This window comes from Triticum urartu, chromosome 1 (genome assembly GCF_003073215.2).
Source record: "Triticum urartu cultivar G1812 chromosome 1, Tu2.1, whole genome shotgun sequence".
NCBI lineage: Eukaryota > Viridiplantae > Streptophyta > Magnoliopsida > Poales > Poaceae > Triticum > Triticum urartu.
Window position 1 is genome coordinate 505,037,441 of NC_053022.1, and position 72,089 is coordinate 505,109,529.

The window sequence follows — 72,089 nt, forward strand, 5'->3', positions numbered from 1 at the left end:
ATGACAAATGCTTCGTAATGCTCTTGACAAATTTTAATAAAAATTGCATAAAACTTGCTCATGTCATCCGCATCATGATAACAACAATTAAAATGTTTAAATTGTTGTTGCATTAAATTACTAAGGCATATGGGGATCTACCGGATTCGTTATTTGTTATATCCGGCCCCATTTAAATTGTTTAGATGGTGTAGTTTTGTTATGCCTCACCTCTTGCCATGTTAATCAACATTTAATATTATTGGGTACCTAAACGAGAGAGAACTAAATAATTGATGTGGTGTTTCGTCAATATGCAACGGAGTTGCATGTTGAGCTCCACTTAATTTGTAGGGTTTGTTTGTGCACTTTGCCATGCCATGCCTCTTTAAACCGGACATGCATCATACTTGATTGTGCATCATGCCATGTTTATGTGATGGTTGTTTACCATGTTGTTTGCTTCTTTCCGGTGTTGCTTCTTCGGATTAGTTCCGATAACGTCGCGTTTGTGAGGATCCGTTCGACTTCGTCCATTTGTCTTCTTCATGGACTCGTTCTTCTTCCTTGCGGAATTTCAGGCAAGATGACCATACCCTCGAAATCAATTCTATCTTTGCTTTGCTAGATGCTCACTCTTTTGCTATTTCTATGCTGCGATACCTACCACTTGCTTTTCATGCCCCCTATATTGTTGAACCAAGCCTCTAACCCACCTTGTCCTAGCAAACCGTTGATTGGCTATGTTACCGCTTTGCTCAGCCCCTCTTATAGCGTTGTTAGTTGCAGGTGAAGATTGAAGTTTGTTCCTTGTTGGAACATGGAGATCGTTCCTTGTTGGAACATTGTTTACTTGTTGGGATATCACAATATCTCTTATTTAATTAATGCATCTATATACTTGGTAAAGGGTGGAAGGCTCGGCCTTATGCCTGGTGTTTTGTTCCACTCTTGCCGCCCTAGTTTCCGTCATATCGGTGTTATGTTCCCGGATTTTGCGTTCCTTACGCGGTTGGGTTATAATGGGAACCCCTTGACAGTTCGCCTTGAATAAAACTCCTCCAGCAAGGCCCAACCTTGGTTTTACCATTCGCCATCTAGCCTTTTCCCTTGGGAGTCGCGCATCCCGAGGGTCATCTTTATTTTAACCCCCCCCCCCGGGCCAGTGCTTGTCTAAGTGTTGGTCCGAAACAGAGCCACTTGCGGCGCCACCTCGGGGAAACTTGAGGGCTGGTTTTAGCTGTACGTAGTGTTCATCCGGTGTTGCCCTAAGAACGAGATATGTGCAGCTCCCATCAGGATGTCGGCGCATCGGGCGGTCTTGCTGGACTTGTTTTACCATTGTCGAGGATGTCTTGTAACCGGGATTCCGAGCCTGATCGGGTCTTCCCGCTAGAAGGAATATCCTTCGTTGACCGTGAGAGCTTGTGATGGGCTAAGTTGGGACACCCCTGCAGGGATTTGAACTTTCGAAAGCCGTGCCCGCGGTTATGGGCAGATGGGAATTTGTTAACGTCCGGTTGTAGAAAACCTGAAGTTGACCTTAATTAAAATGCACCAACCGCGTGTGTTACCATGATGGTCTCTTTCCGGCGGAGTCCGGGAAGTGAACACAGTGTTGGAGTAATGCTTGACGTAGGTTGTTCCAGGATCACTTCTTGATCATAGTTGTTCGACCGTGCTTTTGCCTTCTCTTCTCACTCTCATTTGCGTATGTTAGCCACCATATATGCTAGTCGCTTGCTGCAGCTCCACCTCATACCTTTTTACCCTTCCCATAAGCTTAAATAGTTTTGATCGCGAGGGTGTGAGATTGCTGAGTCCCCGTGACTCACAGATACTTCCAAAACCAGCTTGCAGGTGCCGTTGAACCGTGCAGATGACGCAACCAAGCTCAAAGGAGGAGCTCGATGAAGATCGTGTTCTTTATGTTGTTCCGTTTTCCAGTTGATCAGTAGTGGAGCCCAGTTGGGGTCGATCGGGGATCTGTGTAGCATTTGGGGTAGTCTTCTTTTATTTTGGTTCCGTAGTCGGACCTTGATTGTATTTGGATGATGTAATGCTTTATTCATGTAATTGTGTGAAGTAGCGATTGTAAGCCAACTATGTATCTTTTCCCCCTATTGTATTACATGGGTTGTGTGAAGATTACCTCACTTGTGACATTGCTTTCAATGCAGTTATGCCTCTAAGTCGTGCTTCGACACGTGGGAGATATAGCCGCATGGAGGGCGTTACAAGGGTCCTGGTGGACAACCTGTTCCGAATGACGCTGACGGACGTGCACCCATGTGGAAGAAGAAATATATATTTTGGGACCTTCCCTATTGGAAAGACCTAGAGGTCTGCTCCGCAATCGACGTGATGCACGTGACGAAGAATCTTTGTGTGACCATGCTTGGCTTCTTGGGCGTGTATGGGAAGACAAAAGATACACCTGAGGCACGAGAGGACCAGCAACGTATGCACGGAAAAGATGGCATACATCAGGGTCATGCAAGCTACGCTCTTACCAAAGAAGAGAAGGAAATCTTCTTTGAATGCCTGCTTAGTATTAAGGTACCGTCTGGCTTCTCGTCGAATATAAAGGGAATAATAAACATGGCAGAGAAAAAGTTCCAGAACCTAAAGTCTCATGACTGCCACGTGATTATGACGCAACTGCTTCCGGTTGCATTGAGGGGGCTTCTACCGGAAAACGTTCGATTAACCATTCTGAAGCTATGTGCATTTCTCAATGCAATCTCTCAAAAGGTAATCGATCCAGAAATCATACCAAGGTTAGAGAATGATTTGGTGCAATGTCTTGTCAGTTTCGAGTTGGTGTTCCCACCATCCTTCTTCAACATCATGACGCACGTCCTAGGTCACCTATGCGAAGAGATTAACGTTTTGGGTCCTGTATTTCTACACAATATGTTCCCCTTTGAGAGGTTCATGGGAGTCATAAAGAAATATGTTCATAACCGTGCTAGGCCAGAAGGAAGCATCTCCAAGGGCCATGAAAATGAGGAGGTCATTGAGTTTTGTATTGACTTTATTCCTGACCTTAAGCCGATTGGTGTTCCTAAATCGCGGCATAAGGGCAGACTGGATGGAAAAGGCACGCTAGGAGGGGAACAAATAATATGTATGGACGGACATTCTCACACTGAAGCACACTACACAGTTCTACAGAATTCCGCCTTGGTGGCTCCGTATATGGATGAACACAAGAATTTCCTACGCTCCAAACACCCAGAGCAGTCTGATGACTGGATTACACATGAACAAACCAGGAGTTTCGCCAGCTGGTTGCAGACACGTACCATGCATGACACCTCTATTGAAGATGACCTGTACTTGCTGTCCCAGTTACCATCTTCGAATATAATGACTTTCAAAGGGTACGAGATAAATGGTAATACATTTTACACGATCGCCCAAGATAAGAAGAGCACCAACCAAAACAGTGGTGTCCGCTTTGATGCAGAAACCAAGACGGGAAAGGAAACATATTATGGTTATATACAGGACATATGGGAACTTGACTATCGACGTGGTTTGAAGGTCCCTTTGTTTCGGTGCAAATGGGTCAATATGACACGAGGCGGGGTAACGGAAGACCCACGGTACAGAATGACAACAGTGAATCTCAACAATCTTGCGTATGCAGACGAACCATTCATCCTAGCCAATGATGTGGCACAGGTTTTCTATGTGAAGGACATGTCTACCAAGCCAAGAAAAAGAAAAGATAAGGAAGCGAATGCCTCGTACGATGAGCCAAAGCGGCACATAGTTCTTTCTGGGAAGAGAAATATCATGGGAGTGGATGACAAGACAGACATGTAAGAAGATTATGAAAAGTTTGATGAAATTGCTCCATTCACAGTGAATATTCACCCGAGCATCCCGTTAAATGATGAAGATTTTCCATGGTTACGGCGCAAAGGGACACACGTGAAGAAAAAGTTTCACACCCAAAGATCTGGGATGTGATCGGCTTCACTATCATCACTTTCTTCTGTGTTTCACACCCAGGAGGTAATCTCTGTAATAGTTAGGGTAGTTATGTGTTTTGGCATTTGAAACGCGAAGAAATTTTATGTGCAAACAAATTCTTTCATGCCTTTACTGATTTTTAAAGTTAAGTTATTCACAAACTAGTGATTCACACTAATTTCAAATAATTCAAAATTTAAACTATTCAAATTTGAAAACTATGGGCACTAACAAAAGTTTGTATTTTTTGTACCTAAAGCAAAAATATTCACAAAGAAACTCTAAATACACAAAAAAACAACTCAAAAATAAATAAAGCAAAAAATAAAAAAACCCGCCTACTGGGCCAGAGCGGCCTGCATACGACTAGAAACCTAACCTGTTGTTGGGCCAGGATGCAGGCCCGCAAAGGCCCAGTAGGCCGACAGGGCAGCACAGAACATGTAGACCCAGTAGGCCTGCTTTGGAGAGGATCTCGAGAGAGCTACCGCACGGGGGGTTATAAACCAGTGCGGACGCCCCTCGCCTAGCGAGGTGGGACTAAACTTGCCGCACCGCACCTACGCCAGCGCACCCCCTTTAGTACCGGGTGGTGGCACCAACCGGTACTAAAGGGGGGGCCTTTAGTACTGGTTGGAGCCACCACCCCGTACTAAAGGGGGTGTGCTTCCCGCCGCTTGGCCTGGCCAAAACAGGCCTTTAGTACCGGTTGGTGGCTACAACCGGTACTAAAGGTCCATCCTATATAACTAAACACTTTAAAAATTTCAGTTTCTCATCTGCTTCTTCTCCTCTGCCCCGTCGCCCGCCGCCCCCATCTCCATATCCCTCGTCGCCGCCCCCGTCGCCGCCCCGTCCCCGTCGTCGCCGCCCCGTCGTCCCCGTCCCCGTCGTCCCCGTCGACACCGCCGCCCTGTCCCGGCCCGTCCCGCGTCGTCCCCGTCCCCGTCATCACCGCCCCGTCCCCGTCGTCGCCGCCCCGGCCCGTACGTCCCCGTCCCCGTCGTCGCCTCCCCGTCCCTGTCCCCGTCGTCGCCATCCCCGTCGTCGCCGCGCCCGTCGCCGTCCCCGTCGCCGCCCCCCGTCGCCTCTCGCCTCGCCGGTGAGCACACACACACACATACATACATTTTTTTAATTTTTTAGTTATAGAAATAGTTATAAAAATGTTAGAAATTTTTATTTTTTTAGTTATAGAAATAGTTAGTTATATAGCATTGTTAGAAATGTTATAGAAATGTTAGAAATTTTTCTGTTTTTTAGTTATAGAAATAGTTATAAAAATATTAGAATTGCTAGAAATTTTTCTGTTTTTTAGTTATAGACATAGTTATAAAAAAGTTAGAATTTTTTCTTTTTTTAGTTATAGAAATATTAGAAATGTATACAAATGTTAGTTATATATATAGAAATGTTATAATTATTTTCTATTTTTTAGTTATAGAAATATTAGAAATGTTAGTTATATAGCATTGTTTGAAATGTTATAGGAATGTTAGTTATATAGAAATGTTAGAAATTTTAGTTATCGAAATCCAATCATTAAAAAAATGTTACTTTTTGCGGGCATATAGCTAGTATTTGTTCTCGACGATGCCCGGCCCGCATCCTCGCCGTCGACCCGTCCGCGACGATGTCCGGCTGACCCATGTGCGGGACTGGGCTCCGCCGGGCTGGCACTAGGAGGTGCTGCCTGGAGGGGGGCGCCGCTTGATGAGGAACCCGTCCCCGGGTCCCGTCATCGACCCTGATCTCGTTTGGTGGCGTTCGCGTGGGCCAGTTTCAGTGCAGAGGGAGCCGGCCCCGCCAGAGGTGGTACGTCGCCGTGTCAGGGAGGAGGACGAGCACGTCCATCGCTACATGGTTGCGTTAGAGGGCGGAAGATTCTCCAATACCTGGCAGTTTCTTCAGGGATCTCACTTCAGCTATGATCCTGTGAGGGTTCCTTCTCTTTGGGTGTCCACCGCCCGCACCGCAGGAACTGCGAGTGTCCTAGATTCTTCTGTAGTATTTGATCTTTGTTAGCTACCTAGCCAGTGATGTATTCGATATATAATATTCGAGACGATGTATTCGAGATTATATATTATTCGAGACGATGTATTCGAGATTATATCTATTATTCGAGACGATGTATTCGAGATTATATCTATTATTCGAGACGATGTATTCAAGATTATATCTATTATTCAAGACGATGTAATTTGAATACTAAGTTGTTTTATATTTCTTTTGGATTAGTTAAACAAAACCTATGGCGGACAATACCGGCAGAGAGGGAGAAGAGGCCCTGTTCAATATCATACGCAATCCTCGCGGGCCAGATGATGATCAGAATGAAGAAGATTATGACGGCTCCGAATATCTAAACAACACCGGGGAGGGTGATATGATATTCGATCGCGACGACCGAATGGATGAAGTCATGAACTATGAACATAACGAAGAAAATGTTGATCTTGAAACAACAAAGACCGGCGCGGTATATATATTTATATAAGCAGGCATCTGGTGATCATCACATGTTTTAAATGACTTGAAGATATATTAACGAATCGATCTTTCTTCTTTCAGCCATCCGGATCGAGCAAATCTTCAGGCAACAGGACGAAACGAGGCCCGAACAAAAAGTTGAAGGAGGGCGTAAAGTACAATATCAAGGCAATCAGACCTAATGGCGAACCATTAGCGCCTAAGAAGATTGTGGACAAGTTCGTTTGTCAGTGCAGAGTTCTTGTGAAGGACCAACTCCCGATCTCCCTTCAAGAATGGAGAGAGCCAGCAAAGCCACGTCTAGGAGTTACTTTTGTCGATGACAGACAAAAACTTCTGCTTTGGGAAACGCTCATGGAACATTTCACCCTACCAGATCATTTCACAGATGCATATGTGGAGAAAGTCAAGGACGCTGCTCTTAGGAAGATGGCGGTTGCATTCAAGAACCACAAGATTCATGAATGGGCCATGTACATCAACAGAGGAAGGAAGACTCCAGTATTCAAGGGAACACTAGAGAACCAAAGTGCTCATTAGGACGATTTCGTGAAATTCAAGGATTCGGAATTATCTAAGGAACGGTCGAGAATAAACTAGGCCAATGCCGCAAAAAAGGATAAGTTCCGTAAGCTGGGGCCAGGTGGCTATGCGGTGGGAATGCCTAAGTGGGATAAGTCTGAGAAAGAGATGCTGGATGCAGGTGTCACTCCAGAAACATTGAGCTGGACCCCCAGGTGCAGGACTTGGTTCTATGCGCATGGGTGGGAGTTGGACCCGAAGACAGGCAAAGTTTCGAAGAAGGCATGTCTGGACGGAGCCAAAGATAAGCTACTTATTGCAATAGAAGAGGCTCGATCGGGGTTGTTCGAGCCCAACAGAGAGAACGACGAGCTTACGCGTGCCCTGGGAAATCCTGAACACCCAGGAAGAACACGAGGCATGGACGCTATTCCGTGGTATGAGGGGTTTTCGGACTGGAATGCCGACTACAGAACCCGTGCGAGAAAGAAGATTGCGGAGGAGAAGAAGAGGAAGATGGAGGAGGAGCAGAGGAAGCTAGACTATGAACGCATTCAAGGCCTAGAATCAGCGCACGCGGACTTGGCAGTCAAATTCCAGCGGCAGCAGGAGCAGATCGACTCACTTAGCCAGCAAAGGGGGTCTCAGCAGCTGCAGCAGCCAGTGGATGATCCACCATTGGATAGCACCGTCCCATCCATGCCGAGAAGCAGCATGGGTTCCGCCCCGGGCGACGCATTGCTGGATAGCTACCCAGTGGATGACATCATGGAGAACACTAACTGCGAGCTACACTTCAAAATGAAGAACATATCCATGAAGGTGGCGGACGCCCTTGCTTTTACAAATCCCCCCGAGGCAACCTTCCATTGCAACCCGACTCCAGCGGGCTATGCTCGTGTCTTGGTTGATGAGGTGGTGGACCAATATTCGGGGCTCGAGCTTGACATTCCTGGAGGTGACGATCAGCACATACTAGGAGAGACCAACCATCGTATCATCCTATGGAGAAAGGATTGCATCATCTTTCGAAAGGCCACCGACACCGCGTCATCCGACTCCTCGTCGCAGTCCGCCACCGAGTCAGCAGACTCCCGCTCCTCCAAGTCCACCAACGCGTCAGGCCACTCCTCCTCCAAGTCCGGCACAGCTTCAGGCCACTCCTCCTCCTCCAAGTCCGGCAAAGCATCAGGCCACTCCTCCTCCAAGTCCGGCACAGCTTCAGGCCACTCCTCCTCCAAGTCCGGCACAGCTTCAGGCCACTCCTCCTCCTCCAACTCAGCCACGTCAGCCATCTTCACCGCCTCAGCAATCACGGAAGAGAGCCGCCTCAGCTATGGTGCGTAGCGGTACAAGTCGAGGTAGTACTGGAGGTACAGGCGGAGGCAAGCGATTTCAATATGGTCCAAGCATCGTGCCTCTTCCGCAGAGGCCTTATGACAAGTCCGAGGAGGAAAACGTAGCCATATCGAAGGCCGAGGTGGAAGCCCATTTTGCACCGAAACCGCCACCGCCGCCAAGGGAGAAACTGCCTGTGGAAAAGATTGACCACTTTATTCGTATGGCTAGAGCACCAGCTCCCAAGCCTGTTGACACAGACTATGAGCGCCACATCAAGAAGTTAAATCGAGCACGTCTACAGAAAGAGGCGAGCTCGAGCTCGAGCAAATCAGCTGGCAAAAGGAGCGGTAAAACCGTTCCCCAGCTGGGAGAACAGGCGGCGCAATCAATCCCCCCGCTTGTTGTGCCAACAACACATTAGAGTAGGCGCGCCCAATATTATTGTGGGCAAATCGTTAATGTTCCCGGGGTGGGCAATGTGGTAATAACCGAGGAGCATATCGCGCAGGCTGAATCGATCGGGATCACTGTTGGACAACTCCTCGATATCGAGCCCATGTCTCCGACTAGAGAGGAGGAAATAAAACGGAAATATGCCCGGGGCCAACCTTTGGTCGAGCCAGAGGAGGTCCATAAGCTCCCAACGAGAATGTATGAATTGCATCAATGGTACATGGACATTACCAAGATTTCCAATCGAGAGTCCCTCATGGTGAATGTCAACAAGGATCATTACTACCATGAGAAAGCTGTGACCGTTGAGTATTCAGAACTATTTCAGCTATACAATCAAGACGCACTCGACAAATCTATTGTCAATTGTTATTGTCTGTAAGTGATTTCTTTCTGTAATTTAAGTCTCAAGCTAGCTGTAGTGATCATTTTGATCAATCATTACCTGTAATTATCCTCACTATATTCTTTTCTGTGGTATTATGCAGGATGAAGATTTATGAAATGAAAAAAGGTGGACGCTATGGCATTGGGTTCGTTGACCCAAATACCATTAAGGAATACACATGGAAAATAGATCCATATCACGAAAAAAGTGTAGAGGAAAGCATGCTACAGTTCTTCAAGGAACTCAAATACAATGAAGATATACTACTTCCTTACAACTTCCAGTGAGTCACACTGTCTTGTAATACAAATTCTGTTTTTCCCTACTAGCTAGCTACATGTTTTTGCTTACATATGCCCGCTTAATTAAGACATGCAAACGTGTGTGCATGCATATTTCACTGAATCTTGTTAATCATTAAAGTTGATGAAGCAACAGTTGAAGTACTAGACTCACTACTTAAGAAAGCAAGTGACTACACCATCGTGAAGGGGATAGTCAATAGGTAATTTCAATCATTATTAACTATATCTCGGCCTATTTAATTAGTTCGTCATTTCCTGATAACAACTATTTAATAACCCACTTATTCATTTTCTTTGTCGGCGGGCAGGGCTTGGGCAAAGTTCATCAGGGCCACTCCAGGCCTATGGAAACAAAATTTGAAATGGTATCGACCCAAGGTAAGTAATTAAGTAGTACTAGCTAGCTGCCATCTCTTTAATTATCATGCTTGATTAATTATTATCTGATCAAATTCCATTCTTGTAAACGCCCTGAAGCAGGCGCCGGGGAATGATCTATGTGCATACTACGTTTGCGAGAACATTCGCATGATGGCGTCCGAAAGGAGCAAATCTCAAAGACAGGAGTGGGTATGATATCGATTGTCAGAACACTATTCACAATTTTTACACCATTACCGATATCTAGTCACACAACTAATACACATGCATATTGATCTCCTTCTTAACAGTTCAAAGAGGTGCGGGACAAGCTCCTAGCACAGGATCGCATAGAAGCAATTCAAGAGGAAATAGCGGGATTTTTGCTCGATCAGGTCATAGATCCCAAAGGAGAATACTATTACCCGCTACCGCCCCCATGAACCACTTCCAATTGTTATTGTGCTCCGAAGGCACAAATTAGCTAGGCTAATGCCACTGGCTCCGAAGGCACCAATTAGGAGAAATTGTATATATATATACATGTGTGTATATATGTGTGAATTAATTAATGGTGGTTGTGAGAAATTCGATGATATATATATATAATGATTGGTTCTACTAGAAATTCTATTTATATATATGCATAACGTGTACAATATGTAGTATCGTAAAATACCAGCAAACGAGAAATAATTAAATGGAAAACACAAAATTAAATGAAAAAGAAATCATAAACCCAAAACCCCCCCAACCTTTTAATACCGGTTGGTGACACCAACCGGTACTAAAGGGCTCCCTGCCCCCGAAGCTGGCTCGTGCCACGTGGTTGCCCTTTAGCACCGGTTCATGCTGAACCGGTACTAAAGGGGGGGCCTTTAGTGCCTACACTTTAGCACCGGTTACCAAACCGGCACCAAAGGGCCTTACGAACCGGTGCTATTGCCCGGTTTTGCACTAGTGTGTATAAATCATGAAGAAAGCAGTAGCAATGAAATTGTAACGATCATAATGTTAAGCTAACGAATGGGTCTTGTCCATCACATCATTCTCCTAATGATGTGATCCCGTTCATCAAATGACAACACATGTCTATGGTTAGGAAACATAACATCTTTGATAAACGAACTAGTAAAGTAGAGGCATACTAGGGACACTTTGTTTTGTCTATGTATTCACACATGTACTAAGTTTCTGGTTAATACAATTCTAGCATGAATAATAAACATTTATCATGAAATAAGGAAATAAATAATAACTTTATTATTGCCTCTAGGGCATATTTCCTTCAATTTGGACACCAGAAGTGTTCCGGGGATACCAGGTACGAATCGGGTCACCGAAAGGGGTTCCGGGCTATCCCCGGCAAACTATATGGGCCTATTCGGCCAAGAGGGGAAACACAACAGCCAGCATGGGCTGCTGCGCCCCCTTGCTGGCCGAATAGGAAGGGGAAAGGAAAAGGGGAAGAGAGAAGAGAGAAGGAAGGGGAGGCAATTCGGCCTCCCCCTTCCTTCCCTCCTCTCTCCCCTTTCCTTCCCTCTCCGGAAAAGATGGTAAGGGGGGGTGAATTGGGCAAGGCCCCCAAGTAGGATTCCTCCTACTTGGGGCGCCCATGGTTGTCCCCCTCTCCCTCCCACCTATATATATGTGGGGAGGCGGCGTCTAGAACACACAAGAAAACATAGTTAGCCGTGTGCAGCGCCCCCCTCCATAGTTTACGCCTCCGGTCATATTCACATAGTGCTTAGGCGAAGCCCTGCGCTAATCACTTCACCATCACCGTCACCACGCCGTTGAGCTGACGGAACTCTCCATCGTCACTTTGGTGGATCAAGAGTTCGGGGGACGTCAACGAGCTGAACGTGTGCAGAACTCGGAGGTGTTGTACGTTCGGTGCTTGATCGGTCGAAACGAGAAGAAGTTCGACTACATCAACCGTGTTGTCAAACGCTTCCGCTTTCGGTCTACGAGGGTACGTGGACACACTCTTCCCTCTCATTGCTATGCATCTCCTAGATAGATCTTGTGTGAGCGTAGGATATTTTTTGAAATTGCATGCTATGTTCCCCAACAAATACATCATCACCTAGATGCAAAGGACCATTTCTCAGACCAATGGTCCAACCAAAAAAGGGTATTCGTCCCCGAACCCATCGTAATGGAGGATCCTATTCAAAGAACTAGATTAGCTGGATTATGGATTGCCAAAATTGGGATCCTCCTAAGTGCTGAGAGCGAAAGCAAGTGGTTGTCCATGCAAATATTTTGCATGGATGATGTCCAACCGGAGATCCCCTTCTCCGGTTTGAAATTTGCCACAACCTTTTGGAGAGCAGCGCAATGTTCATACGCTCAGATGAATTGGTGCCCAGCCAACCCGATCCTTGGGTTTACATCTTTCCGACTATTTGACCATATGATACTTTAGCTTGTCTCGCTTCCCAACTGAAGAGAATCTGGACTGGTACTTAGCTATGTCATGGTGAAGGAATTCATGAAGACCATAGAATCCCATCAAATACATAAACATGCTTATCATGGACGAGTTAATGAGAACCATCCTAGCCGCTTTTCAAGGTTCCACTCTATGAACCTTGGTAACCGTAGGGCGAAAGTCCTTTACTAGCAGCCGGGAGTCACTAATTGGCATATCTAGAAAGGATGTCGGAAAGGACCCAAGGCAACAACTTAGTCGCTCAATGTCGGAATACCCAAGCACCATGACTTCGCCCTTGCTATAGTTGACACTCAGACCTGACATTCCTTCGAAGAAGAGAAGCATGAATATGATGTGTTGGATATCTGCATCCGATCCTTCTACCATAAGGATGGTATCGTCAACAAATTGGAGGTGGGTGACCCCACCTTCCCTAATAAGATCGTTTAGCCGCATCAAGGATGGTCACTGGCTTATCGACCACCAAGCTAAACAAAGAAAAGAGAAAGAGGGCCCCCTTTGCGCACCCCACGAGAGGTGGGGAAGTAGGGGCCGATATCACTATTGATTTTAAATGTCGTTCTACCACTAGAAATGAGGTGCTTGACCCTAGCACCCAATGCTTATCGAATCCTTTTCGAATAAGGAATCCCGCGAAAAGGACAAATGCACGGTGTCATATGCTTTGTGGAATTCAAATTTGAAAAGCACTGCTTTAAGGTGTTTTATCTTGACTTCATGGATTACTTCATGAAGAAAAGAATCCCATCTAGAACAAACAATCATCATCATGTTGATTTTGAGAATCTGGAACCTGAGGGCAGATATGGTTCATGCGAAGGAGGTGCCACCAGTGGAGATATTTAGAAGCTTCTTGTGTAGCTACATGTCTTCCTTGGACCAGATTGCCAAGTTTAGCGTTGAGGAGGTGACGAAGCACAAGATTCCCATGTATCTGCTCGTAATTCCCCCGATAAAATGCAACCAACATTTCTCGTACACTAAGTGAGGTAAATGTCATGCATCAAAATCAACATATTAAGTCGGTCAATCATGCATACAATGGTGAGCAATGACCATAACAAAAACTGAAGTACACGAAGGAACAATGGATCAAATCATCATAGGATAACCCAATTTACATCTTAACATAATAGTAACAAAATGATCACTATAAGTTCATGTGTCAAAATTGAATTGGGGGATAATCCAATGCATTTTTCTATCGGAAATAAGTCATGTCTTAACACTTTCTGAGATCAAATATAGAAGTACACGGGTTGTGGGTGTAAAATGCACAAAATGAATCCTAAACACAAAGTTAACGGTGGAGTAAGCCCATGACACCCATGTACATGTGGGAAAATTCTTTTTGCACATATTCGCAATGTTGACTCCACTATGATAGAAATCGACCTAAACACCATAACCATCACTCACCTATAAACACATTTAGATGAGGCATGTGTAGTGGAGGTAGACCATATTCTCTCCTTTGCGTCATTTTGACGATTGTAGAGGTCGGGAGGCAATAAGCTCTTTCTTCACCTAAAAAAGATTCTCTCATGTGCACACTTTTAAACTATAGGACTCTTTTCAAAGCAACTATTGGAACGAGAGGGAAAAGTAAGAGAGGTTGCCTTGTAAAGTGTTGTCTTATCATAGAAAAGTACTGGGAGAAGTTGTGTTATATATCATCAAAAGTGTATCGTTGTGTTCACATTCGAATAAATTTAACATTTTGATGGCATATAATACATTTTTATTCAAACTGAGAACATAGGAATGAGCACAGGCCCTATACACCCAGCATGAGCGAGCATTAATTTTACGTAAGTTTTATCTTGGGATTTGGCCCATCTAAATTGATTTTGAAGTACTCCTTTTTTGCATCATTTTTAAGTACTACTAAAACGCATGCTCTGAATCTTGTAAGTCACCCTCCTTAGAACATCTCTACCATATTTGACATATTAACCTACAATGCAAAGATATAACTCAGTCGTCGTTTTTTTATATTGAAAACTGGTTTTTGGTATAGGAGAGAGAAGAAGATCTAATCTTTTTGGTTTCTCCCCATCACCTTAAATACCTATGACATAAGACTTGTTTGCATACACACTATCATATGGCCCCACTCATCGGTGACACAATGTGGTCACCCACACCACTACTCTCCCTCACTCCTGTGCATGTACCAGTCGTCTCTGCCTTCTTTGCTGTGTCAATTATCCGCCATTGTCTCGTCGCAACTTCAGCACTCCGGCCATCCGTGCTACCTCATGCGGAACGCGAGGGATCCTTTTCCCTCTCCCCCACTCTTTCTTGCAAGTCGCCATCATGGCGGCTTGAGGACTACATATCCACAATTAGAAGTGGCCATGATGTGGCGAAGGTAGAAACGAATAGAGACGGTCCGTCCTGGGAGATATATGGTCATTGGAGGAAGGTAAGGAGGGTTGTGAGAGGTTGTGTGGGCGGCATAGATGTTTGCTATGGCGGCGTGTGGTCAAAATCGTTGTCGGCAGGAGCTGTGTCTTAAAATGTGTGCATAGATGCAGTTCTCTGCTCCCACACATGGGTCTAATTTTTGGATCATGCATTGATGGTTACCTATTTGGAGGTACAACTATATAAGAGAGAGAATTTTAGGTAATGACCTAAACATAAGGGAAAAGCAACCCGACCCTGATAGTAAATTTAGTTAACTATATAAGAGCTTTCTTTTTTTGTTAAAGTGACAATTATTAGGGATCGATATAACTAATTTATCAAATCTACTGAAGATGCCCGTACAACAAAAGGCTAAAAGGCATCACTTAGCTATGTGACTGCTGCTACTACTACCACCACCATTTGGAAATCTGAGTCAAGTGAGGAGTGACTTCGAACCGCAATGTTGCTAGCTTTTTCTGCAACACATAGGTGAATGTTCATACATATCGCAATTGCTCATAATTTTGTAGGATTAGTTGAGGAAATGCACATACATATCTCAATTGCCTACTAGCTAGGTATATTGTATGCTTCGAAATTTGCAATTTCAATCGCAAAGATGTGAGAAAGTGTTTCTCTATGGGGAAGAAACATTAAACAATTTTACAGATCATATACATGGTTGTGGCTGTAATACCCACATCACGAATGTCATACCCAAATTTGGCGGTTGAGTAAGCCCATAAGAGCCATGTACATGTGGAAAATTTGTCTCTGCGTAAACACACCGAGGTAGTAATCAGCTAAACTACCAGAAACAGAAATATTTCTGTGGGCTGAAGACCGACAGGAAAAGTGGGAAACCCGACAGGGAAAGCATTTCCTGTCGGGTGGCCGTCAGGGAAAAACGACAGGGATAGCTCGACAGGGATACCTGCTTTTGCCTGTCGGCCAACCGACAGGAAACATTTCCCTGACGGATATTCCTGACGGTAACCGACAGGGAAACAAGTTTTTGTCAGGTATAGGATGGCCAGGGGTATACGCTATATCCCTGTCGTCGGGCCCGACAGGAAAATTCGCCGCATTTCGCTGTCAGTTAGTCACCGACAGGAATATTCAGTGCATTTCGCTGTCATCTCGTGCCCGACAGGAAATTATATATCACACCCACAATGATTCTGTACTCCTGTCAGTCCAATACCTCCAGCAATTGAATGTACAGATTAATGTTCCATTCAAATTTGTATGTTGCACCTATCACCACAAACCATACCATAACCAAATGCACGTGTCAACCACAACCATAAATTTGAAGGATAAAGTTTAGTTTCACACATCTAAGTACATAACAGTTCTTGACAACAAAAGATAAATTGTTCAACTTGCAAGTTGCAAGGATAAGCTTCAGTGCATTACAGACAAAATACATCATACTTCACAACAATAGATCATAGTTCAGAACAGATAACTTGGCTTTAGTGTTTGTTGCAACTACCAAAATGCTATTGTGTTACCAACACTACCATCACTTCTAAAGTCATGTTACCATACTCTGTCAACAAAGGCACTTCCCAGGTTACCATCACTAGCATTCTAAGTCTTGCTTTCCCGATTGTTGGAGTCGTCACCGCCAACAGCTTCACCCGAATCACCATCATCGGTGTTGTCATCCAATGTTTGGGTTCCAATATGAGATGCCCCTACATCAGATTATTTATTTAGACAAACCAGGAGAGGTTATGAAGCAAACTAGAAAAGGCCTCTGAATTAAATGTTGCAGTAAACCATCAGGTAGAAAATATGAATTATTATAACACCACATGGCCTTCTGTGAGTAAACCATCAACACACTGAGTTTGGACAGATTTGGTGAACAAGGTTAGTAGTCATTTTAACTAAGAGAGAGTGATCAAAATAAAAGTAAACATCTACCACAAATGGTGTTTTGAACAGATTTGGCCAAGAAATTAAGTATAGTAAATTCGCTAAGTTGGGATTACATGTGCATGGACGAATCAAGGTGCACTCATACAAGCATATCTTGACATGTTTTGGGTGGGAAATGAGAGGAAGTGGTGCCAACTATCAAGCCAAATCTGTATATAGTACCTTACCAATCAATAAGATCTAAGATATTCATGATATGGCTAATGGCTACTCAAATAACATAATACTCTTTATTTGCAAAGGTTGGCTGACCATCAGTTTGACAAAAAGTTTCAGGAAATAATTTACTTACATGTGGCTGGGACCTTGCTCCATGGGTGTAGCTCCTCTGGTAGTTCTTTACCCATCTCCTTAAAAAGGACCTATGAACAAGTATGCAACATTAGAACAGCTGGTAATTTGAACAATTAATCTGAAATATGTACACATATTTGCATGTACCAAGAAGAGTCGTTCATGCATATCCACTTTATTTTGCAGGTACTCATTATGTCGCTTCAGTTCTTCGTTTTCTTGAATAGCTCGTCGCTTCAGTTCTTCGTTTTCTTGAATAGTTCGTCGAAGTGATGCTGAAGTTGACAGCCTCAGTTTCTTCTCTCTAGATGTTGAGATAACATCAGCCTTCTTAATTGCCCCATCCGCTATTGCTAGTCGCCCATGGGGAATGCCACCTGATGATTCATATAACATTTGCCCATGTAACTCTCGCTCCTCCCAATTATCAGGATGTGCGGCTCTAGCCAAATCACGGTAATCATCCTAGAACAATAGTTATTTTAACTTGGATACATGCAGATAGAACCAGTAGTTGGTGATTAGAAGGAGCGAGAACATACGTGGCGTTTTTTAGCACCAATAAGCACAAAGATGAGGCCATGCATGTTCCTTAACCCATGGTATTCCACCTTCCAAGTATTGGCCATATTCAAGCTCTTTTGAACATGCCAACGTGCCATCAAGCCGCTCTCCTTTCTTCTCATAGTAGAACTTCACAGCATCCACACGAACTTGATACATCATGTCTCTCACTTTTTTCATTGCATAGTTGTCAAACACACGATCAACGTCATCCTCCACCTTGTCCGAGTCTTCATCATCCTTCACATGAACCTCAAACAAGTTCTATAAGTTCACACATTTTCATGTCAAATATGCATGTGCAATACAGATTTTCAAAATAACTCCCAAGTACTTGGAACTTGCCCAAAACACTTGCTTCACACGATCTGCTGCTATCTGCCCCTTATCATCTAGAGTATCATCATCATAATAATCAGATCACTCCAAAGCTGGGCGGGTTTTAATGACAACATCACCTTCCTTCTTCTCAATTATGCCGGGTGTTCTCATTTAAGAATGATTCCAAGTTGCATAGTATAGTTGTCCTATTTGGAATTAGGGTCAACATAATTAAATTGCCTAAACAACAAGGCAAGAAGCATTAACTGGTAGGATAATGGTGTCGATCATAAAAGTAAGCACATGTGAAGAAACAACCATACCTGTCACCTTTAAGAGTTTCTTAGATTGGTAGAAGTCCTTGGACAAGTTAGCACCTGGAGGCATAAGTTCATGGATGATTTGTAACACATCATCATATTCCGCAATTGACATATTATACTGAGATTTCATTGCTAGCAAACGCGCTATTGTAGAAAGACGCGAGTGTGTTGTGTTCTCATGGACAATTTCATCAGCACTGCTAACCATCCTATAGAAAGCCTTGGCAGAGGAAGTTGGTTCTTCATCAATTGGTGGAGGACAGGGACCACCTAGGTCAACTAACATATTGTCCATTCGATCAACCATTTGGTCAATTTCATCATGCCTCGCACAATTTGTGGCAGAGGAAAATCTGTCTTGGCTAGGAACATATTTCTCACCATGTTCTGTCCACATTTCATAGTTTTCTCTAAACCCGTATTTATACAAGTGCTTCTCTACCTCATCCCTACTGCGCTTAAAATAATTACGACACTTGGCACATGGACACTTGATTTTACCACCTTCGGCTACGCCGGGAAAAGAGAATGCATGGTCTAGAAATCAGTCGGTTTGTTAAAGCCATGGGTTAGAAGGAATTTGACCAAACTGCCAACCACTATACATCCATGTAAGATCTGCCATTTAACAAATTCTATGTTGAAAATGGAATATATCAGCTATTTAATTATTTAAGCTCAACACATCATACTTAAGATGAGCTATTTAGCAACAACACATATATAGTAATTGGAAGCAAACAGATGTACACAAAAGATAAAAATGTAATGCTGGAAGTTTAATGCTTACCAAAGGGTTGCTGAAATAGTGAAAAATGTGGAGTCACCAAGCTGGCCAAGAAACTCCCAAAGTCCACTAGCAAATCCAAGATCTAATCCTATTACACACAACATAACCATTTGAGATAATTAGCATAAGGATAGTAAGGATAGTAGGAAATGAAAAAGAAGGAGCTCAAAAAAAAATCCCAATAGCAAAATAATGAAAAACTTTGGTAAGCATTATCGGACCATAAAACAAGACATGCATAGATATATTAGAGAAATTGACCGAATATTAAACAACAACAAGCATGCAGTACTGACCACTACCTTGATAATCAGCAGTCGTTTAACTCTGTTTTCTTTCTCATCAACAAGTGAAATAACTTCAGAAGTCCTGTAACCTAGGAGATGTAAAAAAAAGATTTGACTTTTAGACTTTGGTTTTGGCAATCTAATCAGCAAGACAAAGTATTTGATAGTCTACTGGAAGAAAAACAAGTGCCAAATCAGGGTAGGCGTACAGATTTGTATGTCTCTTTCCAGCACGAATCTGATAGGGCCTAATAATATGCCGTGGATGGGTAACTGACACAACCCAACTCTATAAAATCCATCCAAATAGCTAGTAGCTTATTCCTAGATGGATTAGGCATGCTACTGTCAGCAACGGGGCGATTCAGCCATATGGGCTCCTCCGCCACTTGCAACAAATAAATCTCAAATGCCATATGGGCGTCTGTACAGCAAAGGGTGGTACCTGGATTGGAAAGGGCGCCACTCAGGGAAGGATGCGGTGGTCCAGTGGACGACGGCCACGGGGTCGTTGACGGCGGCCAAGGGGTCGTTGACGGTGGCCCTCCTCCGGAAGCGCTGGGAGATTACCAGCGACACTTCGGGCAGCGGGTGGTCAGTCTACTGACCAGCGAATCAGGCGGAGGGGGCGAACGAGAGGATGGAATAGGCGAGGGATTTGGGGGCGCAGCCGACGGCGAGGGATTCGGGGCGCAGCCGGCCGCTGGCCGCTGGAAAGAGAGCTAGGTTGGGGGCTGAGATTTGGGGGAGAATGTTCGAGAGTTAGCTAGGTTTGGAGCAATTTGGGGATAGAGCCCATATGTTTTTTTTTTTTTTGAGAAAATGGCGGGCTCGAATTGGCAAAGCGGCGGGACAATGGGCTATTCCTGTGGGCCGAGAAGCGACCGACAAGTATATTATTATTTCTGTGAGTCCATGGACAAGCGCACAGGAAAATTAATCTATTCCTCGCGTGTAGTTGCGGCCCGACAGTAGAAGCCCATTTCCCTGTGCGATAACGCGGGCCTGATAGGAAAATAAGAGACTCATAGAAATATTTCAGTTTCTGGTAGTGTAAACACCAAAACCATCAATTAATCTTATATGAACACGGTTAGTCGATGAGGCATGTGTAGTTCATATCCTCTCATTTGCGTCATTTTAACGGGTGCAAAGGCCCGGGGGACAATAAAGCTCTTTCTTTATCTAAAAAGAATTCTCTCATCCGCACACTCCAAACTATGGGACGCTTTTCAAAGCAACAATAGAACGAGAGAAAAAGTGAAAGAGTGTGTGTAAAGTGAAGTCTTTATCAAAAGAAAAAAAAGTTAAGTGGAGTCTCATCGTATAGAAGAGATGTTTTTTTGTCTTCACTTCACTGTGAAATTCACACAGGTATTACCTTCGTTTGGAAAACAGATTCCAAGCTTAATTAAGTTCCCTATATCCAAATTAGTGAGATACTGGACAGAAGCTTAGACGTGAATCATGCGATCCTTTGAACTCTATAAAGTACTCAGGAGTCATGACAGTACGGCAGTTAAGCAGCATGACGCAAGCAACCCTAGAAGATGCTTGGAAACTTGTATTGGAATCGCCGTTAGTACTTGATTACACGGAATTTAACATATACTAGTACGTACTACTACACTCACACATGCATATACACAGAATTTTGTTTGGAAGTTATACTACCATACAAGAGGTATATACGTACTACTACACTCACACATGCATATACCCAGTTCCTCCAGGCGTCGCCACCTCCTCCACCTCTCCCACCGCCGCCACCGCCCCCGTTCCCTCCGCCTTGGTAGTGTGCGGCCAGGCAGAGCAGCACCGCGCAGAGCCGCCTCGCCTTGCCTGACATGGCCGTCTCCTGTTTCTGGCAACACACCAGTAGGCACGTCGCTGTGCAGAATGTGCAGTCCCTCCTCTCACTATCGCTCGTCTTCGATCTCTGCGCTTCCCGGAGTCGTGGTTTTGCGGCAAAAATAACAAATATGACCTATGGATGAAACTATTTCACAAATTAAACTGTGTTTGAAAAATTTCATCCGACTGACCCTTTTGTGTAGCGCCCGACATATAGGCGTCACATTACACTGTGCAACGTCTAGCTCTCAGGCGCTACACACCTAGCTAGAGCCGCACCTCAGAATGTCTGAAAAATGCTAAGTCAATGTGCAACGCCTGAGAGTTAGACGCTACACTATATAGTGTGTAGGCGTTGCACAGCATGCGATATGCAAACCCATGCACAAAGTTAATTTAACACGCAGGAGAGGGCAAGGAAACAAGCAGACAAAAGAGCCTGCAAGCAGAGGTACGACGCGCAGCATGTCTGGATGGACATGTGCTTTCATGCATGCATGCATGCAGGAGAAAAAGTGGTATAAGTATACTAGTATAGGTAGTATATATGAACATGGTAAGTGGAAAAAATATTTGGGCCGGGTCCACACCGTGCCATGCATGCATGGGCTTGCCCTGTGTAGAGTGTGTCCACACCGTGACGTTGGGTGAAGTCACTAGTGCAACACCTACACGCTAGGCGCTACACTATACAGTGTGGCGTCTAGCTCTCAGGCGTTGCACATTGACTGAGTATTTTTCAGGTAGTCTGGGATGCGATGCTGGATATGCGTGTAGCGTCTCAGAGCTAGGCGTTGCACAGTATAGTGTGACGTCTAGATGTCGGGCGCTAGACAAAAAAATTAGTTGAGTGAATTTTTTTTAAACAGAGTTTAGTTTGTAAAATAGTTTCATTCATAGGTCAAATTTATCAACTCTGCCTGGTTTTGCGCCTTATATGAACGAATGAGAGGGACAGGAAGGACGCCGGAAATTGCGTAACCTTGCTCCTTGCTTTTTCTCAGAATTACGGCTAGGCCACTTCGTGCTGCGCTAGCTGTTACCGTAACTACCCGCCCTAGACGTGTAGATCACACGTCGTGCTAAGCATGGCTACATGCGTACGGACAGCAGGTACAAATACTTCCGTGTAGGCTACCGATAGTTGCCTGAATATAACACGGAAACGCAATTCGCTGCCCGAGCTCGTCTGCACCTTATGAACAGTAAATTCAAAATAAATATGTAAAATATAAAATTTCTAAAAAAAATTAGGTGGCAGATATTTCAATGCGTGATATTCATACCAAATTTCAGCTTGTTCGAACATCTGAGTAGCTCCTGGAAAAAAAGACAAAATCGGTCAAAACAGTACATGAACTGTAAATTTTTTCTTGCAGCCCAAAATTTTGTCTTTTTTGCTGAGAGCTACTGAAATACATTCTCTCCCTATGACGTACTCTTTCCGTCCCATAATGTAAGACATTTTTTTGACTCTAGTGTAGTGTCAAAAAACGTCTTACATTATGGGATGGAGGGAGTACTTGGGATTCTTTTGAAACGAATCATATCAACCAAAATCATAGTTGTCACATAAAGTGGAGTAATGTCATGAAAAAAGAGTTATTTTCCTATTATAAAACCACAGATGAGTAAACCCCCACCTAGCAACAACTATAAGAATCCAACTTGACCCACCCGTCAAAGAGGCAGATGGCCAGGTGATGAGGTGTAAAATTAACAAACATACCACACCACTTGACTATTTGACTATTACTAGCATTTGGAAAATAAATTCTAAGTCGAGTGAGGTAGTAATTTTGAAGGCTGCCTTTGCTAGTGTATCAATCCACTAGCTAGATATGTTCCCATATGTGATCTTTGGTAGGTTTTCTTGGGGGATTGCTCATAAGTATTGCAATTGCCCACATGATAGGTCTATATGCTTCCAAAAAAAATTCAATCACAAACTTAAAGCTAGTGTTTCTCTATTGGAAATGAGTCATGTCTTAACACTTTCCGAGATCAAATATACAAGTACACGGGGTGTGGGTGTAAAATGCATAAATGAATCTTAAACACAATTGACGGCAGAGTAAGCCCATGACACCCATGTACATGTGAAAAAAATTGTTTTTGCACATATTCCCTATTTCAACCCCCACTATGATAGAAATCAACTTAAAGACCATAACCATCACTCACCTATAAACACATCCAGATGAGGCATGTCTAGACCATATTCTCTCCTTTGCGTTATTTTGGTGGTTGTAGAGGCCGGGAGGCAATAAGCACGCAAAAAAGTTCCTCTCATGTGCACACTTTTCAACTATGGGACTCTTTTCAAAGCAACCGTGGGAACGAGAGGGAAAAGTACGAGAGGTTGCCTTGTGAAGTGTTGTAGTATCATAGAAAAGTACCAGGAGAAGCATGTATTATATATCATCAAAAGCATATCATTGTGTTCACATTTGAATAAAGCTAAACATTTTGATGGCATATAATACATTTTTACTCAAATTGAGCACATAGGAATGCGTACACGCCCTATACAGCCAAAATAAGCGAGCATTAATTTTACGTAAGTTTTATCTTGGAATTTGGCCCATCTAGATTGATTTTTAAGTACTACTTTTTGCATCATTTTTAACTCACTACTAAAACATAAGCATTGAATCTTGTAAGTCACTCCCCTTAGAACATATCTAGCATATTTGACTTATTAACATACAATGCAAAGACATAACACATCCGTCAATTTTTTATACTGGAAATTGGTTTTAGGTATAGGAGAGAGAAGAAGATCTAATATTTTGGGTTTTCCTCCGTCACCTTAAATACATATGACATAAGACTTGTTTGCATACACACTGTCATATAGCCCGTTCATCGATGACCCAATGTGGTCACCCACACCACTACTCTCCCTTGCTCCTGTGCATGTGACACTCGTCTCCCCCTTCTTTATTGTGTTAATTATCCACCATTGCCTTGTCGCTGCTTTGGCACTCCGGCCATCCTTGCTACCTCATGCGGCACGCGAGGGATCCTTTTCCCTCTCCCCGCCTCTTTTTTGCAAGTCACCGGCATGGCAGCTTGACAGACTACATATCCACAATTAGAAGTGGTCGTGATGCTGTGAAGGTAGGAACGAATAGATGTGGGCTGGTCTGGGAGATATATGGCTGTTGGAGGAAGGTAAGGAGGGTTGTGAGAGGTCGTGTGGGCAGCAGAGATGTCTGCGGTGGTGTTGGGTGGTCAAAAGCATTGTCGGTGGGTGGTCGGAGCCGTGGCTTAAAATGTCTGCATAGATGCAGTTCTTTGCTCCCACGCGTGGGTCTGATTTTTGGTTCATGCGTTGGTGGTTACCTATTTGGAGGTACAAATAAGAGAGATAAATTTAGGTAATGACCTAAAGATAAGGGAATAGCAACCCGGCCCCGGTAGGTAATCCGTTAGAGTTTTTTTTGTCAAAATGACAATTTTTAGGGATAGATATAACTAATTTATCAAACCAACTAAATATGTTCGTACAACAAAATGCTAAAAGGCATCACTTAGCTATGTGACTACTACTACTACTACCACCGTTCGGAAATTTGAGTTGAGTGGGGAATGACTTCGAAGAGCAATGTTGCTAGCTTTTTCAGCAGCACACAAGCGAATGTTCATACATATTGCAATTGCTCATACTTTGGTAGGATTAATTGAGGAAATGCTCATACCTATCTTAGTTGTCCACTAGCTAGGTATATTATGTATGCTTCGAAAAATTTGCAACTTTGATTGCAAAGACGTGAGGTAGCGATTCTCTATGGGAAAGAAATCATTAAACAATTTGAGAGATCATATACATGGTTGTTGGTGTAATATCCACACCACGAGTGTCATACTCAAAGTTGACGATGGAGTAATCCCATAAGAATGTGGAAAATTTGTCTCGTGTAAACGCATCAAGGTAGGAATCAGCTAAACACCATAACCATCAATTAATCTCATATGAACACAATTAGACGAGGCATGCGTAGTTCATATTCTCTCATTTGCGTCATTTTGATGGGTGCAGAGGCCCGGGAGACAATAAAGCTCTTTCTTTATCTAAAAAGATATTCTCTCCTCCGCACACTTGCAAATTATGAGACGCTTTTCAAAGCAACCATGGAAACGAGAGAAAAAGTAAGCGAGTGTATGTAAAGTGAAGTATTTATTAAAAAAAAGTTAAGGGGAGTCTCATTGTATAAAAGAGATGGTTTTTTCTCTTCACTATGAAATTCACACAGGTATTACCTCGTTTGGAAAATATATTCCGAGATTAATTAAGTTCCCTACATCTAAATTAATGAGATACTTGTTGAGTATATGTGTTATATGCATATTGTGTATTGGGTCTGCCTCCTAGTTCCTTGTATAATTGAGATCCGTGACCCACTTTTGTACATCATGTATACATGTCTATGCACGAGACAATACATGGTGCAATCATATATGGTATCCGTTTTTAGGTTTTACCCCTAGTCTTCCGCTGTCGCCGCCGCCGCCACGCGTCTCCTCCGCGCCGCCACCGCCTCCCCTTCGCCGCCGCCCGCGCAACCCCGCGCCGGCCGCCGCTACTCTGCCCGTCCGCATCGCGTCGCTCCATCCCGCGTCGCTTCCCCGCTGCCGCCAGCCCCGCGCCGCTCCACGTGCTGCGCCTCGCTACAGCTGCTGCGCCTCACTTCACCTACAAGCTGACTAGAGACTCCGAACCAAACTAGCATCAAGCCGATTATTTCTAGTTGGACGTGTACTACTTTACTGTAAGTCAAAGGGAAAAGTATCTAGTGCTCCCAGGCTTAGGATGTTCCCGGTGCTTCAAATGTCCGAAGCTAACTAGCAGCCGATGTCTGTCTTGATCGATTCCGGCAAGACACAACACAGGCACATGTGAATCTTACCTGTCCCGCTGCCTGCCCTGCGTAGAACCACCCGTCAAGCCACGCTAAATCGCCTCGCTACTAAATTGCCTCCAGCCGCCCAATGGCCTCATTGCCGCAAAATCGCCTCGCTGCTAAATCGCCTCCAGCCGCCCAATGGCCTCACTGCCGCCAAATCGCCTCGCTGCCGCTGCATCATGCGTCAAGCCGCTACATCACGCGCCAAGTCGCTTCGCTGCCGCTGCATCACGCGCCTGCCCATCTGCCAGAACAGCCGTCCGAGCAGTCCGCACGCTGACCGCCGCTGCCCAGCCGTCGCCGTCGGACTGCGATGGCGTCCACCGGCCTGTCCACTGTAGCCTATGTCGTCCCGCCATCGGCGTCCTACGGTGCGGCCCCGCCAGACCGTTCCGACTTGCTGCACGGCCCGGCTTCGCTGCACCCGCTGGTGTACGTCGCTGCCCCATCACCGGCGCTCTTCAGTCAGTCCGCCGTCGCCCCACCGCCGGCATCGACTCTGCCCGTCGATCCCTCGCTGTTGCGCGGCGCGTTCGACAAGCCCGTGTACGAGGCTCCTGGGTACTGGTGGGGGTCGTCCGGAGGCCAGCACTCGTTCGCCGGGCCACAGCCAGACGGCACCCATCACCTGCAGCATCTGTCAGCGGGCCAGCAGGTTCTTCCGGCGAGCCATCTGGCCTACCCGGCACCGCAGTTGCAGCCAGGGCTGCTTCCCATACCGTTTGGACCATACCCACCGCCGCTGCCGAGCGGTGGCTACGGCCTCCCCATGGCATCTCCGTCCCCCTCGTCGGCCCTGTCGTTGGCGCCCTGGGACCCGGTGCTCCTTCCTGCACTGCATGCTGCTCCTACGCCGAACAACTACACCGGAGGTGATGATTGGTACATGGACACCGGGGCTATAGCTCACATGTTTGCTCATCTTGATAATCTTGCCTCCTTCACTCCCGTCACCACCGACCGTCGCATCATTGTCGGCGACGGTTCCACACTCCCTATCACATATGTCGGGCACATTTCTTTTCCTTCTAATTCCATGCCTATTACTTTGTCTAACAAATTTGTGTCACCTCATCTTATTAAGAACCTTGTTTCCATTTGTCGTTTAACTCGTGAAAATATTGTTACTCTTGAATTTGACGGGCTTGGATTTTGTGTCAAGGACGCTCGCATCAGGATGGTACTTCACCGATGTGACAGCTTCGACGAGCTCTATCCGGTGCATTCGCCGTCTACCTCCACCACCGCACCGGTTGCTCTCTCCGCCGGTGTCGATCTCTGGCACGCTCGTCTGGGTCATCCCAACCCCGTCACACTTCGTCATATTCTTAGGAGTTTCAGTTTCAGTTGCCATAAGATAGAGGATCACACATGTTATGCCTGTCGTGTCGGCAAACATGTTCTCCTCCCGTTTAATAATTCCACCACCATCGCGTCTTTTCCTTTTCAGTTGATTCATAGCGATGTGTGGACCTCTCCGGTTCCTAGTAATTCCGGCTATTTATATTATCTGATTATCCTTGATGATTATTCTCGTTATGTGTGGACTTTTCCTTTGTGCAGAAAGTCGGATGCATTTTCCACTTTGACGGCTTTTTACTCCTATGTCAGCACGCAGTTTGGGCGTCCCATCCTTGCTCTTCAGACTGACAATGGAAAAGAGTTCGACAATCTTGCTTTCCGCACTTTTTTGTCGCATCACGGCACAGTTTTTCGTTTCACATGTCCGTATACTTCACAACAGAACGGTCGAGCCGAACGCGTCCTTCGCACTCCGAACGACTGCGTTCGCACGCTCCTGTTTCATGCCAACGTGCCGCCTTATTTCTGGCCGGATGCACTCGCCACTGCATCACTTCTTCTTAACATTAGACCCTGCCGCCCACGGTGGAACTACGCACCTCACCATCTTCTCTTTGGTACGCCCCCATCTTATGATGGCTTGCATATTTTTGGGTGCCTTTGCTATCCCAGCATTGCCGACACTGCTTCTCACAAGTTTGCACCTCGATCTGTCGCTTGCATCTTCATCGGCTACCCCTCCAACTCCAAGAGATATCGGTGCTACGATCCCGTCTCCCATCGTGTGTTCACTTTTCGGCACGTTTACTTTGATGAGCATGTGTTTCTGTTTCACCAGGTACCCCGGCTGTTCCTTCCGCCACTGGTGATGCGGGCTCCTCGACACCTCTCCTAGCTAGGGCGCCCGGGCGTCTCTCTTGGCCCGCCCCTGGCTTTGAGGCGCGCCCCCCGCATGCGGCGCCTCCTACAGCCGCGGCACTGGCGCCCCCGACGTTGGCACCCGTGGCTCCTCCGGTGCCCGCGGCGCCCCCGACGCCCCCGGTGTCCGCGGCGCCCCCGGTGCCTGCTCCCCCCCCCCGGCGCACCCGAGGTTGGCGCCCGCGGCCCCCCCGGTGCCCCGGCCCCCTCGGCGCCCGTGGCCGGTCCGGTCACCCGCGCCCGTACGGGCGTTTTTTTGCCCGAGCTCGCGCTACGCCTCGGCTGACTACGTCCATGCGGCGTCCACCTCTAAGCCGTCGCCATTGCCGTCCTTCGTTCGAGCCGCTCTTCGTGACCCGCTCTGGATGGCTGCGATGCAAGAGGGGTTTGACGCCCTGTTACGCAACCAGACGTGGCAGCTTGTTCCCCGTCCCCGACACGCCAACGTGATTACCGGAAGTGGGCCTTTAAACACAAGCTCTGTCCTGATGGTACCCTTGATTGCTACAAAGCGCGCTGGGTCGTTCATCGCTTTTGACAGCGTGCTGGCATCTACTTCACCGTGAAAGCACAAGTGCTCCCTAGGTGGTTTTGATAATTGATGACAACATATCTCTTGTTGGACTAACATTTCAATCTAGCATGTTTCAGATAAGTTCAACAATGGAGTGGCATGGACTAAAGGTTGTGGGAACTCCTTCAAGATGCTAGGGACAAAGGATTGGCTAAAGCTTCAAGCTCAAGACTCCTCATTTTACATTTTAGTGATCCAAGATCACATTGAGTCTTTAGGAAAAGCCAATACTATCAAGGAGGGATGAGGTGTTGCTTAATGAGCCTCTTGCTTCATGTGCTTAGTGATATGCTCCAAAACCCTCAACAACTTTCCCATATCCACATATGACCTAAACCCTAAGCCAAACTCGGTCCTACCGATTCTTCCTATCCGGCGCCACCGAGTTTCACTTGTCATAAGCCACTGGCCAAACCCTAATCATTTCGGTCTCACCGATGGGATCTCGGTCTCACCGAGATGGGCTTGCAAACTGTCTGTTACCCATTGCAATATTCTTGGTCCCACCGAGATATGCAATCGGTTCCACCGAGTTTGCTTGGCCAAATCTCAGTTTCACTTATTACCCAAATCGGTCCCACCGAGTTTGAGTAATCGGTCAAACCGAGTTTTGGATTTACCCTAACCCTAGCACATCGGTCCCACCGAGTTGATCCGGTCGGTCCCACCGAAATCTCTAACGGTCACTAGGTTTACATTTTCGGTCCGACCGAGTTTATTGATTCGGTCCCACCGAGATTGGAAAACTGTGTAACGGTTGGATTTTGTGTGGAGGCTATATATACCCCTCCACCTTCTTCTCATTCGATGAGAGAGCCATCAGAACACACACACCATTCCAACTCATATGTTCTGAGAGAAAACCACCTACTCATGTGTTGAGACCAAGATATTCCATTCCTACCATATGAATCTTGATCTCTAGCCTTTCCCAAGTTGCTTTCCACTTAAATCTTCTTTCCACCAAATCCAAATCCTATGAGAGAGAGTTGAGTGTTGGGGAGACTATCATTTGAAGCACAAGAGCAAGGAGTTCATTACCTACACACCATTTGTTACTTCTTGGAGAGTGGTGTCTCCTAGATTGGCTAGGTGTCACTTGGGAGCCTTCGACAAGATTGTGGAGTTGAACCAAGGAGTTTGTAAGGGCAAGGAGACCGCCTACTTCGTGAAGATCTACCGCTAGTGAGGCAAGTCCTGTGTGGGCGATGGCCATGGTGGGATAGACAAGGTTGCTTCTTCGTGGACCCTTTGTGGGTGGTTGCTTCTTCATGGACCCTTCGTGGGTGGAGCCCTGTGTGGACTCATGCAACCGTTACCCTTGGGTGGAGCCCTGTGTGGACTCGCGCAACCGTTACCCTTCGTGGGTTGAAGTCTCCATCAACGTGGATGTAGGATAGCACCACCTATCCGAACCATGGGAAAAACATCCGTGTCTCCAATTGCGTTTGAATTCTCCAAACCCTTCTCTTTACATTCTTGCAAGTTGCATGCTTTACATTCCGCTGCTCATATACTCTTTGCATGCTTGCTTGATATGTATTGTGTGTGTTGAAATTGTGCCTAAACTCCACTTAAACCAAAAAAGCTTAAAAATTGCAACTTGAGCATTATGTGTCTAATCACCCCCCTCTAGACACATCTACTTCTAGATCCTACAAGTGGTATCAGAGCTTTGGTCTCCATTGCCTTGGTTTAATCACCATTGGAGGAAGATGGATGTGTCTACATTAGGGAGTCTTAGGCATAGAGTGCCTATTCTTGATGGAGAGTACTTTCATGAGTGGAAAAATGAGATGCTTGTAATCTTCAATCAATATCATTTGAACAAGTACATTGCTAGCCCTTGTGCACCCCATATTGATCCCTTGCATCCTACCCTAGATGAAGATATTGACATGATTCGCAATCTTAGAACTATTCAACTCATCATTAGAGGATTGCCCAAAAATTTGATTGCTAGTTTGCCTACTCAAAATTGCGCCTATACTATATGGAAATTTCTTGAGGAACGGTTTCCCAATCATTCCTTGAAAACTTTGGATGAAATTCTCCATAAATCTATTGCCTTGAGTAAGATGAACTCTAGTGATCCTAGTTTTGGAAATGATGAATCACAAGATCATGATGAACATGAATATTACGATGAGGATGATAGTGACTTCGATCTTGATGATGCAATGAGACATTTTGGTCTTATGGCAAATCTTCGGGGATATGAATCAGGAGGAAAGGAATGGGTTCTTGATAGTGGATGTATTGATCATATGACCGGAGATGAAGAGATGTTTCGTGAGCTTGCTGAAAATGACAACCCTTGAAAATATGTCACCTTTGGTGATAATTCAAAGGGTAAAGTGGTTGGCCTTGGTAAGGTGGCCATCTCACATGATAGTTCCATTCAAAATGTCATGCTCGTTGAATCTCTTGGCTACAACTTACTTTCAGTATCTAGACTTGCTGATTTCGGTTTGAATGTCCTATTTACTGAGGTAGATTGCCAAGTATTTCGTCGAGACAATCATAAAATGGTCTTTACGGGTATGCGTAGAGGAGATCTTTACATTGTCGATTTCTCTAAAAAGGCTCAACCTAAAACTTGCTTTGTTGCTAAATCCTCAAAAGGTTGGTTGTGGCATAGACGACTAGGTCACGTTGGCATGAGAAACCTTGACAAGCTTATTAAAGGAAATCATATCCTTGGAGTTAACGATGTCATATTTGATAAGGATAGACTTTGCAGTGCTTGTCAAGCAGGTAAACAGGTTGGAGGAAGACATCCCGTGAAGAACATCATGACCACAAGGAGGCCACTCGAGCTACTTCACATGGATCTTTTTGGTCCCAACGCCTACAAGAGTCTCGGTGGAAATTCTTTTGGTCTAGTTATAGTTGATGACTTTTCAAGATTTACGTGGGTGTTCTTTCTTAATGACAAGTCGCAGGTCCAGAAGATCTTCAGAAACTTCGCTAGGAAAGCCCAAAATCAGTTTGATGTGAAGATCAAGAAGGTTCGGAGTGACAACGGAACGGAGTTCAAGAACGCAAATGTGGACACCTTTCTTGACGAAGAAGGGATTTCACAAGAGTTCTCGGCTACGTACACACCTCAACAAAATGGAGTTGTTGAGAGGAAGAACCGGACGCTCGTCGAAATGGCAAGAACGATGCTTGATGAATACAAGATGCCAAAGCACTTTTGGGCAGAAGCGGTTGAGACAGCTTGTCACGCAACAAATCTCTTATATCTTCACAAGCTACTCGGCAAGACGGCATACGAGCTCCTCACCGGTAACAAGCCTCAAGTTGGATACTTTCGAGTATTCGGCTCAAAGTGCTACATTCTTGATAAGCATCGTCGTTCAAAGTTTGCTCCTAAATCTCATGAAGGTTTTCTACTTGGTTATGGCTCAAACTCTCACACTTACCGTGTCTACAACAATTTCACCCGAAAGGTTGAAGAGACGGTAGATGTGAAGTTTGATGAATCTAATGGCTCGCAAGTAGAGCAATTGCCAATTGATGTAGGAGACAAAGACCCTTCAGAAGCAATTCAAGACTTGTCCATTGGCAAAATTCGTCCAACGGAGGTGAAGGAGAGTACTTCATCCGTCCAAGTGGAAGCTTCTACTTCACGACAAGGTGAACCAAGAATCGACACGGAAGCATCCACAAGTGGGACACATCAAGATGAAGAAAACGAGGAAATACGTCAAGACGAACATCAACAACCTCCTTCTCCACCACGACAAGAGAACGACGACGTCAACAATGAAGAAGGCCAAGAAGAAGAACAAGATGAAGAAGATGTTCAACGAAGACCCAAGCAAAAGCTCTCACGAGTTCGAGCAAGAATTGCCAAAGATCATCCCGTCGAGCAAATCCTAATGATATACAAACCGGGAGAATCACTCGCTCAAAAACTCGTTTAGCTAACTTTTGTGAAAACTATTCATTCATCTCTAGCATTGAACCTATGAAGGTTGAGGAAGCATTGGAAGATCCAGATTGGATAAACGCTATGCATGAAGAGCTACATAATTTTGAGAGAAACCAAGTTTGGACATTGGTTGAGAAGCCCGACAACAACCACAACATCATTGGTACCAAATGGGTGTTTCGCAACAAGCAAGATGAAGATGGACAAGTGGTTCGCAACAAAGCACGTCTCGTCGCCCAAGGATACACACAAGTCGAAGGTATGGACTATGGTGAGACGTATGCTCCCGTTGCTAGACTTGAGTCCATTCGCATCTTACTTGCCTATGCTAATCACCATAATATCACCTTGTACCAAATGGACATTAAAAGTGCTTTTCTAAATGGTGAAATAGAGGAGGAAGTTTATGTCAAACAACCTCCTGGCTTTATCAATCCCAAGAAACCAAATCATGTTTACAAACTTCACAAAGCTCTTTATGGTCTTAAACAAGCTCCTAGAGCATGGTACAAATGCTTGACCAAGTTCCTTACTACAAGTGGTTTTGAAATTGGTAAAATTGATTCTACTCTTTTTACTAAGAGGGTTAATGGAGAACTATTTGTATGCCAAATTTATGTTGATGATATCATATTTGGTTCAACTAACCCTCTCTTTAGTGAAAATTTTGGAAAACTAATGTCAGAGAAGTTTGAGATGTCTATGATGAGTGAACTCAAATTCTTTCTCGGGTTGCAAATCAAGCAAACTAAGGAAGGTACATTTGTCTCTCAAACAAAGTACACCAAGGACTTATTCAAGAAGTTCAATATGCAAGAATGCAAAGGTATGTCTACACCCATGCCTACTAGTGGACATAATGATTTAACCAAAGATGATGAACCGGTTGATCAAAAGGTTTATCGCTCTATGATTGGTTCATTGTTATACCTATGTGCTTCACGTCCCGATATTATGCTAAGTGTGTGCATGTGTGCACGATATCAAGCTGCTCCTAAAGATTGTCATCTTAAGGCTGTGAAAAGGATAGTGAGATATTTAATCCATACACCAAATTTTGGCATTTGGTATCCTAAGAGGTCTTCTTTTGATCTTGTTGGCTATTCCGACTCGGATTATGCCAGAGACAAGGTTGATAGAAAGTCCACTTCGGGTACTTGTCAATTTCTTGGTAGATCTCTTGTGTCTTGGTCTTCCAAGAAACAAAACTCGATATCCTTATCCACCGCCGAAGCTGAATACATTGCCGCTGGTTCATGTTGCGCTCAATTACCTTGGATGACCCAAACTCTTAAAGATTATGGGATTTATGTGAAACATGTTCCACTGCTTTGTGACAATGAAAGTGCTATCAAAATTGGTCATAATCCTGTACAACATTCTCGAACTAAGCATATTGAAGTTCGTCATCATTTCATTCGAGATCATGTTGCTAAGGGTGACATCAATCTTAAGCATGTTCGCATTGATAAGCAATTAGCGGATATATTCACTAAACCGCTTGATGAGAAAGTGTTTTGCAGGTTGAGAGGAGAATTGAACATCATTGATGCTTCGAACTTGGAGTAGAAACTCCATTGGATACATGCAAGACATGAGCTTATGACTAATCCATGATATATCTCTTATGATAACTATCTTATGTCTTGGATATATTTGCACCTTGCATGTTGTCTAACCCATGTAGGTGCTTGGTTGAATCTAATTCCATAAGATTGCGACTCACTCATATCCTGAGCGATCTCTACATCACCAAGACTCTACACAATAGTGGTTGAAGACAAGGAAGCACAAAACCATGAAACATATCCTTTGACAAACTCTATGATTAAGCTTCATGATTGTCATTTTTGGATACACAAGTGCTCTTCCTTGCAAGAACTAACCCATGTAGGTAGATGAACTCAAACTCCAAGTGGTGCTCCCAACTCTTGATGAACTACATCAACCTTGAGCACCCACACAAGTTCAACTACATGAGCAAGAACCACATCACCACCCAAGGTATGTTATTCCATCTTAGAGAAGCTTTACTCCAAGACATGAGTCAAAGCAACTCAACAAGATGTGAATACATCAAGATACTTAAACGAAAAATGGTAACCCCATTTTGAGCTTAAACGATGAGTATGACCTATGATCAAGTGTTCTAACTTGACTCCTAAGTCAATATACTCTAACATAGGAGACTATGTCACCGCCCAATTCTAGATGAAGTTCTCTTGTGTTCCTTTCTGAGTTATTGCATTTGTCCCTTGCATATTTGTTTCTTTCTTTTTCGATCAAAAAAAAACTTCATCTAGAAACCTTTTACCCTTTTCTTTTTTTATTTTTGTTTTGCATATTTCTGCATCAAATTCCTTGCAAATCTTTCAGCTAATTCATTGCAAATCTTTGTGAGATCTTACTTGACTAGTGAGCTGAGGTGACAAGTGTTTTTCTCTGTGATGAACTCGGTTTCATCGAATAGCTATTTTCGGTCCAACCGAATCCCTTCGGTACTACCGAAACATGCCACTCGGTGCCACCGATTTCGCAACAGGAAAAACAGTTTGCCACATATTCTATATTTCTTCTGATCCAACTCCACTCAATGAATCTTGTCCTCTACAAGCATCACAGTTTTATTCACTGCTTTGTACTGAATCTCAAGGACCAAACCTATTCGACGGATTCCAGGAACAACCTTCTTGGAAATTGATGTCAAAGGGGGAGAGAGAGATCACATCAAAGCTTATCATCAGAAAGAGAGAGATCACATCAAAAGCTTATCACCTACAAAGGAGAAAGTACTAAGGGGGAGAGAATACTCAAGGATCCCAGATGCTTCATGTTCAAGAGGAGAGATGCCACATGTCTTTTTGGGGGAAAGACATGTTCATATGAACTCATTTGAATTTAGTTCTATTCATATCCTTCAGCTCTGATTTTCTGTTTCCTATCTTCTCCCAATATCCCATGTAAGATTCAGGGGGAGCAAGACACCTAAGGGAAAGAAATCAGTCAAAATCATTGCATATCTTTATTCTTGGGGACATGTTGAATTCAATATGGTACCTTGTACTCACTCTCTACATGTCATCCCAATCTTGGTATTCTTGTGGTTTCTCTTGTTTGCTCTGGCTAGTGGACGTACCTGTGTTATCTAACCTTGTTTGTGCAGGTTCATTTCATCCTAAGCCAACTCAAGACCACAAGGTAAGTATATGCATCAAAATCATGAGTATGAGGAGTTCTTGCTTATGTACATACTGTTTGCAAGAAGGACTCATGAGCATGAAGGTATTTTCCTTGATAATCTTTTGCTCTGATGCATATGGCCAAGATACATGTAACACTTTGCCTACTCTGTCATGGTTATGCTCTCACATGCCTCTCTATTTCATATTTACATGAGTGCATACATGTAGGGGGAGCCTATGCTTGTTACATGTCCTTACAAAGCTTTACTTGATGTTCTTTATATCTTTATCTAAAGCTTTGATGTATGTTGCCATCAATTACCAAAAAGGGGGAGATTTAAAGCACAAGTGCTCCCTAGGTGGTTTTGATAATTGATGACAACATATCTCTTGTTGGACTAACATTTCAATCTAGCATGTTTCAGATAAGTTCAACAATGGAGTGGCATGGACTAAAGGTTGTGGAAACTCCTTCAAGATGCTAGGGACAAAGGATTGTCTAAAGCTTCAAGCTCAAGACTCCTCATTTTACATTTTAGTGATCCAAGATCACATTGAGTCTTTAGGAAAAGCCAATACTATCAAGGAGGGATGAGGTGTTGCTTAATGAGCCTCTTGCTTCATGTGCTTAGTGATATGCTCCAAAACCCTCAACTACTTTCCCATATCCACATATGACCTAAACCCTAAGCCAAACTCGGTCCTACCGATTCTTCCTATCCGGCGCCACCGAGTTTCACTTGTCATAAGCCACTGCCAAACCCTAATCATTTCGGTCTCACTGATGGGATCTCGGTCTCACCGAGATGGGCTTGCAAACTGTCTGTTACCCATTGCAATATTCTTGGTCCCACCGAGATATGCAATCGGTTCCACCGAGTTTGCTTGGCCAAATCTCAGTTTCACTTATTACCCAAATCGGTCCCACCGAGTTTGAGTAATCGGTCAAACCGAGTTTTGGATTTACCCTAACCCTAGCACATCGGTCCCACCGAGTTGATCCGGTCGGTCCCACCGAAATCTCTAACGGTCACTAGGTTTACATTTTCGGTCCGACCGAGTTTATTGATTCGGTCCCACCGAGATTGGAAAACTGTGTAACGGTTGGATTTTGTGTGGAGGCTATATATACCCCTCCACCTTCTTCTCATTCGATGAGAGAGCCATCAGAACACACACACCATTCCAACTCATATGTTCTGAGAGAAAACCACCTACTCATGTGTTGAGACCAAGATATTCCATTCCTACCATATGAATCTTGATCTCTAACCTTTCCCAAGTTGCTTTCCACTCAAATATTCTTTCCACCAAATCCAAATCCTATGAGAGAGAGTTGAGTGTTGGGCAGACTATCATTTGAAGCACAAGAGCAAGGAGTTCATTACCTACACACCATTTGTTACTTCTTGGAGAGTGGTGTCTCCTAGATTGGCTAGGTGTCACTTGGGAGCCTCCGACAAGATTGTGGAGTTGAACCAAGGAGTTTGTAAGGGCAAGGAGATCGCCTACTTCGTGAAGATCTACCGCTAGTGAGGCAAGTCCTGTGTGGGCGATGGCCATGGTGGGATAGACAAGGTTGCTTCTTCGTGGACCCTTTGTGGGTGGTTGCTTCTTCATGGACCCTTCATGGGTGGAGCCCTGTGTGGACTCACGCAACCGTTACCCTTGGGTGGAGCCCTGTGTGGACTCGCGCAACCGTTACCCTTCGTGGGTTGAAGTCTCCATCAACGTGGATGTAGGATAGCACTACCTATCCGAACCACGGGAAAAACATCCATGTCTCCAATTGTGCTTGAATTCTCCAAACCCTTCTCTTTACATTCTCGCAAGTTGCATGCTTTACATTCCGCTGCTCATATACTCTTTGCATGCTTGCTTGATATGTATTGTGTGTGTTGAAATTGTGCCTAAACTCCACTTAAACCGAAAAAGCTTAAAAATTGCAACTTGAGCATTATGTGTCTAATCACCCCCCTCTAGACACATCTACTTCTAGATCCTACACACCGACACCTTCACTCCGGTCGTCAAGCCCGGCACGATACGCACGGTTCTCCACCTTGCGGTCTCCCGTTCTTGGTCGGTGCACCAGATGGACGTCTCCAATGCCTTCCTCCACGGTCACCTCGAGGAGCAGGTCTTCTGCTAGCAGCCTACCAAGTTTGTTGACCCGGCGCTTCCCGACCATGTGTGCCTGCTTTCACGGTCCTTATACGGACTTAAGCAGGCTCCGCACGCTTGGTACCAGCGCATCGCGGTGTTTCTCCACCAGCTTGGGTTTCGCTCTACCCACCCGGACGCCCTCGCTCTTCGTCTATCATCAGGGCTCTGACACGGCCTACTTGCTGCTCTATGTCGATGACATCATCCTGACGGCATGTACGACTTGTCTTCTTAGTCAACTCACGGCTCGTCTTCGCGCTGAGTTCGCCATCAAGGACTTGGGTCCTTTCACTACTTCCTCGGTGTCGAGGTGGTGCATCGTCCGGATGGCTTCTTCCTTCATCAGCGGAAGTACGCTCATGAGCTCCTCGAGCGCGCCGGCATGCTTAACTGCAAGCCCGCCGCTACGCCTATTGATACGAAGGCCAAGCTTTCTGTCACGGATGGTTTTCCTGCTTCGGATGCTGCTTTCTATCGGTCTATTGTTGGTGCTCTCCAGTACCTCACTCTGACTCGAACAGAGATCCAGTATGCCGTGCAGCAGGTGTGTCTTCATATGCATGCTCCTCGCGACGTTCATTGGGTTGTCGTCAAGCGGATTCTCCGCTATATCTGTGGCACTATGGATCTTGGCGTCACACTTCACGCCTCCGCCGACACCGTCCTCACCGCCTACTCCGATGCAGACTGGGCGGGCTGCCCTGACACTCGTCGCTCCACTTCGGACTATTGTGTCTACCTTGGACCCTCACTCATCTCGTGGCCGTCCAAGCGGCAACCTACGGTCTCTCGTTCCAGTGCTGAGGCTGAGTATCGTGCGGTGGCCAACGTCGTCGCCGAGTTTTCGTGGCTTCGCCAGCTGCTTCAGGAGCTCTCTTGCCCTATTGACTGTGCCATGGTCGTCTACTGCGACAAGGTCTCGGCGGTCTACCTCTCCGCTAACCCGGTGCATCATTGACGGACCATGCATATTGAGTTGGATATTCATTTTATTCGGGAACAGGTGGCCCTTGGCCATATTTGTGTTTTACACGTCCCTACTTCCCACCAATTTGCAGATATCATGACCAAGGGCTTGCCTACGGCGTCATTTGAGGAGTTCCGGTCCAGTCTTTGCGTCAGCCGCGGTGCCGCTTCGACTGCGGGGGGTGTTGAGTATATGTGTTATGTGCATATTGTGTATTGGGCCCGCCTTCTAGTTCCTTGTATAGTTGAAGTCCGTGGCTCATCTTTGTACATCATATATACGTGCCTACGCACGAGAGCAATACATGGTGCAATCATACAATACAGAACAAAAGCTTAGACGCGGTCCTTTGAGCTCTCAAGTACTCATGACAGTGTACGTCAGCTACGAGTACAGGACAAAAGCACGATCCTTTGAACTCTGAAGCACTCAGGACAGTACGGCACGTACAACCGTACAAGTAAAGTTTAACCGCAGCTAGCTACGTACTCCGTGCCCTCCGCCGCCCACTCCGCCTCCGTGCCCACCGCCGCCATGCAGAGCCGCCATGCAGAGCAGCAGCGCGCAAGTACTCCTCGCCTTCCCTCTCATGGCCGCACGTCTCCTGTTCCTGGCTATACGCACGCACGTCATTGTGCGACGTGCAGTTGTCCCTCCTCTCGCTGTGCCTCGTGTTTGATCGATGTGCTTCCCGGCCGGTGCTGGTGGCCGCGCCTTATATAATGAGCGACGTGAGAGGGACGGCGGGAAGGTGGCGGGAAATTGTGCACCCCCACTTTTTCGCGGATGAGGGCTAAGCTTGTTCGTGCTACGCTGCTACGTACCCTAGTCCCAGACGTGTCGACCGACGCGTACGAGAGGATGGTGGCAACAGTGCGTAATGGCTGTTGAGAAATAAAAACATGTGATCAATTGTATGGAGGGATGCCTCCCAGGAGGTGTCTGTTGGGAAAGATGTGTTTTCCCAACACATCCCTTCACCATGTATATAAGTGGGTCTCCCACATTGCAATGGAACTAGTGGATCATTTGGACTCTTCATGTGTCCCTGTCGTGGAATTGTCACGGCAGATGTCCTTAGTGCCAGGACTTAGTCGCGAGGCCAACACATCTATATGGTAGCTTGAGAGGGGTTGAGCGGAATTGAGAGACGCAATATAAGACAAGGATTTAGACAGCTTCGGGCCCCGGGAAACATTATCCGGTAATAACCCTACATGCTGTTTGTGGCTAGATCTTATTATACTCATGAGAGAGTCGCCGGTAAGCCGGCTCTTTGTGTCTAGCCCTAGAGATTGTTTCTTCTTGCTTGTCCTTCTTTGGGGAGCCCTGCCCCTCCTTATATAAGTTGAAGGGGCGGCTTACATGTAGAGTCCTATTAGGATTAGAACTAACTTATTCTCTATTACAAGTCAGATACAAGTACGGGTCTTGCTTCCTCGTAAAGGAAATATTCCTCATGCCTTCTGTCTTAAGCCGGCCCACCATAATATGAGCCGGCCTACTGGGCCTTGGGCCTAGTCTTTTATGTGACCCGCCGTCGGGGTCATCCGTGAGTCGTCTGACTAGTGAACCGCCAGACCCGTGAGTCGCCAGTCCTTCGGTGGGTCATCGGTGAAGCGCCAAGTCCGGTCGGGTCATACCGTGGGGTATATCCCCGACATTAGCCCCCATTTTAATTTGGATTTATCCATGTTAAACTGATCCTATAAAACAAACACAAGAACAACTTTGACAGCTTGTGTTCCAGGTTAAAAATTCTTGTACGCCGGCACCTGATCATCCTTAATTCCTTGTGCTCCGGGTTAAATATTCTACTGAGATGGGACCTAATTATCCTTAAGTCCAATTGTCATTTCCTTCATCTAGAAAATCCGGGTCAAATAAGCTAGCTTCATACTCAATTTGCTGAAGTTGGTTTCTCACAGAAAAATATTATGAAGAATAATCCACTTGAGTCGGCTTCCAAGGCGCTGGGTTAAATAATTTTGGTCTTCAAATACTCATCTGATATTCAGCCGGCTTGAAGATGTAAAATTTGCTGGTTTATCATTACCAAAAACTGCCGGATTATAAAACAGACGATGTTGGGTCATAATTGTTGTTGACACCGGTTTATGTCATTGATCCTCCTGATTTGCTCAAAACTGATAATTTGAAGATTTTTCTCCCTTATATCCATATTACCTGTAGCCCCCAAGTCTTGAGCAAAACAAAGTGATGGTTTAAGACTTGCTCCAATAAATGTTGCAACCTTGAAGAAATCCGGTTTATTCATCTCAATCATATAAACTGAATATTCCACACATGTAGCCCCAAGTGCTGGGTTGTCATGCTTGCAGCAACCTGGGACTTGTAATTGCTTTATGCTCATGAAAATTTCAACCAGTGTAGCCCCCAAGGGCCGGGTCATTATGCAATAATGAGCAGGGACTTTTAGATATAACCATGTAAATTTGAACAGCAATGTGTAGCCCCCAAGGGCCGGCTCAGTAAGATAATATTGAGCTGGGACTTTATATATGATTCATTGATAATAACATCATATGATGTAATCTCCACCATGGGGCTTGAACCCACGTCCACAAGGTTAAGAGCTTTGCACTCTACCAACTGAGTAGTGGATCTTTCAATATAATTGATTAGGGCTTGTGTACCTTGAATTTTTGACAGGAGCAATTGGTAGCCCCCAAGGGCCGGCTCATTACAATGTGATGAGTCGGGTCTTCAATAAGGCCAGTAAAAATGACTTTGCATTAGCCCCCAAGTGTCATGGTGCATGTTTGCAGCGACATGAGACTTGTATATTTGATGTAATCTCAACTTGAATAATGTAGCCCCCAAGTGCCGGGTCGTAAGCCTGCAGCGACTCGGGACTATTCCTTCCATTGATAAAATAATATCCATTGCGCTGAAGCGACTTTGAAAACCTCAATCGTAATATTGGTTATTGATAACCATAATAAAAATCCAGCCATGTTGGCTATTTAAAGATTTGAATAATATAACCCGGTTTGAAAACCTCAATCATTCAATATCATAATGAAAATCCAGCCAAGTTTGGCTATTTAAAGATTCAAATACCTTATCTGTTAACAAGTAAATCCGAAGTTTAAATACCCGGCGACTCTTGACCGATGGCGATTTAATACGCCTCCATTGTAAACCGGAATTTTTATAACCCGACGGCTTATAGCCTTTGAGAAAATCAAGAATTGATAACCCTTTTAAGACACCAATTTCAATCTTTGATGATGGGCTGGAACTTAATCATTTATGTAAGTCATAGATCTGTAAATCCTGCACAGAGTTTAAACAACATATGCCCTGACGACTTAACGTCAAAAGCCAGGGCGGGTAACCACCCAAATGTAGTCTTTATCCTGCACACAAGTAAATTACAAGGCCCCTTGGCGGTTTTACCGCAGGGCGGGTCATAATATCCCACATATAACCATTGTGATATTGAATTTGTACTGCCAGTTTACATGACCTGTGCAGTAAGGGTGAGAACCCAATCCTTAGAAGGCAATACTTCCAAATATATGATGATTGTCACATGCTGGCGACTTATCGTCCAAAGTCAAGCCGGATTTAAACGAAACCACACTTATATGCTTCAGATATGAGCAAAAAGTCTCAAAACCCAAAAGGTTGTTTGCAAAAACTTAAACCAAATAAAATCGAGGTTTCTTATTCGAATACGATCAGTAAACCGTTCCAAAGGGGTTAAGCTAGGATTCGAATACGATCATGTAGCTCCCAGTGGCTTTGGCGTTGCGCCGATCAAGAGGGTACCGACAGCTATATTCTCTTTGGTTCGAATACGACCTATGTTTGAAAGGGAAGCCCCCAAATGACCTTGAGAGGTTTTTAACGACCATGATTCGAATACGATCCAAGTCGGACCCAAAGGGGGTTAAGCTATGATTCGGATACGATCAAGAAGCCCCCTAGTGAGTTTGGCTTTGCGCCGATCAAAAGGGTTACGACAGCTATGTTCTCTTTGGTTCGAATACGACCTATGTTTGAACAGGAAGCCCCCAAGTGACCATATAAGTTTTGGCATTGCGCAGATCAAGAGGGTATTGACAGCTATGCTTGATGAGTAGGAAGCCCCCAAGTGACCATAATAAGATAAGCCGTAAGGCGGGATACCCATGTTTGAACCGTGCATCATGGCATCAAGCTCTTTTTGGCACCCTTTAATCTTTTTGAGAACTCGAACTTGTGAGAGATTAATTTTTTTTAAACCGGAACTTTAAACTGGATTTAAAAGCTTCAAAACTTTGTGAGAGATAAATTTACCTTGAGCCGAATTTTGATCCGGATTTGAGAGCTTCAAAGCTTTGTAAGAGATAAATTTACATTGAGCCGGATTTTGAACCGGATTTGAGAGCTTCAAAGCTTTGTAAGAGACAAATTTACCTCGATCCAGATGTTTGAACCCGATTTGAGAGCTTTCAAAGCTTTGCAGGAGAGAGATGTCTCTTGAACCGGATTTTAAACCGGAATCTTTATTTTGAACCGACAATTTTCTGACGGTTTTTAAATTTTCATCAATATGGCGGTGTCTTCCGGAACCGGGTTATCATTCCCTCTAATGACCCGGAGTTCCCGATTCATGTCATTGTAGCCTCCAAGTCTTAAGACTACTCGAGGAGTTGGCTTGAGACTCTCCATTTTTGACCGTGATATAAACCGGTATGAGTCATTCAACATCTCAGTGATATAACCTATCAGAACTTGCAAGCTAGAGTAATTGCTCTTTTAAAGAAAGCAATAAAAATGTACTGGATGGATCTCACCTGATGTATTTATGATCCTCAGCGGCGTCCGTTAGTCAACCCGGCACGTTGAATAGGCCGGACCGCAGGGCGGACAGTAAAACGACCGCATCATCAGAGGCAGCACAAACAGATGAGTCGGTCGTAGTGTTGTAAGCCGGTGCGGGAGTCTGTTGAGTAAGGACGACCACCTGTGCCGATTGATGTTGGCATGCCTCCATCTCTGTGGTATAATGCCGCTTTGTAATAAATAATTCTCCTGCATATAAAACACGGGAGGGCAAAGTAGTTTTGCTCGGATGAATTAATATGCACTTTTTTAAAAAAATAAATAGAATAAATAGCATCTGGTATTTTTTGTCATATGAATACAGACACTCATGCTGGATAATACTTGATGTAGTCAGACGAAAAACAGATACCCGCACCGATGTCCGTCAACTTCAGCTGATTATTTAAAACTCTGGATATGCCTGTCGACCATGGTCTTCCTGTGACCACCGTCGGATAGAAGTGATTTAATTCTTGGGACTTTGAACGAAGGACCCTCTGCGGAACCTGGTTAGTGGCTGATTTGACCATAAGTAGTAGTTTTCTTTGGTCTTTGTTTGGTAACCCATCATTAGTGCGTCTACCACTGCAAACCTGTAGTTCAGAGAGTGGTCTTCAAAGCAATCATGCGCACATGCACCTCTCTATGTGACTGTTCCACAGGAAAGAGACCTCGGACGACGACGGCTGACTGCGCGAGGCGGACCCGCCGACAGTTTGGACCGATCATTGGGACCGCGGCTCAGCACAGCGGAGGAGGTGCGACGGCTCAAGGCCGGTGCGGTGACTTGGCAGAGCGGAAACCGCGAGGTAGGGCGGATTGTGGCGCGGCTGCGGCCAGTAGAAGTAGACCGGCGAGGTGAGGTGAGGAGAGCCGCAGTGGCTGCTTGGCACGCCGGTAAGGGTGACTCCAGGCGCGGCGGCGGGTGGCCGGCAGCCCGTTCCGTAGGCGCAGTTTGTAGTCCTCGTCCGTCTGTGCTTCCGGGTTGTGGTGGTTCTGGTCAATCCCACATCCGTGATTTCCTCCGGGTCGTGGACATGGCCGCGGTAATGGCGGAGTCCCGACGGCGGCTCGGAGGTATGCCCACGGCCACAACGAAGGCGCGCGCCTTAACGGCGGCTTAACGGGGCCCGGTTGAGGCGGGCTGAACCGCAATCACGCGGAGCAATGGCCTCAAAGCGGCGACTCAGGGCAGCAGTAGTTTCAGGAGGAGGCGGGGATGGCTCGACGGGCGGCTCATCGGAGAAACGACGCGAGGCCATAACAGTTTGGAAACGAGGTCCAACGAAAAGTGAAGGCCGCGGGCAGGGTCAGCCCGGTTGCAGAAGAGGTGGTGTGACGAAGCCGAGTCAAGGCCGCTCGGAAGACGGCGGCGGCTCCGACCAGCAAGAACTCGCGACGAGGGCAGGCCGACCCGGAGCAGTGACACAGGGGCGAACAGAGGGGCGTCTCACCGGCGGCGGTTCAAGGCTGCGGCCGCAAGCAGCAGAAGCAGTGGGGCGGCTTGATAGCGGAGAAGCCACATCGAGGGGACAACCCGGCGGAGCACGGGGCCAGCTGGCGGGTGGCTCAGGCGACAGGTGTGCGGGCACGGAGACACGCAGAGGCAGCTTCAAAGCCAGATGACGGCGGCGACTCACATGCGCGGCTTGACGGCGGCCGGCTCGGCGTGAGACCAAGGCGACCAAGGCCAGAGGCTTTCAACGGCAGGTGGAAATTGTGGCAGAGACCCAGTCCAGCGGATGCGAGGCCGAGGTGACCGAGACTGGGGGGGTTTCGACGGCGGGTTGACGGACCGGCCGGACCACTCGCAGGGTGAGTCAGATGAGGTCCCGCGGCGGCGAGTCGGAGTTGCTGTTGTATTTGTTTCCGGCTCGTAGACCCCCTGTATTTTGATGTTTGGTTGCCTTTGAAGATTGAAGGTGCTGACTTGCTCCTTCCTCCCAGTATGCCCAAGGCATAAATTCTTGGTAGCTGAAGTCGTAGATTGCACCGATAGAGTTCACAGCGCAGCATCCTCGAAGATTTTTCCACCTTGGGACTTGCTTCCCTTCCCTTTTTTTTCCTAATTAACTTTTCATAAGAAGCAGGATTAGTACAAGATCGGATCGAGCCTGTCGCTGCCGATCTGACTACCTATTGTTTGACTGAACGTGGTCGGCGACTTCGTATGATGGCCAACGCAGACTGAACCAGATCTCGGAGATTGTCCGCGGCGGCTTGATAGAAAATCTTTCTTCAATCTCGATTGCTGAAGTTGATTATTCCACGCCGGCTTTTCCTGATTCACCCGATTACAAGCTTCTCGATCCTTGTAAGAGATCCCTCCAAGAACTCAACATCACCATGTGCAGGCCCCACGGTGGACGCCAACTGTCGTGGAATTGTCGCGGCAGATGTCCTTAGTGTCAGGACTTAGTCGCGAGGCCAACAAATCTATATGGTAGCTTGAGAGGGGTTGAGCGGAATTGAGAGACGCAACATAAGACACGGATTTAGACAGCTTCGGTCCCCGGGAAATATCATCCGGTAATAACCCTACATACTGTTTGTGGCTAGATCTTATTATACTCATGAGAGAGTCGCCGGTAAGCCGGCTCTTTGTGTCTAGCCCTAGAGATTGTTTCTTCTTGCTTGTCCTTCTTTGGGGAGCCCTGTCCCTCCTTATATAAGTTGAAGGGGCGGCTTACATGTAGAGTCCTATTAGGATTAGAACTAACTTATTCTCTATTACAAGTCAGATACAAGTACGGATCTTGCTTCCTCGTAAAGAAAATATTCCTCATGCCTTCTGTCTTAAGCCGGCCCACCATAATATGAGCCGGCCTACTGGGCCTTGGGCCTAGTCTTCTATGTGACCCGTCGTCGAGGTCATCCGTGAGTCGTCTGACCAGTGAACCGCCAGACCCGTGAGTCGCCAGTTCTCCCGTGGGTCATCGGTGAAGCGCCAAGTCCGGTCGGGTCATACCGTAGGGTATATCCCCAACAGTCCCTTTTACTTTTACTCTATAACACGTTATCAACACATAGTCTACCATGAGAGAGAGAAAAGGCCGAGACGGCGGTGTCACATAGCGCGTGCGAGCGGCGAGATTCCGGCTACGCACGGTGGTGCAGATGCATGGCGGAGTCGGCAAGAAAACAACGGTTACAGGCAACGAGACGGGGAAGCGCACTTCCGCGCGAGGCAAAGCAGCGGCCTCACGTCTCGCGGCTCTTTATGTGGCATCGGCGATGGTAGGCAGAAAAGACTACATCAGTCGCGGCGGCAGGATGCCCACGCATGCATGCGATGGGAATAGTACAGTCCATAAAAAGACAAGGATTCTCCGCTTACATGCATCCGTACAATGAATTGATTAGGAGAAAGTTGATCATGCAATTAAGATCTACTAATCACTATTGTGAAATTTCTATTGATCGTATGCATATACTACTTGAGCGGATCAAGCATGGAGACACCGATATCTACTTCGAGTAGGAATCTGGAGGAATTTTCAATGGCAGTTCCGTTAAACACTCGCGGCGATGCCTTCTAGCGCCAAGGCCGGACGCTGCTATGAAGATCAACAGGAGCACGGCCGATTTCCTCACAGATTGATAGCATGCGCCGCCACAACCAATCCATCAGCATGGAGCCATAGATCGATCATCATCCGGTTTGCATATGCACTCATTTTATTGATGAACTGATTGATTGGCTATGAGCATGTACTTGTTTGAAGATGAACTCACCGCTACATATTTATCTTCTTCGTTGCCGATTGGAACGGAGTCTCAACTCGAAGTAGCGCTGACAGTGGCGACCGCTGCGCCCCATCCTCAACCTCCTCTCCTGTTGGTTGTGGTAGCACACGGGCCCTCCCGATAGCCGTGGGCGGCGCGATGACGCGAGTCATCGGCTGCAACACAGCGGATGCGCGACATCCACGCATGTGCAGCACATCGTTGTCTGCCCGTGGCTGCTCGACGAAGGAAGAAATCACCATTCTAACCATTTCAGCAAACTTTGTCAAAAAGTAAACTTGACATAAAAGTATTTCACGATCTGACTCTTTTAGCAACGCCATAGCCCGTGACGTTTTCACTTAAAATAAAAACGCCAAGCTAGCTAGCGTTCCTGTCCAAAAAAGAAGCGTCGAGATAGCTCGCGTTGCAGACAACGTGAGAAACGCCATAAGGCCTTGACGTTTCTGCCCTGGACAGCAACGCCAGGAGCTTTGGCGTTTCCATGATATGTCGCCTGCTTGTAGCTTCAGAGCAGCACGGCATGCATGCCACTAGTGGTGCTTGCCTGCCTGAAATTGGCGGGTCGGTCAGACCACTGACCACTGACCACTGCATGCACGACCGACGTGAGTATGAGGGACGACATGACAAGGCCATGCTGCTGGTGTGTTTAGCAACCAATGATGACTTGCTTTTGAATTGTTTCCGATTAATTAACCACCTGGCAGCAGCGTGCGTGCATGCACCATGCATGTGGTGTGCTTAGCACTACCGTAGGGAGACAGGGCCATGCATTTGCACGGCGCGCACACATGCATCTGGCTGCGTGATTATTACTCCTGAATCGACTGGACGTCTAATTATATATCCACACTAACAGTGAAGCTAGTGGCACCGAGGACGTTGTACCACGTACTATATCAAGTGTAGCAACGCCATGGCCATCGGCGTTTTCAGCCTGGCTAGAAACGCCAAAGCTTTTGGCGTTTCCGGAAACGCAATCTGGCTCGGCGTTTCAAACCTGCCATGTCAACGAGTGGGGCCACGACAGTAACGCGAGCTGGCTCGGCGTTTTTATGTGGGGATGAAACGCCACAGGCTATGACGTTGCTAAAAGGGTCAGATCGTGAAATAATTTTGTTCCGAGTTCATTTTGTGTTATGGTTTTCTGACAAGGTCAAAACAGTGATTTCGGCCCTCGACGAAGCAGTTTGGATGTGGCATGGGCATGCGCGGCGCTGCTCGTACCTCGGGGCAGCAGCGGCTCAGGCACGGCCGGCTGCGACGCCTTCACGGCGACGCACGGGAACCGACGGCGGCGGTTATTCCCCTCGGGAAATTGGTAACCGCACGGGAGAGAAGGAAAGGAATCCTATCTCCTTGGTGATTTTGCAAATCAGCCATTGGATTATTTGTTAATCCTGAGAAAGTCCCTGCTTTCTTTGATTTATGGCATATGCTTATCAGATCTTGCGTTTTAGCCCCTTGGCTTTAGCACTTTAACAATAAATTGTTGTTATTTGCATGTTAAGCCATGGTCTTCAGAGCAAATATGCAGCTAGACCATTGGTAAATTACATAATAATTAATTATGCATCATTTTACATCATGTAAAATGACTGTATAAGGCCATAGGTCTTATTGTATTACATGAGTAATACTGTTTGCAAAGCAATATGTTGACTCCATTATTCGAATGGAATATGGAATTTGCTTGCAAAACTTTGGAAAACAAAAGGTGGTACAGTGTATGACATTGCATGACTATGTTATTTCTACACACCTTATGTCAACATATGAATAGTTGCAATTTTAATTGCCATATGTTGATTATGCTTGACAAACTGATATGACAATTTTCAAATCTGCACACAACTTATGGATTGGTTAAGCCAATGTACAACTTTGTTCACAACTGAGAGGTCTATGTCACCGTGTGGCGACCACCTTCAACGTGTTTTAATTAACACAAGGTTGCGCAAAGTACCATAAGGGTGAGGTTTACACCACTTGGTGGTGATTACCTCTATATGTTCTACAAATATGTTCTACACCATGTTATGGTGATTATCTATCTGTAGAAAGTCATATTATGGGCCGTTTAGGCTTTTCCTAGACCTATGTGGATTTGGCATGTCATAGTAACGAAATAATTTTTCGTTTGGAGCTATGATCTCTGCATTATTGGTGACTACCTTCATGATGTTTTTCCAAATACTTGGCAACTTCACATCATTTGTTATTGGTTGTGACTGTTGAGTTACATACTCCATCAGGAGTGGAATCAAAGGCATTATTGGCGACAACATCGCATGTTATGCTATGAAGAGAATTATGCAAAGTACTTGCATATTTTGGTGATTACCTTCCATCCACACACAACTTATGAGACGCCATCATAGTTATGAATTAAGTTTCATGCACAGCTGAGAGGTTTATGCCGTTTTATGGCGATTACCTTCATGTGTTATAGATAACATAAGGTTGTGGAGGCTATGATCAATGGGAACTATCCATAAGAGTGAGGCACCACTAGGTGGTCGACTACCTCTATGTGTTTTATGAAAATTAAAGGTTTATCCTCTCTAAGGTGACTACATTTAATTCGAAGAACTACATCACGTTGTGATGATTATCTTCTTGTGAAGGCCTACCCTATGGGTCACAAAGAATCACCATGGCCATGATTATGTTTAGCCATAACATTTTCATCCTACTTAATTTACTGAAGGTAAATTATTGCATAAGAATTGCATGCAACATATGGCTGACCTTTTTGGAAAGGAAATGCGATGAGATGACATTTGGTGGGAGTAAGTATTTAACATGGGTCATGGACATTAAAGATTTTGTCGACCCGGGGCCTTGTTGCCACAGAAACTCCACCTGCAGAAAATGTCATGGCTATTTATAGATAGCTAAGAATATGCATATTTGCATTTATGTGTCATCGCAATGGCTCGGTTCCCAAACTGAGTATGTAATGGATGATGAATATCCATTTTCCCTTTGAGCCTTCATTGAGGCGAGATATATTGTTATAAGCATCACATGAATGATTATTCATTCGTTGTCAGGACTTCAAGTCCGTCGAACCTTATAGTTCTGTTGTCTATAAATCAACACTATGTTGATATTATGTGATAAGGCGGCTCCAGATGCATATCTGAATATAACTCATTATTGCACTTTACGTTCTCCTAGGATGGTAAACAGAAATATCATCTTTGTTTCAGGTTTGCAATGCCTGAAATTCATGCTAGTGCTCTTAGTACTAAGCAATAGTGGTTAGAGAACCACGGGAGTTGAATGTAAAGTGAAGGAAAAATGACAAGCAGAAATGGAGTTTATATCTCAAAAGGGAATGTGTCATTTAATCTAAATGATCATAATGACAACTTTTCAAGTTTGTCAAAGTGGTGATTGTACAAAATGTCGTACCAATGATTCCCAATTGGTAAAGTATTGGGTTGAATCATATCACCAACTCACTAAAATGATTTTAATGGGATAAGTTCGAAGTTCTACTTCAAAAGGAAACAACCAGAAAATATTCTGGCATGGTAGAAGGAGAATGGACTCCTCTATATTGATGATATGCTTGTGGAATGATATCCCAAAGATATTATGGAGATCTCACACTACAGGAATCAGCTACTTTGCCATCTGCCACGGCAGACGACAAAGGCATGGATGGCTGACGCAAAGGTCTTTGCCGTCCGCCGCGGACGGCAAAAGGTGACGGCAAAGTAAGGTTCGGCAAAGAGGTACTTTGTCGTCTGCTTCGGGCGGCTGACGGCAAAGAAGCCTTTGCCATCAGCAGTGGATGGCAAAGAGTGCAGACGACAATAAATGCGCTGTTACTCCGTTAGGTGGTTAACGGCAGGCCTTTGCCGTCCGCCGCTGACGGCAAACTTCGGAAGGCCTTTGCCGTCCGCCGAGTGATGTCAGCCGACGTCACTACACGGCAGGACTTTGCCGTCCGCCGCCGACGGCAAAGCCTTTGCCGTCAGCCACTATAGGCAAACTGACCAAATTGGTCAGCCTCCCAGGAAGCACAGTTGCCTGCCATGTGGCCTCTTTGCCGTCCGCTGCTGATGGCAAAGAGCCCTTTGCCGTCGGTGGCAGACGGCAAAGAGCCTGCATATTGTCTCTTTTTTTCTGTTTTTTCTTAATCCAACAATTTTCACAGCAAATATATATGACATATATAGATATATTTAACAGCAAACATATCACATATCCAGCACATAATTCCATATACATATGACATAGCAAAGTTTCATCAACATAGCAAGTTCCATCAAGTTCCATCCATACACATTGTTCCATATACATATTACATAGCAAAGTTTCATCAACATAGCAAGTTCTATCATAGCAAGCTAGATACAATGCAAAGTTTTAGCAAAGAAAAAGCAAGCACTCCATCATAGCAAGCTAGCTTCCATGAAGTGAGTGAAATCTACAAAATGGTAAATAAGAAAGTTAGAAATAGGTGAATAGAACAAGAAGAAGACTAGAACAAGAAGTATATGTCATTTATGACCTAACTTAGGTGGAATGGATCATTTATGAGCTAACTTAGGTGGAATGGATCATTTATGAGCTAACTAAGTTGAAATGGGTTGTTTACGAGCTAACTTAGTTAAAATGGATCATTTATGAGCTAACTTAGTTGAAATGGGACGTTTATGAGCTAACTAAGGTGAAGGGCATCGTTTTTGAGCTAACTAAGGTGAAATGGATCATTTTTGAGCTAACTAAGGTGAAATGGATCGTTTTTGAGCTAAATAAGGTGAAATGGATCGTTTTTGAGCTAACTTAGTTGAAATGGGTCGTTTATGAGCTAACAAAGGTGAAATGCCATGTTTTTGAGCTAACTAAGGTGAAATGGATCGTTTTTGAGCTAACTTAGGTGAAATGGATCATTTAAGAGCTAATTTAGGTGAAATGGATCGTTTTTAGCTAACTTAGGTGAAATGGATCGTTTAGGAGCTACTCTAGGTAAATTGGGTCATTTTAGAGCTAACTTGGATAAACTGGATCATTTATAAGCTAACTTAGGTAAGATGGGTCATTTTGGTGCTAACCTAGGTGAAATGGGTCATTTTGGAGCTAACCTAGGTGAAATGGGTCATTTTAAAGCTAATGTAGATAAAATGGATCATTTAGGAGCTAATCTACGTAAAATGGGTCATTTTAGAGCTAACTTGGATAAATTGGATCACTTATAAGCTAACTAAGGTAAAATGAGTCATTTTAGAGCCAACTTAGGTAAAATGGATTGTTTATGAGCTAACTATAAGTTAATTATGCAATTTTTGACATAAGTAAGCTAAGTACATATCGTTTTAGAGCTAACTTAGGTAAAATGGATGGTTTATGAGGTCAGTAAGCTTATTAAGATTTGGTGGAGGCTAATTAGGATTCTGAAATTCTGAGGATAAGTTGAGCTAACCTAGGTGAAATGGTCATTTATGAGCTAACCCTAGGTTCAAATGGGTCGTTTATGAGGTACCTAGGTGAAATGGGTCGTTTATGAGCTAACCTAGGTGAAAATTGATCATTTTGGAGCTAACCTTAGTTGAAAATGGGTCTTTTATGAGCTAACTAGGTTGAAATTGCACGTTTTTGAGCTACTAAGGTAAAATGTATCGTTTTTGAGCTAACTTGATAAATTGGATCACTTGTAAGCTAACTAAGGTAAAATGAGTCATTTTAGAGCTAACTTAGGTAGAATGGATGGTTTATGAGGTCAGTAAGCTTATTAAGTCATTTTGGAGGAAAAGAAGCTAACTCTAGGTCATTATGGTAAGCATATTGGAGGAAATAAAGCTAAGTCTAGGTCTTTATGCATTTGTTAAGCAAAACACTAGAGAAACTTACCGTGATCACGGAGATGTAGGAGCGGGTTGGCTCGCGCCGGTAGCTGGAGAAGGAGAGGGCTGGCTCACGCCGGTAGCTGGAGAAGGATCGTGCGATGCGTTTCTGGAGTTAAGCTGCACCAAAGATCATTTACAATGTCTCGTTAGCATTATGACACTCAAATGTTAAGACTAGCAAGTAATGTCCATTCAAATTAAACTCACCGTGCTCCTAGGAGCAATCACTGGCATCGGCAGAGCGGTCTGACCGGACTTCTCGCGCACAGACTGCACATTTGGTTTTCACAACAGAGTCATACTAGTTAGTAATGAGACTCAAATGTTAAGACTAGCAAGTAATCTGCAGAAGAAACTTACCACAAGGAGCTCGTACATGGCCCTTGCCTGCATGTCATTCTGTGCCCTCTCCTCCTCCAACATCTTTGTCGTCCTCTCCTCCAACTCCCGCTGCCTCTCCGCCGCCTCCGCCAGAAGTTTCTCCGTTCTATCTCTCTCACTCTGTATAGGAGCCTGCAACACCACTCACATGACCATTTGTAATCATTGATGGAAGCGCACAAAATATAATGGAGAAAGATAGCTGAGTACGTATAACTAACCTTGAAGGCGAGTTGGACTGGCCGTTCACAAGGCCTTATCTCAGGAGCGGAGCTCGACTGGCGCGCCTTGATCTCTGGGAGAGTGCTAGGACAACAGATAAGTCCATCTCCCATGGCTATGGAGCCATGGGACCTCCCGCCACCAGATATCATCAGCAACTCTGTATCAATGGGACCCTGGCTCGGGTTAAAGTCCTCCCCTTTCCTCGCCTTCCCCTGATCTCTATATTGCACGAGCTTGTCGTGGGCAGAGATGTTGGTGAAGTTCTTTGGATCGTCGAGGTCAGACGCAGAGAATGCCTTGACTTTCTTGTAAGGGCCAGTGTGGGCCATGGCATACAGGTCGTACACCTCTGGCACCTTATCCGCCTTATTGTAGCGTGCCTGAAAGAGAGAAACAAAGTAAATTAGTAATTAAAGGGATAAAGCTAGCATGATGAATGAATTGCATGAATCATGAAGCAAACCACATACCTAGTTCCGCCCGTACTGAAATAAGTTGGAGCTGCCTTGGTGGTGTGGCACACCTTCCATTTGGGCACGTTTGTCCTTGGCATCTTTGTGGGTGGCCAGCCATTCTTTTGAGCACCACGCATTGACCAACACCTCCCAACAATCCATCCGATCCGCACACCATCTCGGAGGGGCCTAAGTTAGCAAATAGAAACTTGAGCGCTACGGCTATGAATTACTAAATGAAAGAAGTAAGTACAAGGCCTTAAGAATTACCTTCATGTACTTCTCCTTACTCAAGAACTTACCGCGGCACTCCTGCTTGGGCTTCTTGATACCACGCCCGGCGTAGTAGTCTCGAACAGCCTGCACCCGAACCTCATGCCGTAAGTTCTGAAGTAGGCGCTTGCACTCCTTGTGGATAACATGATCCGCCTCCTCCTCGTATCCCTCCTCACACCTGTAGAATGTCTGCAATCAAATGAGACAATATCGATTAGTACAATTAATAACTAGCTAGTTGAAGATTTTTAATTGCGTAAAGGAGCAATTACCCAGAACTTTCTGATCACGGCGTCTGCCCTCGTCTTGCACAAGACACCGTCGATAATCTCACCCGGCGGGGCCGGGGCAGCCAAGTAGTGCTCCCAAGTCAATCCAACCTCTGGAAGCCGACCCTCACCAGGCAACGTGACAAACCCCGAGAAGTTTTGCCGAATCAGAACTCCAAGGACGGAGTTGGGCCGGCAGACACTGTCATGGTGGTCCCAACCCCTGCAGCATGACAAGGCCAACACATCAGTTATTTGAAGAAACGTGAATGCAGAAGGTACAAAAAGATTAAATGCACTTACCTCTCCCTATCAGGGAAAATCAACCACCTCTGCTCGCGGGTCGCCGGCACGGACGAGAGTCGTGTAGCACCACACTGGTAGACGTTGCCCCCCTCCTCCCCCTCCTCATCAGTCGGCTCCCCGCCATCATCAGCATGGCCACTCGGCTCCCCGCCATCATCATCGTGGCTACTCGGCTCCTCAGGCTGACCCGACCAGGTACCCCATCCAGACGTGTGCTCCTCCGGGGTCTCGTGGGCCCAAGTCTCGTGGGTCGAAGGCCCGTCGACCCGAGGCTCGTGGGCTGAAGACCCGTGGACCGGAGGCTCGTGGACCGGAGTCCGTGCAGCCTCCTCCTCAGACGAGTCCACCCTAGCAGTCACGTGCTCGGGTGAAACAGCTGGGGGCGGCGGCGAGGAAGGCGCCGTAAGAGTCACCCTACCTCCTCTCCCGCGACCACGTGCTCCACCTCCTCTCTTGTTCTTACCTCGTCCCCTGCTGGGCACCGCAGTCGACGAAGAAGGGCCCGGCGGTGTTGCCATACTATCCAGCAATGCTCGGCGGAGAGGTGCGTGTGGAATGGAAGACCTCGCACCACGCGCCGATGAAGAAGGGGCCTCGGCGCGCTCCCGACCAGCGCCCACCATCTTTCAACACCTGCCATGACAAAGAATAAACGAAATTAGTACAACATAAAAAAAGTACCGACATGAATAATAATATGTATATCACTTAAGTGTATCATCATCAAGTACAACATAAAAAATTGAATACCTGACACTACTAATAATCTCGATCAGTATCATCAATAAATGCATAATCATCATCATCACTATAATCAATGATGGGCTCATAGGGTTCATTGGCATCAACATGTGCAAGGCCACCTTGACGTAATCGGTCAAGCATTGACAGGTCATCCGCAGCAGTAACCTCTTCTTGTTCCGGCTCTTCTTGTTCCTCCTCTGGGGTGATGTCGGATTCATTGTCGCTGTCTACTTCAATGTTTTGGGGTGAAGTATAGCGGTTCTTGAAACGCTTTTTGGAAAGATGTGTCTCTTGGAAGAATTCTCCTTCATATGTGTCTGGGTTAATGTGAGGTTCATAATCCTCTTCCTTTGGGGGAGAAAGTCTAGCACGTGGCGGCACTTCATAAACGACATCCCAACCTTTCAGATTTGGATTAGTTTGGCAGGCCCACGGTAGATAGAATACTTGGGTCGCCTGTTGAGCCGTAATATAGACATCAGGAACATCTAAATGGGTGCTTTGGTTGATTTCAACTGGCCCTATATGTTCATGAGTCCTTCTAGTCTCCTTCGGCTGAAACCAATAACATTTGAAGACTACGACATTCGGTGGGTTTTCACCATAGAATAGAAGTTCATAAATTGCTTCAACTCTCCCATAATACTCGGTACCTCCTTCGCTGATAGAAGATACACAACAATTTGTAGACTTTCGGTCGGCCATAGATAGCTCTTTGCCATAGGTGCGAAAGCGATACCCGTTGATGTCGTACTTGTCAAATGAACGGACCTTATAGTCAAAATCATTAGTGACTTGTCTCAATTCGGCGTCCATAGACTCTGAATTAGCCTACAAGTTTAATATGAAAGGATTGTTGCATTATGCACAAATTAGCGAATGAAATGAAATTGTCTAATAGAAATTACCGTTTGTTTGAACCAAGAGATGAAACCAGGATAGCCGCCTCCTTGCTTTGCGAGAAGCTCATATTTTCGACGGAATCCTTTTGGATCTCCGCACCATACGAGAATATGGCGACGTATCGACTGTATGACATATCCAGGAATAAGAGCAGTTCAAAGGAAATAGAAGTTGCGAAACAATGTACCGAGAACTTACTCGATGTACGGCCGCACTTCTATCAGGTTGTTGAAGATATACAATGAAATGGTCCGCCATTCTTCGTTATCCAAAGATACTGGATGTGAAACACTAGCTGGTGCGAGATTCCCTTTGAATAGGCTGAGGTTGGATCCACCCTTTTTAGGCTCGTCGGCATTGTACCGAGGCTTCGTATTATGCAAATGACGATTTTTGGCTTCGTAGTGCGCTGTTACGAAGTTTGCCCCCTCCTCTGTGATGAATGCCTCAGCTATCGATGCTTCAATTCTACGTTTATTTTTACATTTTTCTCGAAGCGTCTTCTGCATCCTCTTAGTTGGGTAGCACCAACGATTTTGCACGGGCCCCCCCAATCTTGCCTCGGTCGGGAGATGCAAAATCAAATGCTGCATTGGATTAAAGAAGCCCGGTGGAAAGATCTTCTCTAACTTGCAGATCAACTCCGGCGCCAACTCTTCCATTTCTTCTAGCACGCCAGGCGATAGTTCTTTCGCACAAAGAACATGGAAGAAATAGCTGAGTTCTGCCAGTACTAGCCATTCATCCTCAGGGATGAAGCCACGCAACATCACCGGCATTACCCGCTCAATCCATATGTGCCAATCATGACTCTTGAGACCAAATATCTTCAGTTTATCAAGATTCGCTCCCCTCTTTAGATTCGCTGCATACCCATCGGGGAACATCAACTGCTGTTGCACCCACAAGAGAATTTCCCTCATAGCTGGCCTTCCAAGATTGAACCATGCCTTTGGCTTCGTCCAGTTCTGCTTTCCTTTCGGTTCTTTCATGTTTTGTAACGGCCTATCACATAGCGCCTCCAGATCGACTCTAGCCTTAGTATTATCCTTTGACTTCCCATCTATGCCGAACAATGTACCAAAAAGTGCCTCGGCGATATTCTTCTCAGTGTGCATCACGTCGATGTTGTGTGGGCAAAGGAGGTCTTTGAAGTAAGGCAGATCCCATAAGCATGTTTTGTGAGTCCACGCGTGCTTAGTATTTACCCCTTGAAGTACCCTGGACGTTGTGGATCTGGCTCGAGAGCGTTTAACTGATCCAGGGTCTGTTGGCCTGTCAATGCAGGTGGTGCAGAGTTTTTGACAACTCTACCCCTGATGAAGTTCTTCTTGTCTTTCCTGAACTTATGGCGAGGATCCAGGAACTGTCTATGCATGTCAAAGCAAGAAAACTTGCGACCGGCCTGAAGCCAACGAAACTCAAGAGCTCCCTTGCATGTGGGGCACGGGAACCTTCCATGCACACACCAGCCAACGAATAGCGCATACGCCGGCAAGTCATGCGTCGAGTACATGTACCAGACACGCATTATGAAGTTCCGTTTGCTAAAGGCGTCGTATGTATTGAACCCATTATCCTAGGCTTCTTGCAATTCGTCCTTAAGCGGCTGCATGTACACATTCATATTTTTCCCCGGATAGTTGGGTCCTAGAATTATCAACGTCAGGAAAATGTTTTTTCTTTGCATAATCTGTCCGGGGGGGGGGGAGATTGAGTGGAAAGACAAATACGGGCCAACAACTGTATTGGGCTGCCGTCATACCAAACACACTGAACCCATCCGTGCTGATGCCGACTCGAGGATGCCTCGGATCTGCCGCTTTGTCAGCATGTAATTCATCAAACTTTTTCCACGCAACACCATCCGATGTGTGTACCATCATCAGATTCCCATCTGCATCTAGTTCGGTTCTTTTGCCTGTTTTGTGCCATGTCATCTGTCTGGCCGTCTCTTCGACCATGAAAAGACGTTGAAGTCTTGGTACGATTGGCATATACCGAAGAACACTAACGGGGATTTTGGTCTGTGTCTTCTCACCCATATCGTTGTCTACCACAATATACCTGGAAGACTTGCAAATGGGACAATAGTTCAAGTCCACATAGTCAAGCCTAAATAAGGCACATCCTTTCTCACAGGCATGTATCTTCTCATAGGGCATCTTCAGTGCACGGAGGATTTTGTCCGACTGGTACAGGTTTGCAGGCATTACATGGCCTTTGGGTAGAAAGCGTCCAAATACTGTCATAATTGCCTCATAGCATTCTCTGCCCAAGTTGAACTGAGCCTTCAGAGCCATTACTTGTGAGATGGCATCCAACTGACAAAGCTCAGTGTGCTCGTGGAGCGGACGTTTTGAAGACTCCAACATTTCATTGAAGGCCTTTGCAGATTCCTCCATCTCCTCGTCCGAATTCCGAGCATCATTATAGTCTTGCACCATGTTTTCCATCCCGGTACCATGCTCGTCGGTGCGACGACGATCCACCTCAGCTCGCTCACGTTGGGCAGACTCACCATGAAATGTCCACACCGTATAATCGGGCGTAAAACCAATCTTTTGTAGGTGTTTGCCCATTTCAGCCTCTGTCTTCTTTTCCCAATTGCCGCAACGGAAACAGGGGCACCAGGTTTTCTTTTGGCCATTTGCAAATGCGGCTTGCACAAACCCCTTGGTTTTTATGAACCATTCAGCGCTCCATTTGTTCTGACCAGTGTGACCGGTATACATCCACGCACGGTCACTCATCTTGACTTTCAGAGCTACTGGACACACAACAATTATATATGTAATTCACCATGTATATATTCATCAGTTGATCTACTTTGTCAATTTTATTACGTCCATGCAACCTACACTCTAATAGGTAATGATAGGTCCTAATCCCACCCGTGTATGTGTAGATTGGGTTCATTTTCCCATGCTATGCCTCGGATCTGACGCAAAATTTCGGCAGCACCTCCCCATTGTTCTCCTGATACACGTCTCTACAATAAACAGAGAGGATGTGTACCCGGAGAACAACAGGGGAGGCACCGACGAAATTTATGCGTCGGATCCGGAGCAAAGCATATGAGAAAACGAACCCAATCTACACATACTCGGGCTGTCCATGGATAGCGTTGGACAATTCGAAAGAATCAAGGTTATAAATATGCAAATGCATGCATATTTATAACTAAGACGCTTTCGAACGGGAGACACATATTGGTTACGCATACTGATGATTCAAGACACATATATAGCTAGCTATCAAGTTTCATCGGAATAGATCAAATAATTAATGGGGGAGGAGGACTTGTCATTTGTGCTCACCCACGAACGAAGGGGCAGAGCTTGTCAAACGCACGGCGAGGTCGTCGAACACCAAACCTCGCAGCGATGAAACAACTGCACATCTAAAACTACACGATCAACACAATTATATATGATGTTTTTCATAACAAAATCGAAAAATATATGACCTAACTAATAATTCACAAATATATGACCCCGTCGGCCTCTGGAAGGCCAAAGAACACCTTTTCGGGAGGTGTCGGGGGTCGGGGTGTCCTGTCGGTGTCGGGGTGCCGTGTCGGGGTCGGGGTGCTGTTTCGGGGTCGGGGGGTCGGGGTGTCGGGGTCAGGGTGTCGGGTCATGCTCGGGGTCGGGGTGTCGGGGGTAGTTGGTCGGTGATCTCGGGGTCTCTGGGGCGGTTGACTGTAGTTATTCGAGTATTGTCTCGGTCGGGTCTCGGGGTTCGGGGTGTCGTGCGGGTTGTGCCGAGTCTGGGTCTGGCGTACCGTGTTTCGGGTCGGTGTGTCGTGTCGATGTCGGTGTGGTAGTGCCGTGTCGGTGTCAACGGGTGTTGTTTCGGGGTCGGGGTGTGTGTGGTGACTTCTGGTTCCGTTTTCTTCTGTTTTTCCGTTTATTTTCAGGTCCATCTCTTTGTGATGTCTTGTTCTTGGTTTTCTTCTCAGCGGTGTCGGATCCAGGGCTCGGGGTCGGTAATGTTGTGTGTCGGGTCAGGGCTCGGGGTCGGGGTCAAGGTGTTGGGTCAGGACGTCGGGAGGTCGGGGGGTCGGGTCGGCTGGGGGGTCGGGGTGTCGGGGGGTCGGGGTCGTGGGGGTGCCGGGGTCGGGGTGTCGGGGTCGGGGTCTCGGGGTGTCGTGTCGGGGTGTCGGGTCGGGGTCTGGGTACCGTGTCGGGTCGGGTTTTTTTTCCTTTTCTTCTTCTTCCTCTTCTTCCTTTTCTTCCTTTTTTTTCCTTCTTCTTCTTCTTCTTCTTCTTCCTTTCCTTTTTCCTCTGCTTCTTCTCCTCCTCTCCTCTTTTTTCTTCTTCTTCTTCCTCTTCTTCTTTTTTCTTCTCCTCCTCCTCCTCTTCTTCTTCTCCTCTCCTCTTTTTCTCTTCTTCTTCTTTCCTAAAACTAAACTAAACCTAAACCTAAAACTAAAAAAACAGAAAAAGGAAAAAACTAAATCTAAACCTAAAACTAAACTAAAACTAAAACTATAAACCTAAAACTAATCCTAAAACTAAAACTAAAACTAAATCAAAACTAAACATAAACCTAAAACTAAAAAACAGAAAAAAGGAAAAAAAGGAGGCAGGAGAGCTCACCTTGGTGGAGGAGGGGGGCGGGGCGGCCTGGGGCGGCGAAGGAGGGGGCGGGGCGGCCTGGGCGGCGGACGAGGGGGGCGGGGCGGCCTGGGGCGGCGGCAGTGGCGACAGGGCCGGGGCGCCGGGGCGTCGCGGCGCCCAGACGGCAGGGCGGTGCCGGGGCGGCGGCGAGGTGGTGGGGCGACGGGGCGGGGGGTGGTGGGGCGGCGGCGGGGTGGTGGGGCGACGGGGCAGCGGCGAGGGGAGAGAAAGAGAGAGAGAGGGGCGGGGTGGGGCGGCCGTTAACATTAGTGGGGCCCTCCCTCTTTGTCGTCCGCCTTTTTGCTCTTTGCCGTCCGCTAGCGGACGGCAAAGAGGGGGGGCCGTTAGGTTTTTTTTTGCAGCTCGTCAGTGGGGCCCCCTCCCTCTTTGCCGTCCACTAGCCGACGGCAAAGAATCTTTGCCGTCTGCTAGCCGACGGCAAAGAACTGGCTAATGGCAAATTATGTCTTTGCCATCAGCCAGTTCTTTGCCGTCTGCTTTTTGGTAGCTGATGGCAAAGAGCTTCTTTGCCGTCTGCTAGCTGACGGCAAAGAGCTGGCAGATGGCAAAGTAGCTGATTCGAGTAGTGTCATGTAGTCTCCTAGTTATCCCTAAATATCATTAGCCTATAATTGTACTACTACATGTAGTATAAATTGCAACCTCTTGTCCCTCGGACATGATAGTTGAGGAAATTGAGTGTATGAGTCAGTTCATACTCAATCTTGTTGCATACATAATAATTTTTCCTTCTTTATCATCATGGTATTGGACGATTAGAGAAATTATTGACAATTCTGTTGGCCACAACTTGACAAGTTGCAATATTCCCAACAATCATCAGATTGTTTTATGCACTACATGTGGCATTGGAGAATTAATTTTAAGGCACTCTCATCTTAAAATTTGAAATGAGCCAGCCAATATTCTTGATTGAATGCAAGAATATGTTTGGATTATTCAACCATTATCTGGGTTATCTTGGTACTTCATGGTGTTCATAGACGCATCTAGAAGATGGTCTTAGGTGTGTATATCCACACATAACCATGCATTTACTAAATTAAGTGCTCAAATTGACGAATTTAGAGCAAATTATCCTAACGTGGGATAATTCCATTGGAATGGAAATGTCGTTGAAGTTGATTCACGGACATTCAATGGTTATATTCAGTATATGGTACATAACCAGAATGGTTTGGCTGGATATCTTATGAAAGAGATTCAATTGCATAGCCAATGTTGCAGAATTATGATTTACCGACATTTTGTTGATGGTAACATGCGGTCTCACACTCCGCATATTTGGTCTAAATGAGATCAAATGATACTGCACCCCCTTGCAGTTTGTACGTGGAAATAAGTGAAGTATTTCCCATCTGCGGTAATTCGGTTGTATACCGGTATCACCACCCCAGCGGACATCATGGGCCTTCACATATGGTTGGGATCTATGTGAGGAATAACGGTGGTATGTTCGTTAATCCGCCGAATACCTTAACCCTAGCAAGGGAGTTATTTGCAGCCCATAGGCTGATTGATTTTGCAATAAGAACATTTTCTAGCATTAGGGGGAGATGTGTACCACAAAGGATGCCAGAAAATGGATAAGAAATGTCATATACATTTTGTCCACGTACTTAAGAATTTGAACTTTAGGTTCAGGTTATGAGAAATTTGCAACATATCGCAATAATCTGCCAAGTATATTTACTGATGACAAAGATGTCACTATGGTCAAGTACGAGAACGAGTGGAGGTACCAAATAAACCACCCGTCTCCCTAGATGAGAACAAGAGGGGGAGAATTCTGGTTGCATGAGATTGAATTCTCATATGTTTCAGCGGAAACAAAGAAGATTGACCCCTCGATTAGTAAATATGATTCAACCTCGGGTTGAATGACACCTGAGGGATGCACGACATCCAAAGTCCAACACATATGTGCACAGATTTTTAGGTGTTGGGACATCGAAACACCTTGACTCCGTTGTTGTGGGAAATCACAAGGAGTTAAGATACGTAATAAAAATTCCACAGTGATATTGATTCATGAGAATCGTGTATGAGAAAGTCTACATATGTCGACATAAAATTCTTCTCGAGAATTGCTAGAATTCTTTTTGGGCCCTGAACCAAATCCATGGAGAGTGTTGTTGCACTTATATTGGTTCAGATGAAAGGAAGCAATTAAGGAAGATTGGCACTCGCTCATCAAAAGAGAGGTATTTACCGATGTAAAACCTGCTCCTCATAAGTATCTTCTAGAGGGAAGAGAAGTAAATTTTCGTTTGAAAATGAAAATAAATGAGGTGGTGAGAAAGCGAGGCTTGTAGCACAGGGGTTTTTCGCAGAGACCCGACATCTGTTACGATGTAGCATACCTTCTTGGTATGAGTGGAATTATGTTTCGATACTAAATGTTAATGGCAGTATAGATCCATACAGTTGATGTATGTAATGTCTACATACTCCCATGGGTCAATTAGTTTGGATGTATATATTGAAGTCATTGAATGACTCAATATTCTGAATCCAAAGGTAAATCACAACATGCATGTGTGGAACTTCTGAAGTCATTCTATGACTTGAAGTAGTCGGAGATTTGTGTGGTGCGACCGACTAAGTGAGTTATTCCTTGACAAGGATTACTCTCATACTAATGATTGTTGACGTGTATTCATGAAGAAATCCTGGGTTGGATTTTACATCACTTTAATTTGTGGTGTTGATGATCTTATCATCAAAGTCTATATAAGACATGAAATACACACAATAATGTTAAGATGGATATTTGAGTTAAACCAAATTATGCTAAGCTTATGACTTGAGAATATCCCACTAAGATATCAATCTTCATATATCCGAAAGTATTGAAGAAATTCAATATGGGTATATTATATCAAAGACACATATGGTCATATTATATCTAATATGGGATACAAATCCTATAGACATAGGGGAGATGGTGAAGTGATAGTGGGGCATGAATTGCCATATCTAAATACCATCCAAGCACTCATATATCTTGCAAAATATGGCAGGCCTGGCACTATAATTTTTGACAATTTATTAAGAGTGCAATTCCCTGAAAGGTATAAGGTTTGTGTAAGGAATATCCTGGGATATATCCAGGGCACAAAGGGTCTTGATCAATTTCATTCGAAAAATCAAGATGGGACCATGGTTTGATATATTGATAGTGGCTAATTATCTAATCCCACAATGCCATATCAAAGACCGGGTTTGCTGGAAGAGTACTTTGAAGGAAGTATTCAGAATAGGCTCTAAATGAGTCCTTCCAGTGATCATTCTATTTCATTTGAAGCATCAGAAAATGTGGATGACTTCATAGAATGATTGGCTACATGTGAAATCATGTGGAGATTATCATTATCTACCAAGATAATGTCACTTGTATTGCTTATGGGTTATATTTATCCTTGTGAATTACAGAAATGTAAGAGGATAATATGCAAACAGATTATTGTGATATTCACAGTATCTCTATCAATGTTTACATTCCAGAACTAGGTTCGTGGAATTGGTATGAGATATTCTTGAGGTTTGCAAAGTTCAGGGGGAGTAAAATCCCAAGTTATAACCCGTTCGTGATCCTCGAATCACTCATATTATACTCTTTTTCCCTTTATGAGTTTTTCATGATGGTTTCTCATATAAGGTTTTTAACGAGACAATATAAATACAAGTGCGGATATATGCCATATTGGTTTCTCCTTATATTTTTCCCACTGGGTTTTAAAAGAGTTTTCGATGGCATATTATTATAAGGTTTCTCCTCAATTTTTCCCATAGGGTTTTTGGAGGAGTTTTCAGTTTGCAATATACATATGACGAATTGATCAAGGGGGAGTGTTGAGAAATAAAAACATGTGATCAATTGTATGGGGGATGCCTTCCAGGAGATGTCTGTTGGGGAAGAGGTGTTTCCTCAACACATCCCTTCACCATGTATATAAGTGGGTCTCCCACATTGCAATGGAACTAGTGGATTATTTGGACTCTTCATGTGTCCCTTTTAATTTCACTCTATAACAATGGCAAGTGCATGCGATACTTTCCCCCAAGTACTGGGGCATGATGTGAGATCTTCAATCTCTGTATCCCGCGCATTTGGAAAAAAAAAATCTTAGGATTCGGCTGATCTAAATTCAATTTTGAACATTCATATTTTTCTTGCGTCATCTGAAGTACTCCTAAAACGTTACCATGATCTGATTTCACACATCATATGGGGGGTACCCCCATGAATTTCAAACACAAAGTTCGACGACGGAGATAAGCGCATTAAACCAACACACCTGTCGATAAAATTGATTTGCATGAATTTGCAATTTCGATGTAGGAATCAACCGAAAAAACATAATCGCCATCATATATGAACACAGTTTGACGAGGCGTAGACCATATTCTCTCGTTTGCATCATTGCCATAGATGTAGACGCTGGAGAGGCAATAAAGCTCTTTCTTTATCTATGAATATATTCTATCCTCGGCAGATTTGTAAACTATGAGAGGCCTTTCAAAGCATCCGCATGAGCGAGAGAGAAAACGTACAAGAGGTTGCCATGTAATGAGGAGTCTCGTCATAGTAAAGAGGTTTTATATTTCTTCACTACAAAGAGCAAACCACAATGGTAATGTACGCCAAATATTTGGGGAATTTTGATGATTTGCAACAATTTAATGTGCATTTGATGATATGCTACAATCTACGTTGGCCTTAGATGATTTGTCCCATGCATACAAACCTATAGGAGTAGTTGTAACCAACCACGAACCGATTCTGCTCCCCCACCAAAGAGTCAAGTAGGAGCACTACACATTTCTGAGCTAGAGAACATGAATTCCGAGCTTAAGATTTTGTACTCCTACAAAATCTAGGTGCGCTCCTCTGAATTCTGAAGCGCTCAGGACAGTATCTCATCTTTTTAAGTTTCTTGCATGCATGACATACACAAATTGTTAGTGTCAAAAAAACGTCTTACATTATAGAACGGAGTAGTAGTATTCACCACCGTTTACTTGATTAAGAGCAACTCCAATGGGGCGACCAAAACGGACGGCGCATTTGTCCGCTTTTTGTCTGTTTGGGTCGGTCGCCCGCCCGGCGTCCGCCCAGTTTTGCATTTGGGTCGGCAGTGCGCCCAACGCGCCGACCCATTTTATGTCCGCATTCAACTTTTAAATAAAAAAAGGCCCGCGGACGATTATGCCAGCGGCCATGTCTCATGCCGGCACCATGCCAGCACCGGCATACAATGCCGGCTTCAGAAAATACCACAGTTCATGCTGGCGCACTCGCCAGCCGGCCGACACACATGCCAGCACACAAAAAATGGTGGGACTTGGAGTTCGACCACGCCATCGCGGCTCCCGTGGTCATGTCGGCACACCTGCCGGCATGCAAAAAGATGGCCCTCGACGCCATAGATCACTCGTCCTGAAACTTGAGCATGTCGGCCTGCATCCTCTCGTACCATGGCCTCTACCTTGGCGACAAGGCGTTGAGATCCACCTTCATGATCTCCACCCCGCTCATCATGCTTGCAAAAGTCACTTCTTTCGTCTTTGTCTTGGCGTTGGCGGCCTCGATCTCTAGCATCTTGGCTTGCTTCTCGGCCTCGAGTTCGAACATCTTGGCTTGCTTCTCGGCGTCAAGATCAAGTCTCCTCCTTTGAATCTCCATGAAAGCACTCATTTGCTCTTCTTTGAAACGCCGGCGCTCCTCCTCCCTTGAGTCCTTCTTATTCATCATGCCGTCCACGCTTGCGATCAAGGCGTTGGTGGCCGCATCTCGCTTGTCCTCCTTCTTGGAGTTGGTTTTCCACCGCGGTCGTGCCGGCTCGCCCTCCCCAACATCCTCCACGACGCCCTTCCCCCCACATGCCTTGAGCGCGGCATATTGTGCCTTGAACTTCTCTTCGTCCTTGATGACCCGATAGCAATGGGAGAGGTTGAAGCACTTGCCATTGTGTTGAACCTTGAATGCCTCCAAAGCTTGAAATGTCTACAAAATGTTTCCATGCAAGCATATGGGCAAGTGATAGCAAATGAGGACGTAAAAGAATGATCTTGATGGCACAAAAGAGGCCGACTTGCTTGCAATCATACCATGTCTTGCACGCCGATGCCGCTCACGGGGCGGGCCTTGACGCTCTCAAGGGTGGCACAAAACTTGTTGCACTCTTGTTGGATCACCCTCCACCGCTTGGAAATGGAGACCCACCCGCGCGTGCTCACAAATTGGTAGGGTGGAAACTTCTTGCGCTCATGAAACTCGCGGTGCACACGAGTCCAAAAGGTTGAATGCTTTTGCTCGGCGCCCGTCTTTGGGTCTTGTCCAATGTCTCGCCAACACTCGCAAAGAAGCTTTTCCTCAGCAGCTGTGTACGCCTTCGTGCGCTTTCTCTTGCGCTTTGGCTTAGGACCTTTGGCTTGGTTAGCGAGCTCGTCCTCGAACAAACGCTCCACTTCGATGTCGCACTCGTCCTCTTCCTCTAGCCCATAGTCGTCCGGGAACTCGTGGTCGAGGGGGAAGCCGTCCAGGTCGATGCCGACCTGATCACGCATGAAGGCTGCCTGAACGGGATCATAGCCAGCGGCCGGCGTGAACGCCCCGCGGCCGTCCTGGCTTTGCGTCTCCTTGGGATCGTAGCTAGCGCCCGGCGCACCACCCTTGAAGATGAGGTGTTGCATGTAGTCCTCGTCGACGGCGGACGGCATTTCCTTGAACAGGTTGCGGGCGTCCGGGAGACCGCCGGCCGGCGTCTGTCGCGCGCGTTTCCTTGTGCCGCCGGACGACGAGCCACCGACCACCGGGGTGGCGTTGAGGTCGATGGGTGCGGGCGCGGGCGTGGAAGGCGCGACCACGCTCACTTCGGGTAAGCACTCCCCGGAGAGGCGGGAGGCCTGCGGGTAGACGTGGAAGCCAGGGACCGGGTTGCAAGCCGATGCACGGGGTGAGTCGAGCATCATCATCCGAGGAAACGCAGACGAGCTGGTGCTGGCCGCGGCGACAACGGCTTGGACGAGGTTGTGCTGGCTAGGGTTTACCCCAAGCATGTAGAGGGCCTCCCTCGTTGCAGCGGCGACGCAGGCGTTGGTGAACTCCTGCTGCGCGGCGACCCGCGCGGCGGCCTCATCCCTCGCGTCCGCGGCATGCCTCCGGCCCTTCCTCTTGGCCGACTCCCTTGCCCGATGTTCGGGCGTCAGCGCCTTCTTCGGCTTGGTCGCCGCGGCGGTCTTGCGCGCCGCACGAGGCTTGCCTTCCCCGGAGGGGGCGACGACGCCGGACGAGGCGAGGGAGGCGAGGCTGGCGGCGGCGTCGAGGTCGATGGCGTCCTCCATAGCTGGTTGGGGGGCGGGGGCGCGCGCTGGCGGGAGCGTTTTTGGAGAAAATGGAGGGAAATGGTTGTGGCTGCCACCGACAGGCGGGCCCGGGGAGAGGAGTAGGCGCGCGTGCGCGTCCGTCTCGTGTCCGCGCCGACGCAAATCCGACTCAAAAATGGGCCTGGAATGGGTCGCCCGCGGACGAAAAACGGACGCGTGTCCGTTTGGGTCGGCGCCAGGGGCGGAGCCAGGGGGACGAGCAGGGGCCTGCCCCCCCCCCCCCCCCCCCAACAATCAACAATTTTAGTAGAAGCAACTAGTAATTATCAACAAGATTCGATCAATATACGTACTCGACCCCCTTATACTCGAATCCTGGCTCCGCCACTGGTCGGCGCGTTGGTCCGCCACTTTAGTCCGCGCCAACCCAAATGGACGAGGGCGGACGAAATGGGTCGTCCCATTGGAGTTACTCTAACTTCACGAGAAATAAACGGGATATATTGTGGCACTCTGCTATTCCTTAAACATGCATATCCAGTGAACAGTAACCTACTAGAGATCACTCGTAACAATTGGATTACATCCACCGATCTATAGTACAGCTAAACTTACAAACTTAACAGTTGCGGAGCCACCAGCTGAGACGAGAAATTCGGCAAGTCACTCGTCTCCTCAGATTAGCTTGCTGCGGAAGTAGGTACTCTCAGAGCCACCATACGAGTGCCGCGGCCGCGAGTGTGGCGGCGCCAGAAACCCTCCAGCCGACGCGCGCTTCAGCCGCTGCGCTGTGTCGATGCCACCACGGCCACATAGCCCCCCCGCCGCCGCCACTCCATCCGGATCCGCCTCTTCTCCCGTAACCTCCTCCACCCCTCCCGCTGCCGCCTCTCCCGAAACCTCCTCCACCTCTCCCGCCGCCTCCACCGCAGTACGCGCCATGGAAGTGCGTGGCCACGCAGAGCAGCACCAGCAGCAGGGCGCAGAGGCGCCTCGCCTCGTTGCCTCCCATGGCGATCTCCTGTTCCTGTCGCTGGCTACACGTACGTACGGTCGATCCCTGGGTGTCCTTGTGCGTATGTGGATCGGGGTCTCCTGATCTCCTCTCGCTGTCGATCTCTGCGCTTCCGGCCGGCACGGTGGCTGCGCCTTATATGAAGGAGGTGAGACCGTGGGAGGGCCGGGCGGGAAGGTGGCGGGAAACTGCGACCCCTACTTCTTCGCGGATTGGGGCTTGGCCTGTTCGTGCTACGTACGCTCCTACCCTAACCCGGACTCGATCGACGCGTACAGCGATAATACTACGTGGTGCTTGATTTACAAATTTTCCGGTGAATCCTAGTTGTTTTTTTAGACAACGGTGAGTCCTAGTTCTGTTTTTTTTAGACGACGGTGAGTCCTGGTGGACTCCCGCGACACTCGCTCGCAAATCGCAACCCGATAAAGGTTAGGCAGCGCGCGGTGCGTTCGTTTGTTAGTTTTTTTCCGTTCGCTCCTGCTGCTTTTTTATTTGTCTATTTTCTTTCAGATTTTTTTCTTGGTTTTATGTTTGTTTGGTTTTTCTACATAATTTTATTTTATTTTTATTTTTACAGTACCATGTGAAGATTCTTTTAATACACGGTGAATAGTCCTTTAATATACCATGCATATATATTTAATACACGCCTAACATTTTCTTTATAATACACATTGAACACCATTTCATATACGGCGAAAATTTTAATATTTTGAAAAAAATTATAGGGTGAACATTTTCAAATACACAAACTGAAAATTTTAACATATGATGAAATTTTATTAATGTAAACCAATATTTTTTTAACACATAGTGAACATTTTTTAAATTTTATTTTTCATTTTAGTAGGTATATAAATATTTATATTTTTTAAAACAACATCCTTTCCTGGAGAAAAGTCGACTAAAAACTTGAATAGGAAAACAAAAAACTGCTCACGCCAAGTGTGCCAGCCCATTTGCCCTTGGTTTTCAGGCATAGCCTCCCCTAGTGGACGCCCTTCGGATCTCCAATTTTGCCCAAGAAACAATGCGACTACCATGAGTTGTGCATGTGTTGGGCTAACGATAATCGTGGTGTCGTTAGTCATTCCGGCCTGTGTTCCAACATTTGGCCGCAACTAGCCATGGGAGCTACTATACGGCGCACTTAAGGCGCGAGAGCTATATGAAAAATAACAAAAGCAAAAAAGAACTCTTATTGCGCAGTTAAACTGGATATGCAGAAGTTATATGGCTGGTTAGAGTGGATCTATCTTAAGGCTATCATGCGTAAACTGGGTCTACGCAGTTCCTTTGCTGAAGCAGTTGTGAGGGGAATTAGGATATTGCCATTCTCAGTCTTGTTTAATGCAGGCTGCACGAGCGAGTTTATCCCATCACGAGGTATAAGGCAGGGGGACCCCATCTCCCTGCCTCTTTTTACTTGCAGTCGAGGGTCTCTTTTGTCTGGTGACGCATGCCAGTCGTGTTGGGGAGCTAGAGGTATCCAGCTTCAACTTGCCCTTACGACATCGAAAGTTAACTTGTTGCTTTTTGTGCATGATTGCTTACTCTTCAGCAAGGCAACTAAGGAGAAGACCGAGGCATTGGACAAGATTTTGCTATCTTAGTCCCCGTTCGGAAGCTCTCTGGCTTCCCGAAACCGCTGGCTCCCGCTCCGCATTCAGGAAGCTAGCTTCTCGAAGGAGTATGAAACGTTCGGCTGGCTGCTGCCGCTCCTGGTCGCACGCATGGGCTGGTGATCCTGGAAACCAGGCTAAGGCCTGTTCGGCCACTCCTTGGGCCAGGTTTTATTGGCCCAGTTCGGTCCTGGTTAGCGAGACGCTCGGTTGCTCGGGCAGGTTTCTTCTATTCGAAACGGTACGCAACATCACTTCGCGGTGGCATTCTTGCTGTAATTTCCATGAACTCCCGCTTCTGGTTTTTGTGAAGCTGGTCTAGCACTGCTCCTCATCTCCGAGAAATTTGCGCTGCAGGATTTACGTCTCCGCGAAGCTGGATTCTTGAAGCAGGAGCGTTCGGGCTAGCTTCACGC

At 45.9% G+C, this 72,089-nt stretch overlaps 1 protein-coding gene across 6 annotated transcripts; it reads right to left on the reverse strand.

Annotated features, from left to right (window-relative positions):
• Positions 1 to 16,042: 16,042 nt before the first annotated feature.
• Positions 16,043 to 20,008, reverse strand: LOC125523138. Of its 6 annotated transcripts, XR_007290127.1 has the most exons (9): positions 19,676 to 20,008; positions 19,246 to 19,319; positions 18,944 to 19,031; positions 18,154 to 18,207; positions 17,844 to 18,036; positions 17,488 to 17,749; positions 17,093 to 17,410; positions 16,944 to 17,013; positions 16,043 to 16,404 (listed from the first exon to the last, which is right to left on the reverse strand). XR_007290127.1 is itself a non-coding variant. In XM_048688209.1 (8 exons), exons 5-8 carry the CDS (start codon positions 17,629 to 17,631, stop codon positions 16,298 to 16,300), a joined length of 639 nt encoding a protein of 212 aa, XP_048544166.1. In that variant the 5' UTR covers positions 17,632 to 17,749; positions 18,154 to 18,207; positions 18,944 to 19,031; positions 19,246 to 19,319; positions 19,676 to 20,007; the 3' UTR covers positions 16,043 to 16,297. The 6 variants fall into 6 exon arrangements, 3 of the variants coding, with proteins under 3 accessions (XP_048544166.1, XP_048544153.1, XP_048544160.1); XR_007290124.1 differs by having other exon boundaries at positions 17,488 to 18,070; XR_007290125.1 differs by having other exon boundaries at positions 17,093 to 17,322; positions 17,488 to 18,036; positions 19,676 to 20,007.
• Between the last annotated feature and the right edge of the window lie 52,081 nt (positions 20,009 to 72,089).

What these genes read in the sequence shown, in the direction of transcription:
- LOC125523138 (XM_048688203.1), bottom strand. Translation starts at nt 17,631, where the DNA reads ATGAGAAGAAAGGAGAGCGGCTTGATGGCACGTTGGCATGTTCAAAAG. An exon ending in TTGGTGCTAAAAAACGCCAC is followed by an intron (nt 17,411 to 17,487) that starts GTATGTTCTCGC and finishes CTATTGTTCTAG; the next exon opens with GATGATTACCGTGATTTGGC. An exon ending in GAGCAAGGTCCCAGCCACAT is followed by an intron (nt 16,405 to 16,943) that starts GTAAGTAAATTA and finishes AATCTGATGTAG; the next exon opens with GGGCATCTCATATTGGAACC.